We start from the raw sequence: 72,089 nt of genomic DNA on the forward strand, positions 1-72,089 counted from the left end.
GTGGTCACTGACACCAATGCTGGGGGTTATTATTATTGTGGTCACTGACACCAATGCTGGGGGTTATTATTATTGTGGTCACTGACACCAATGCTGGGGGTTATTATTATATTAAGTATTGTTGGTCAAGTTGACCACCACTAAGGTAAAGTGTATGTAAAACTAAAAGTAGAACTATAGGCAAAACCTTTTCTTTTCCATTTTGGATAGAGCAGCGGAGGGTTATAACCCCTGTCAATGTATTATTTTGTGTGCCATTGTGGAGATTTACCTTCACTTCCTGTCCCGTAGCCAAACAGGAAGTGAGAGGAAATCAGCGAAAATTAAGGGAGTCCCCCAGGTCACCAAAACTAGTGTCCCTGTTGGAATATTTCCCCTCTGTTCATGTTCTGGGGCCAATCCAAAAAAAAGAAAAAAAAAATAGGACAAAAAAAAAAAGACAAAAAAAATTACAAAAAAAAAAAGGACCTTCCCTCCCTTACATAAACCTTGCATGTATGGCATTCCAGCTCTGAGTGTCAGTGTATGTGTCAGGCTGCATGTACAATTGTACAGCCAGTTTATAGCCGTCACATGACTGCCCGACACCACCTGACCCTGACCCCGCCCCCCCCCAACTCCTTCAGCCCCGGCCGGATTCTACAATGTCCTCTCAGGGGGCGCAAAAGGCGGCAGGTGCTGGCGAGACCATGTGATCCTAAAGAAGGGGGGGACCTCCACTGCTCCTTTTACCCTCTTCATAATTGTCGCACCAGGTTTGGGACGATCTGAGCTCCCCACCTGCCCCTATCATCATCAATATATCGTCATGCTTCGCCCGGCTGCTTTTTCCAGTACAAGGAGCTGTGAAGGGCTGGTTGGGCTCCTCCCTCCGCACAGTGGTACAGTCTATGACTATAAAAGGATAGGTCAGTCGGGTGGCCTCACACACTGCGTGCTGTACTGAGGAGGTGAGTGTGAATGCGGAGGAATGTGCTGCATTGTATTGGCTGCCGGGGGAGATGGGATTCTAGAGAGTATTCTGTGAGGAGAATATTATGTAACGTGCTTTGTGTACTGCGACACCAGGAGGAGATCCATCCATTAATATAAAGGGGGGCAATGCAGCACTCATTCATCCATCGTCATCCCCATCACTACTCCTCTAGGAATCCATTGTATCCTCATTCATGTCTACTTCTAATTATCAATATATTCTTCCTGATCTCTAGTATTGAATTGCTTCTAATCCCTTTGTAATGTTATTTCTGTAAATATAGATTGCAATATCCTGGGCTATTCTGATATAGATTTTTGTCCTTTTAAATACACGGATTTCTTTTCTTTATGTAGATTAGTATATTACTAATTCTAAGGATCCCTAATATGTAAGTCTCTCTATAGTTCTTGCAGTGTATGGGATCCACCTATATCTTTATTTCCCTCAGCATTGAATTCTAGGGACCCCCCCCCCCCCTCCAATATGTAGCTCCCTCCCATATATAGCTCTGGGGACCCCCCAATATGTAGATCCTTCCCATATATAGCTCTGGGGGACCACCCAATATTTAGATTTCTCCTCCCCATATATAGCTCTGGGGACTCCCCCCAATGTAGATTTTCCCCTCCCCATATATAGCTCTGGGGCCCCCCCCCCATATGTAGATTTCCCCTCCCCATATATAGCTCTGGGGACCCCCCCATATGTAGATTTCTCCTCCCCATATATAGCTCTGGGGACCCCCCATATGTAGATTTCCCCTCCCCATATATAGCTCTGGGGACCCCCTCCATATGTAGATTTCCCCTCCCCATATATAGCTCTGGGGACCCCCTCCATATGTAGATTTCCCCTCCCCATATATAGCTCTGGGGACCCCCCCATATGTAGATTTCCCCTCCCCATATATAGCTCCGGGGACCCCCCATATATAGTTCCGGGGGGACCCCAATATGTAGATTTCCCCTCCCCATATATAGCTCTGGGGACCCCCCCCATATGTAGATTTCCCCTCCCCATATATAGCTCTGGGGACCCCCCCCATATGTAGATTTCCCCTCCCCATATATAGCTCTGGGGACCCCCCCCATATGTAGATTTCCCCTCCCCATATATAGCTCTGGGGACCCCCCCCATATGTAGATTTCCCCTCCCCATATATAGCTCTGGGGACCCCCCCCATATGTAGATTTCCCCTCCCCATATATAGCTCTGGGGACCCCCCCCATATGTAGATTTCCCCTCCCCATATATAGCTCTGGGGACCCCCCCCATATGTAGATTTCCCCTCCCCATATATAGCTCTGGGGACCCCCCCCATATGTAGATTTCCCCTCCCCATATATAGCTCTGGGGACCCCCCCATATGTAGATTTCCCCTCCCCATATATAGCTCTGGGGACCCCCCCCATATGTAGATTTCCCCTCCCCATATATAGCTCTGGGGACCCCCCCCATATGTAGATTTCCCCTCCCCATATATAGCTCTGGGGACCCCCCCCCATATGTAGATTTCCCCTCCCCATATATAGCTCTGGGGACCCCCCCCATATGTAGATTTCCCCTCCCCATATATAGCTCTGGGGACCCCCCCCATATGTAGATTTCCCCTCCCCATATATAGCTCTGGGGACCCCCCCCATATGTAGATTTCCCCTCCCCATATATAGCTCTGGGGACCCCCCCCATATGTAGATTTCCCCTCCCCATATATAGCTCTGGGGACCCCCCCCATATGTAGATTTCCCCTCCCCATATATAGCTCTGGGGACCCCCCCCATATGTAGATTTCCCCTCCCCATATATAGCTCTGGGGACCCCCATATATAGTTCCGGGGGGACACCAATATGTAGATTTTCCCCCATATATAGTTCTGGGGAACTCCCCCCGTTATGTAGACCCCCCCATATATAGTTCTGGGGGGACACCAATATGTAGATTTTCCCCCATATATAGTTCTGGGGAACTCCCCCCGTTATGTAGACCCCCCCATATATAGTTCTGGGGAACTCCCCCCGATATGTAGATCCCCCCCTATATGTAGATATCTCAATATAGTTCCCTTAATATGTAGACCTCGCAATATACGTATCCTGTGATTCTCCAATATAGTTCCCTCAATATAGAGTTTTGGGGATCCCTCAAAATTTAGATCTTGCAATGCTTAGTTCCAGGGGTCCCTCCACATGTAGATCTCTCAGTATATAGTTCTTGGGATCCCCCAATACGTGTGTCCCCCTCAACCTAGGATGATTGGGATCCCTCAATATGTAGATCTCTAGATAAGGAGGTGGCTCTCGGGCTCACTCACTATACAACGGTTCTATTAATATAGATATTACCATATAATCATAACCAAAGTATCATTGTAGTTTCTGTAATATATAGTGTATATGACTGTTAGTGCTTTGGGGGGGGGGGGGGGGGGCGCTTGTGTTGCTGGGTCAGCGTTATTAAAACTGCTCCTGGATTTGTCTGATTTGATTTTTAGAAGGGGTCTGTTTGGGAGCAGCAAAGAAAAAAAAAACTTGGTCATGGCTTCCAGTGCTGGACTGTATTACGTATATTGAAAGGCAAAACTAACTTTGCATAGAGTAAAGGAAGGGTTAAAATCACTCTCGAAGATTTCCCTTCACTTCCTGTTTCTAAACTCAACAAGAAATTAGTATCTTTTCCATTTGAGGGATATCTCCCTTAAATTTTTTTTTTTTGCATGAACTAATGTCCCCATTGGGTGATTCCCCAGAATTCATTTTCTGGATGCAATGCAAACATTTTAAAGTTCCCTTCCCTTTCATTCCTGGGGACATCAGTGAAAGGATAGAGGATGAATATCCCTAATGGGGCCACAGATGGCAATAACAAACCTGACGTGTTCTAATACCTCTTCACTACTCAATACAAAGTTGTGCCTTTTTTTTGCTGGCAGAATGAAGTTCCCCAGTACATGTCTGTAAATTCTGCGGAATCACTCAAGTCCTGGCAGAGGAATACTGCATTTTGTTATGCTGTGCAGAATGCTGATTGCTCGCTTTAGCTCCTGCTTGAACCTTTTTTAGACAATAAAAATGCATGTCAGTATATAGGTTGTATATCAATATGTCCCAAGTGTGGCTTCCTATGTGGCTGATCGGCAGGAAGGACTTTTCCTGGACTGTCTTTGTTTCCATGAACCCAGCGGAAGGGCTGTCTGCACAGAACTCTGCTGGGACATCTGTATCTGCACCTCGGTTACTTGACTTTAGTTTGATGTCTATAGGGAGTACGTGAGGCTTGTGTGGGTGTGGTTTTTATTTATTTTTTTCCCCCCATCTGCACAAGCTAGGTTTATGGTGGAACATTGTATTCTGACAATGGGGGGGCTGCCTCTCCACTGTCAGGATACACTGTTTAATATCCATTCTGACTTCTATCGGGCAGAAGTGGCCACACATGGGTCAAAAATACACCGGTCCCTGCTGAACCAGGTGACTCTTCAATCCATTTTTGGCCAGATTAAAGGCTGTATGCTGCCACTTTTTTTTTTTTTTTTTTTTCTTTTCTGCAGCAGGTAGCACTTGCAATCCAGCAGCGACATGTACAAATTTTTATGATGGGCTGACACTGCATGTACCAGCACATCCAAGTAGTTGCGTGCAGTTATGGGTTGCCCGTCTGTCCCTGTATGTATGCAACTGTTTGGATGTGCAGTTACATGCAACTGTGGTGCAGGCTGCGGCTGAGTGCAGGCTCCTTTGCTGCCTGGCCTGCCGCAGCAATACATGAATTCTTGGTGACGTAAAGCCCTTATCAGCTGTCTAAACGGGCTCCAAAAGCATGGCACTCCTTTAGGCACAAATCTGTTACATTTAAACTGTTAAACCTGAATGGTGATTAAAGTGGTGTCTTAATCTAGTTATGGTGTCTCCTAGGTGAAATCATGTCTGCAGGAAACGCTCACATCGGGAAGCCAGCCCCAGATTTTGATGCAACTGCAGTAGTGAATGGAGAATTTAAACAAGTTAAACTGTCAGACTACAGAGGTGAGTGGCAACGTCTTAAAGATGAGATTCCTATACTCTTAAAGCGGAAGTAAAGCTGTCAATTTGAGTTTCAAAAAAGTTGCATTTCTGGCATGTCGGGAATGTAACTGTTGCATTGGTTGTGCTTGCAGCCAAACTGTCAAACCATCCAATGGCTGGTGTCCCAACTGATCACATGTGCAGCACCATGACGGTTGAAGCTGAAACGGAGGCCAAGATGAAAGTTCCCTTGGCTGAAAACAATAGGAGGGTTTACTTCCACTTTGTTTCAACTGGGTTACATTACACTCACTGTACTAATGACAGTGGCGGGGAACAGGTTAACATCAGGAGTGCTTAAAGGGTTAAATGCGTTCTTAGGGAATGCTTGCTAACTGTGTGGGAGGTGTTTTTACTGTGGGAAAGCAGAAACTGTGTCCCTGCCAAGCAGAAACACATGATCCATGCCTTCCCTACTGACAAAACGGCAATCTGCCTGATCTACATAGGTAGACTAGTTTTCCCTCTCGGAAACAATTGGTGGATCACTGGCGGCGCGCATGTACGATCCAGAAGTGCAAAGTTAAAGTACCTGCACACAATCTTTGCACAGGAGAGCTGCCATTTATGTCCTGTATACAGTTGGCAGTCAGTAAAGGCAAAACATTTCATTTTGTTCTAGAGGAAGATTAGAATACCTGTCAAGCTTTTCTTGCCATCCATGTCCATTGGCGGGAGGGGGGGAGATTTGCCTTCACCTTTGTCCTATAACCAAAACAGAAGAAATCCCTGCAAAGTGAGGGAATACCAGTCTCCAGAACCGATGTCCCCTTTCTCCTGGGGAGAACCCAAAATTTGGAATTTTCCTTTCCCCTCTGATAGTAAACATAACAAATAGAGTGAATCTCCCCAATGGGGACACAAAACCTGTAAAAACCTGACAGGAGTTCTAATCCTTCTACTCCAAAATGAAAGCAAAATTGCCTTTATACTTTACAAGGTGTTTAATACCACTTTACCTACATCTTGGCTTATAATAAAGCGTGCCTTATTTCTCTTAAATATAAACAGTTTAGGAGATTTACAATTTCTTCAGCCAGGCTTTGAAGTGAGGACACACATGGCCCTCAATCCAGAGCTCTGTGCTGTGATCATGACTCCCATGTGCAAGGGTGGGAGTGATGTCATTGCGGCTTGGCCATTCAAATGGCCGAATACAGGTGAAGATTGAAGCTTTGTTGGCAGTGACAGGGTTGCTGCTGGAGGGATACCCTTTATGGGTAAGTGTCATAATGTGCTAGTATGTGGTGAAAACTAGCGCATTAGGTTATTTACTTGCAGGGGGACAGTTCAAGACATCGCTAACACGTAAATGCTGTACGTGTTAGAAATCCAATGGGCTTCTAAGTTTATGTAGGGAGCTGACAACACTGCCTCTGTGTTGAAATGTCAAGTCTGCCTTTCCAGGCAGTGCTTTCCTCCCAGTGGGACTACAGAACGCCACCTACGTAATCTTCATAATTTACATTCTCAGCATGCAATCCCCTCCCATAGCAGCTGTCTGCATTTGTCCTCTCCTATTACAATGAGGATGAGTACCTGTTTGTGTGAAAATGGTATGGGCTGAAAAACAAAGCTCTGGCTATCCTTCTGGGACCTCCGGGCATGTGATTAGTACAAAGCTTAAACTTGTACTATACATTCTCTATGGACCCAGTCTTTGTGTGTAGTGTTTTTTTTAGATTAATACCTTTGTTTCTGGGCCCCTGTTTTAGGTAGGTTTGTATTTTTGATTGTGAAATCTGTATCTTACACATTTAATACCATACATTTGCACTGTTGGCCCATTCTTGCTAGTTGCATGCATTTGGTGTTACCACAAACCTGTTGCTGTTTTGTGATCAGTGTACTTATTGCACCATGACCCTGCTGTCATTGCTATTGAAAGCCTGTAGGATGGCTTCTCTGATCAGACACTAATCACCTGGTCATGTAGTCCATAAACTCTAGCATATATTTTTTCTTCATAGGGCCAGTGGGAAAGGGTTAATTTTAAAAGGAGACCCAATCTCTGGGCTAGACTTTCCCCTTCACATCTGAGCCTTTAATTATTAGCAGTTTTTTAATGACCATGCTTCCCAGTCATTACTGGCTGGCTTGCAGCTCATGTGGAATGGGGCTCCTATGCAAGCTAATGTAAATTCTCTTTGGCAGGTAAATATGTTGTGCTGTTCTTCTATCCCCTGGACTTCACCTTCGTCTGTCCCACGGAGATCATCGCCTTCAGTGAACATGCCGAGGAATTCCGTAAGCTTGGCTGTGAGGTTATTGGAGCTTCTGTAGACTCCCACTTCAGCCACCTTGCATGGTGAGCATAGACATTTCTTCTATCAAATGTCTACCTGTGGGGATCATCTAATGGGCTGCTAACTTTTATGCTTTGCTCACTTGTGCCACTGATTGCTTTTCTTTTGGGATTGTCCAGGTATTTGTAGGGATAATGGGAAATGTTATTGAAATACTTGATAGGCTTGTGCTAAAGGATAAGTTTACCTAATTAAATGTGCATTTTAACTGCAAAAAAAGTGCATTATTTTTGTTGCAGGCGCCTGGAACGCATTGCACCAGTGATCAGCAGATTGCTGATGCCATGGTCTTCTGCACACTGTCAAGAGTATTTGCTTACCTGTACATTCAGTATGGGTAAGCTGATCCCCCCCCCCCCCCCCCCCCAAAAAAGGAACTGTATGAACTACCACAGTGCCATGGTAGTTAAGAACTACAAGCTGACAGCTGCTAGGGATGATGGGGCTAGTAGCTCATTCAGACTCTTAGCTGTGTGTGCAGAGCCCCACACAGCCATGCTGTTTTCAAAACAGTGGCAGCTAGTACAGGGAACTTCTCTACTGCTGCCCTGGGGGGGGGGGGTTTGGCCAGCCAGTGGTCTGCAGCAATGGGAACATGTTCCTAAAGGTGAACTTATCCTTTAGCCCGGGTTCACACCTATGCAAATTAGAGGTGCGTTTCCGCACCTCTAATTCGCATAGCAGGAGAATGTGACTGGCTCCCTATGGAGCCAGTTCACATATCTCCGGGGCGGCTGCGGTGCGCACTGCACAAAAACGCTGTGCATCTTTGGCTGCGTTTCAGGGCCGAATTCAGGCATAGAATCGGCCCTGATTCAGCCCTGAAATGGTGAACAGGGACGCACAGCGCTCCTGTGCGATCCGCAGCCCGTTGTGGTGTGAACCCGGGCTTAATGCTCTGACCTATCTAATGGACCTGTTGTGCAATAGTGCAGATGGGAGGTGGTCCACCATGGAAGTTCTGTATTTTTGTTGATGCTACATTGAGAACCTACATTGAGGGTAAAATGCCCTGGTCACAGGACAAAATTTCATTTTGGAGCACATGTTAAAGGGGTTGTAAAGTTGTGTCATACTTGCCTCCTCTGCAAGGGCTTTGCACAGTGGCCCCCTCCACAGCCCTCCTGGCTCCTCCTCTTAAGTGCTTTGACAGAGAATTACTTTCCCTAGGGGCATGCAATTTTGCTTTTTTTTTTTTTTTTTTTTTTAATATGCATTAAAAAAACTTTCTGCCTTTGCTGCATCAATTGACATACAGCAGGGCCTGGCCCTGCCCCCTAGCTCCCACATCATTGGATTTGATTGACAGCAGTGGGAGCCAATGGCTCCTGCTATCAGTCTATCCATTGGGGACCACTGAGCTGGTGTGCTTGCCCTGTCACTGGAAAGACCAGGTTCAGGAAAGTAGGAGGGGGTGCTGCAGCACACGAGCATTCCACTTTAATGCATAGATGCATTAAAGGGAAAAACCCTGAGGGTTTACAACCCCTTAAGTAAAACTTGAATTGCCCTTTGGAAATTTACTTTAATCCTGACTACAGGAAGTGAAGGGATGTCTGCTTCAATGGGGAAACTGCAAAGAGTCTTGGAAGGGCTTAAACATGGAATTCAAGCTTTCATTGAACTAGTATTAAAGTTGGTTCTAAAGGCAGAAGGTTTTTTTAATGCATTAAGATAAAAAAAAAAAACTATGCAGCAAAGTTGCATGAGACTCAGCTGTTTGGGACTGTCTCCTGATTGGGTGAGACATACAGCGGGTGCCATAGGCTCCCGCTGCTGTCAGTGAGCCAATGAGGGGGTGGGGTCAAGCCACAGGTCCGTGTCTGAATGGACAGAGCAGCGGCTCCGCTTGGGTGCACCACAGTAAGCTGCTTGCTGTGGAGGCCCTCAGCAGGAGGGAGGGGCCAGGAGCTCCAGAGGGACCAGAGGATCTGGGCAGCTCTGCAAAACTGCTACACTGAGCAGGTAAGTATAACATGTTTTTACACAAAAAAAAGCAAGACTTTAATATTTAAACTGTCCCCTCAACACATTGCCTAATTTGTGTAAGAAAGATGAGTATTTATCTGTATTAAACTACGCTAAGGATAAAAAAAATTAAATAAACCTAATGGTGAAGCAGCAAACCTCCTGTGCAACATGTATACACAGTAAATCGCCTACAAAAATCAGCAGGTTGTGCTAATCAACAAAATGGTGAATTTCATGTAAAATGCATCAATGAAAATTGAAACTGTCCATAAATGCTGTGAAAGTGGATCCTGAAAAACCTCATCAACCGCCACCGAAGTGATAACAATCAGTGCTTCCACCAATAGCTGGAGGGCCTGCTTACTGGCTCCTATTGATCCCTCATTATAAGGAATCAATAACGCTGGTGACTTTAGCCCAGCCAAGGCCTTTTACATTGGGTCCAGATCTCCCCACTGCGTCACTCTTTAGTACCGTTCTCCTGAAACTCTTGTGTATTGAGACTTCAGGCTGATAAGGAAACCGATCTTATAACTATCCCAGATAAGACCCTGTAGTAAGGAAGATTGCATCTCAGCCTACACAGTAGTAAATAGTGATGCAGTGGGGAGATCTGGACACGGTGTAAAGGCCCTGGCTATAGCCACCAGCGTTATTGATCCCTTGTAGTGAAGGATTAGTAGGAGCCGGTAAGCAGGCCCTACAGCTATTGGTGGAGGCACTGATTGTTATCACTTTGGTGGCAGCTGAAATTTTTCAGGATCCTCACAGCACTGTTCAATTTTAATTGATGCATTTACATGAAATTATTCACTATTTTTGTGTGTGTGTCCATTATATGATCTCCCCAACAATGGTTAGTAAAGCTTGGAGGAGTAATGTCACCCATAGGCCATCTGTTAGTAGTGCTCCCTCTGCCCTGCAGCTGTTCTGGCTGACGAGGGGTTTGGTCATGTGAATGGCTGTAAATGTATAAGTATATCCAGCTTTCAGCATAGGTGTTAGGAGAGTGCAGGGAGCATTTTTAAGACTAGTTGTGTGTAAGCTGGAATTCCACTCAACTATTCCTACACTATCAAACTGTTTTGGCTTTAGATATACTTTAAAATACTAAAGTTTTGAGATGAATTGAATGACTCTGAAGCCTCCTAATTCTCTGGCATGTACTTCTCTGCCGTGATCCAGTTATTGACCATGAATATTACATGAGACATTAAGACTCAGCAGAATGCAGCAGGGTGTGGAGGTGTTGGCTTGTGGCTGATGTCCTTTTATCTCTGCAGTGTTCTGCTATTCTCCACCCAGCCAGTACAGTGCACGCCTCTCCAGTAACTGTAAACCTCTTATCGGTTGACTACAGATCTGCTTTATTGTTAATGGTGGCAGTTTTTGAAAAACTGCCTGAGTAATTTACAGCAGAGCAGATGGCTTTTTACTGCAAAGCTCTGAAGCGACTGTTCACCCAGGTATACAGGAAAATTTCACCAGCACACCAGGATCTCCAAAAAATGGGTCCAAACTTTAATCAGTGATCACATCTTTACAGCCGAAGGCAGCTTTTCGGAGCCACGCAAGACCCCTTCATCAGCCATGATCACCCAGGTAGTATGGACCTTGCTAGCCATAAAGATGAATTGTTGGAAACTAAACGTTGCTACAGGTTTAAGGTGTGGTTTAAAAGCAGGAGCACTGAATGTGACTCTTTACCCTCTTGTTGCCTGTAGGACATCCTTGGGTTGCAGTGTTTATACCGGAATGATGCCTGCACCTACAGGCATCTACCCGGTATGTATCTTTTCAGCTGGCGATTTCCCTTTCAGGCAGAAGTGATCCAAGTGGCTAATTGGCCACTCAATGGCTTCTGTGTGTGGTGGAAGGGGGTCTAATAGACCACAGAACTCTCTATAAAGAGGACCTGTCGTGACCAATGCTGTCACAAGGGATGTTCATCCCTTGTGATGACAAAGTTAAAAAGAAACATTGTATAATGCATTTTAAAAAAAAAGTAAAGCACCCCATCCCACTATGGTTGCGTGCAAATGTGAACACATACATTACTCCCGCACACATGTGTAAGTGGTGATCGCACCACACATGAGGTATTGTCAGTAACGTCAGAGCAAGAGAAATCTAGCACCAGACCTCCTGTGCAACTCTAAACTGGTAACTTGTAAAGGTGTTTAAAGCGTCACCTACGGAGGATTTTTAAGTACTGTAGTTTGCTGCCATCCCAGGGACAGATGCAATTTTAAAGCATGACATGTTTGTTATCCATTTACTTGGCGTAACTTCTTTCATATTATACAAAAAAAGGTAACTTTAGTGGTGGTTTTTTTTTTTTTTTTTTGTTCTTTTCTGCTGTGCAAATACCCTGTTTCCCCAAAAATAAGACCTAGCGTGATTGTCTGTGATGGCTGCAATATAAGCGCAACCCCCCCAAATAAGCCCTACCCTGTTTCCTCCAAAATAAGCCCTACCCTGAAAATAAGACCTACAAGGACTTTAACTAGGGCTTATATTGCAGCCATCACCGAAAATCATGCTAGGTCTTATTTTCGGGGAAACTGGGTACCATGTGACAAACAGCAACACCTACCACTTTATTCTATTATGGCCTCTGCTAAAAGTGTGTTCTAGCAAAAACTTTAGTGGCTTTGTAATGGTTCTTAAAAGGCTTTATCAATGCCAAAGAACAAGAACTTTACTTTTTTATATATTGATCACAACCCTGTTTATTACATAGTAGTGAAGTATTACCACACTTGCGTGCCAAGGCCTGGTTCACACGTATGCATTTTTTTAATGCGTTTTGCAGAAACTCACTATAGTCAATTTAACATGGTTTCCTATGGGTCATGTTCACATCTGTGCATTTTATGGAAAGGGTCGGACTTTTTTGGTTTCGTAGACCTTCAATGGATCAAAAACTTGTGTTGATAGTTGCACCTGGAATATGCAACCTGCATAGGTGTGAACCAGGCCTTGGTGACTATTAGTATCCACTGTGCAGAAATCACAAATGCCTCTAGTTGCTCATTGGCAGCTTCAGTATCATTTTGTGTATGCAAGTGTACATCTGGCCAAGTTCTGCAATTCATACACAGAAAAAATCGATTTCAAGTCTTTTTTTTTTTTTTTTTTTTTTTTTTTTTTTCTGTGCATGTTTCCGATTTTCCACAGATGCATCTCACAATACTAGTTTAGAGAGAAGTGCTGTTTGATTTGCTCTGCATACTAGAATTCCCATAGTTAGTTTCTTCATGTAGATGTGTGGTGTGTGTGTGGGTTTTTTTTTATCTTGGGTGAGCAGGAAAAGGGTGGCTTTTTATACACAAGGGGTATTCTGTATCTACCCTAGAACAGGAAGTCTGGGAATAGCATAAAAAGATTGCACTTGAGAGATGAAGCAAAAGGAGAAAATGGTACATTCTACTTGTATTAACCACTTTTTGCCCACCATATCGTAAAATGACAGCTGGTGGGATGCACTCTTGTTCGGGGACAACATCCTATGACAGCGCCCCAGGACTGCTCTTGTGGGGGGTGTGGCAGCTCTGCCGTGTTCCTAGGACATGGCACCACCCTGACCTCAGTAAAGACACACTGAGGTGGCTCTTTACCCATGTGATCAGCTGTGTTCAATCACAGCTAGTTGCATGTAAACAAGGAAGTGGCATTTATTGGCTCTCCTCACCTTACAGTGGCGTAGAGCCGATCAGCAGCATCTCCCCACGGGAGACCTGTACAGGCAATCGGGGCACTGGTCAGTGCCCTGATTACAGTACAGCCCCAGCAGTGCCCATCAATGTGGCATATTGGTGCCGCCTCATCAGTGAAGGAGAAATTACTTATTTACAAAATTTACTGACAGACTAAAACTTTAGATTTTCTTTAACAAAAAAAAACCCAAGAGTGAATTCCACCAAAAAAACATCTGTGGAAAAGATTTTGTGTAGTGCATGACCCCATTGAAAATTGGCCTGGGCAGGAAGGGGGTGAAAGTGCCCAGTAGGCAAGTGGTTAAACATTACATTTTTATTAATGTGAGGTTAGTGTCGCATGAAGATCTGCCAGAAATCCAAGTGGCCCAAAACCTTCCTGTAAATAAGATGCCTGAGCTTCTGTCACTAAACAGATTGGTGATCAAGTGAATCAATTCATAAAACACATCAGCAGCTGCTAAGAGTAATCCCTATATTGCCAAACTAAGTGACATTGGGACATTTTATATTGGCACTGATAATCCTATACCTAAAACGTACTTGTACACTCTTAACACCGAATCCCAAGTGGTGTTCTCCCCTGCTGGACTACAGATTACCTCCCCTTATGAGGAGTTCTGTAGATCAGCAGTATAGAACAGGGCATGGCTAATACTGCCTGGGATTTCAGTGCTGTAGAGACTGGGTTGGTACAATTGTGTTCTGGCAGATCAACTTATAGTTTTGAGACAAAACATGGAGACACTTGCATTTTTATATTGCCCAGACTCTAAATTTCCTTGCCTGTAAAGATTCAGTGGTATAAGCACAGGTTTTCTATCACCCATGAAAACCTATATTAAAAAAAAAAGCTTTCATTGCAGATAATGTCAGGGTGACCCTTAGACTTGACATCTTTTCACTGGAGAAATTACAAACCGGATTAATCTATTTCAGAGGTCACTTCTGTGCACTCTGCTTACAATTTCTATATATAGGAGCATGGTCTGCTTCATACAAACCTTATCTACACTTGCTGTTCATAGTCCAAACTTGTGAATTCAAATCAGAGCTGTTGAATAGGCAATCCTGTAGATAAAGGACCTGAAGCTGCATGCATTGCACAGGAGTCACTTTGGATTCAAATGACTCTTCTCATGTTGGTACAACACACATGCTGGTTTTTTTTTTTTTTTTTTTTCCTCCATAGGGAAAGATTTTCCATTCGCTATTGTCCTGTGTGGGGAAATCTCCCCTTAGTGTAAGTCCAGGCAAAAACTAACTTGACACCTGCACTCTGCCACATTCTAAACCTAATCTATCTAGCCCTGTAAAGCAAAAACTTGCTGTACTTTCCTATTCTGCAGCTGATACAGTTCAGTTTCCAGCAGCAGAAGCTCTGCACAGGAGAGGACCAACAGCTGTGAAATGCCTGGGAAGTGACATCACCTGTAGCGTTACTATGGGTCTTCTGTTGGCTGCCTCTCCTGCACCCATCTCTACACTAAAGCTGCCGGTGATGGCTCAGCCTGGGACTGGACCAGATTGGCTGCAGAATAGGCAAGTTTAGCAATTTTTACTTTATAGATTAGGTTTAGAATGTGGCTGAGCAGGCTTACCATTAGGTTTTGCCCGAACTTCCACTTTAAGGGGCATGTTTTTGGTGGCCGAGGAGAGTCTTTAACCAGGTTTGGCAGATGTTTCGTCTTAGGTGGATGGAGCTGTGGTTCAGACCATGTTGACATCAATGCATGTCAAATGCACACAACTCTCATGCTTTCAGATCCAGTGGTCTCCCCAGTATGGCCAGTGAGTGTGTTTAGACCGCAGGTACATGCTAGGTCAGCCGCAACATAGCCCCACTGGACAGGGCTGGCCCTGCGAGTTAAATGTCTTGCGAGGTCGCATACGACCAGGTTTCAACCTGAGCTGCAGCGTTCCTCATAGCCAACAGCCCCCCCCCCCCACTTTGGTGGCAAAGGGATCTGTCGGAGTGTTAACAGCATGCTTTGCTGGATTCGAAAGTACAGGTACCCCTCATCCTTCCCTGGATGTGGTGTGGGGCATAGGTACTCCCTGGGGTGGTCAGTCCCTCCAGGGTTCTCTGCCACCCCCTCCCTCCTTACAGATGAAGTCCAGGCTTCTGGCCTAAATGCTTTTGAAACACTGTTTTCCCCCCCCCCCTTCTGCACTTGGGTTTGCTACTGGAGGGTATCCCTTGAGCTACCTGCTGCAGTGGTCATGCCCAGGGGACTGGTGACTGGACGTCCGATCAAGGGACCGCCTGTAATGCGGCCTACCAACCAGGCGGTGGGTGAGCAGTGGAGGCCGCTGCTTTCCGTTTTTTTGGGTGTCTGCCCTCCATTCAGCAGTCCAGTCCCCCTCTACGGGCTGCGCACTCGTGGCAGGCAGCCCAAAATTTAGACCGCAGCTTTTGCTGTCTGCTAGGCCTCGTGGCTGCCCCTTAACGGAGGGGCAGCACTGGGGGCTCTGAGGGTGATCTCCTTTTTGGGGGTCCTTTAGGTGTGCTGGACATGGGTGCTCTTGGCACTCACTGTGTGTGTGTGTGTGTGTGTGTGTGTGTCCCCCCCTCCTGAGGGTGGGTGGGTTTTTTTTTTTTTTTTTTTTTTTTGTGGTGCTTAGGCATATAGCCCAGTAAATGGCTCCCCTACCTCCTGTCTCGAACAGTGATGCACAAAAAGGTGACTGTGGTTGCACTTATTACATCTGTGCGGGAACCTTTTAAGATGGGGGGGGGGGGGGGGTGAGATGCAGCTGAGGGCAAGTTCCCCTTTGGCACCCATAAGCTGTCTTGCATGGCAAAAGTGTTCCCTTCTCCCTCTTATTTTGCCAAATTTGTCCATGAAGACTGAGTATCAAAAGTGCCTTTTGTGCTTCTGGAAATGCACGCTGTGAGGTTCCCTTTTTTGAGGAGTCCCTCTTTCAGAAGTGGACCCCCCTGTCTCTAGGCTGCTCAAGGCAACCATGATTCCAATAGAGGAATCTCTGGCTTCTAAAGATCCAGCTGACGTATCTGGAGGGGGAGCAGAATCCCCCTACCTTTGCATTGGTGGACCTGTTGGTCTAGTTGCTGCAGTTTCTGTGCCTCTTGGCCACAGTTCCCCTGGTTGCTGAGCTCTGTTTCCGCAGTGGTGCTTAGACATGTGTTGTGGGGGGCTACCCTGGATAACATTACGCGTCTTGATTTTGTCTGATTACAAGAGTTTACTGGCCTTGTTCCCCAAATTTTTTTTGCTTCCAATGTGCATCTGTTGCTAGACCGTTTGCTCTTCAAGCCCTGTTGCTTCAGAGTGATTGTCCCGGTGTCGGACTGTTTTTCAGGGGTTTTATTCAAACCTGTTCAGTCCAAAAGATGGAGGTCATGGTGCATCCAATTCTGGACCTTGTGTGGGTACAGAATTTCAGGATGTGGGTCTGTCTGCACGTCGGTGGCACCCCTTCATCATGGGGACTTTCTGACTTCTATCAACATCACAAATGCTTATGCATTCCACTATGTGCCCAACTCAAGCACTTCCTGTTTTACTGTGGGTGCTGAGTGTTATCAGTGCGTGCTGTTGCCTTTTGGTCTTGCCACCACTCCTTGGGTGTTAACAAGGTGTTGACCCCAGATCTGGTGTGGTTGCGTCAGTGAGTGGGGGTTTGCTGTCCTGGCCTGCCAGACAGTCTTCTGCAAGTCCTCTACTACCCCAAGGGGCAACGTAGCTCCTATGCAGACCTTGACAGATTTCCATTGTCTTCTATACTATCTGAAGTCTGCTTTGGCCCCTTCCAGAACATTGGATTATCTGAGCCTGACCCAGGCTTCATTCATTCAGCCAGAGTGTTTCTTCCTCTGGACAAACTCGAGGTTGCATGCTGCATTTTCTTTTACTATTGTCCAGCAGGTGGCCATCCCTGCAGACCTACATGTGGGTGTTGGGTCTGATGGTATCTATTTTTTTTTTTTTTTTTTTTTTTCCCTCCATTTGCACAGTTCCATACAAGTTCCCTTCAGGGAAATCCTGGCATAATGGGGCAAGTGCCTGACGTCTCTGGACAATCTGATTCTGCTGAGCCAGGAAACCAGAGGTTTCCTGGTCTGGTGTCTTCAATCTCTGGTTCTTCGGTGGGGAAAATTCTTTCTTTCATCCCTTGTATTGAACAGGGTAACAACCAATGCCAATCTGTCCGGGTGGGGAGATGTCCTGGGAGTTCTGCTCAGGGTCGATTGATGCTGGTGGAATCCGGACTACCAAGCAATATCATGGAACTGCGAGTGATCAGACTGTCTGGATCATGGATGGATCGACTTCAGGGGCTCCCTGTACAGATCCAGTCAGACAGTGCAATAGCAGTGGCTTGTGTCAATCACCAGGGCAGGCCAAATAGGGTGTTGGCAGCCCTGGAAGTTGCCAATATCCTCTGGTGGGCAGAACTTCTCATTGCTGACGTATGTTTCAGGAGTGGAGTACGGACAGTCGGATGCCTCAGTCGGCTAGGATTGAACCACCGGGTGGGCCTTTCACTTGGCCATGTTTCATTGGATATGTCTCCAATGGGGCATTCCTGAGAGATCTGTTTTGCATTCTGGCAAGGTCACAGGATCCTCTGGAGGGCACCTCAATCGTTCAGGTGGCCCATGGGCACAGTAACATTTGTGCTACACCTTTCCTCCTCTCCAGCTTCTGCTGTGGCTTTTGCATAGGATCATGGCCTTGGGGGATTCCGGTCATTCTATTGGCTCCTGATGGGTCCCGTTGGTCTGGGTACGCCGACCGGGTGTGCCTGGTCACCGATGTTCCTTGGTGGCTGCCTCTCGGAGGATCTACTTCCTAAGGGCCATTCTTCCATCCTGCTTTAGAGTCGCTGGTTTTAACAGCCTGGCCGTGATGGGCCAGGTGCTGCAGTTCCAATGCTGCTGATGGCTAGGGAGTCTACCTCCTGGGTGAGTCACGGCATTCATCCTTTCTTGAGCAGGAATGGGCCTAGAGTACCATCAAGGACCAGGTGTCAGCCTGGGTGGTCTTTAGCCTCCCCTGGTCTCACTCTATATTTATATTTGACATCTGTTTCCACTGGTGTAGTCTCTTCTACTGCAGTGGGATCTGAACTTAATGATTTTGGTTCTCCAGAAGCCTTTCTGTCAAAATATTCTAGAGATTCCACTGCTTACTGTCTCGGAAGGTGGCCTTTTGGTGGCTATCCCCTCTGCTCGCAGGGTGTCAAATGGTGGCGTTATCTTGTCGTACACCTTACTCAGGGTTACACAAGGTTAAGTAGTGTGGGGGTGTTTTTTTTTTTTTTTTTTTTTTTTTTTTTTTTTTTTTTTTCCCCTTTCCCATCGTTCCTTCCTCTGATTTGCATTTGAATAAGGACCTTGTCTCCCTGGTCAACACATCCTAAGGAATTTGCCTTTTATATGGATGGGGATTTGGGTGTGGTTGGTAGCCTCATTTTAGAGGTCAGACTTGCTGATCATGAACAGGCCTGCTTCTGCAACATTTCTGGATGGATCAGGCAGATGACGCTGGCCTATTCTGTCGGATCAGGTTCCTCTTTCCATTGTTACAGTGCGTTCTCAGGCGCTTGGTGCTTCTTGGGTCTTCTGTCATCAGGCATCCATTGCGCAAGCTTGCAAGGCGGCCAATTGGTCGTCAGTGTATACTTTCACAACGTAAGAAGCGGATGTGTTGGCATCTGTGGATGTCTTTTGGCTGTAAGGTGTTGCAGGCTGCTGTTTAGAGGGTCTTTTTTTCTCATAAAGGGGTATTCAGGTTGAGCTCCTGTTACCTGGTCGGCTCTTGTGTTGGCCTTGGGATTTTTCATTGTCCTACCCCTCATGTTTGGTACGTCCCTATGGTTCTGAATAATGAAGTTCTGTCCGTCAATGAACCAAGGAGAAAATGGGGTTTTTGACTTGCTGTAAAAATTCATTTCTGCATTCATTGACAGACTCGGCACCCACCCTTCTAAGGAGTTGTAATACTTTTGACACTACTTGTTACTAAACTGAAGGCCTATAGAGCAGAGGGTTGTATACCACCTAGGACTGCCAATAGGTGTAGCACAGTCCTTTCTTCCTTTCTTTTTTTTTTTGTTCTCTACAGCAGGTGTGGGGAGAAGGTCCCGGCTGCTTGTTTAGTTACCTAGCCTTCAATCACATGTGGACCTGGAGAGGAGTTTAACAATGGTCTGCTTCAGCCTGCATATTTGGAATGACCAATGTAGTAGGATGATTATAATGTGAGCCATTTCTGCAGCAACACAGTTCTTCTTCTAGAGAAAGCATCTATGGAGTCCCAACACAGAAGGTTCACAAGATATTTGCAACAGATCACAAAATCCAACAGAGTAAATATTACAAAGAACGGCAGCCTTCAGAGCTAAATGCCCTTTGCTATGTTAATCTTATACAAGTTCACCCAGGTATGTGGGGGATGGCTTGTTAATCTAATTGAACATTTCAAAAGGGTACATTGTTTACATAAGGATGATTAAAGACCTTGGAAGTATTTGATAGTAATTAGACTTTAAGGTTATTCATTGGAATTGATGATATATTGGCCTAGTAAACATTTTTAGAGACCTTAAATGCTATTGTCAGTTATTACAAGTAGGGTCTTTATGTTAAAATCAATGCATTTGGTCAACCAATCAAAACCCTGCCCCCCAGTGTCAGACTAGTATTTTAGGGGCAATATTTGAGCTATTCATTCTTCATGAGAGCACAGATCTAGATTATACACCATTATTGAATGCATGGAAGTTAACTTGTGTATTAAGCTGGATTGTAGTCTGATTGCTAAAATGTCACAGCAGAAACTGGGTGCTCTGAAGGGGTCTGAATTGTTGTCTGAGTGTCCTGTCTATCTTGTCTGTACCTCTGAAGTCCTAAATTAAGAACTGGGTTGCTGCTGAAATAACTTGCATTATAGTAATTATAGATCATCCACATCACTACTCTACCCATACCCCCTCAACGTATTGCTTTTTTGCTACTGTTTAGTTCTTCTGCAAATTTAACCCTTAACGCCTCCAATAGTTGATCCACATGATTGGAGAGCTGTCAGAAGCCACCAAGCATTATCACTTGTGCACCACCATAAGGGCCCCAACAAAGCCAGCAGAAAACTATTGAGACTTCCATTCTGTCTTAAAGTACTTTGCATATATCTTAACACCACCCCCCCCCCCCCTTTTTTTTTTTTTTGATTGCTTATGGTAAAGACCTGTGGGCAGCCTTGTATGTAGCAGGGTCACTCCAGGGTCTAATGGCAGTGTAGCCTCCCAGGGGTTTATATCATCCTCCTTTAGGCTGCCTTTACTGCACTCTTGGTGACCCTGTTTTAATGTTCTTTTGATGTGTTAAAATAGAGTTGGCTTGGACAAATTCTGGCCTGGTCAATGTCAGTACTGTGTATGTATAGAATATCCTACATCAGCCAACATAACACAAGGTGCATGGTCTCCTAGTACCTACCCTACATCAGGGGTAGGCAACCTCAGCACTCCAGCTGTGATGAAACTACAAATCTCATCATGCCTGTGATTGTCAGTCTTGCAATGTCTCAACAGACTTGTAGTTTCCCCACAGCTGGAGGGCCCAGGTTGCCTACCCTTGCCCTACATGTGATTTCTGAAGCCAGTTGGCTACTTGAACACAAAGTTAAAAAGCAAGCCAGCACATTTTTATTTATGTATTTTTTTTTTTTGTAACTTCTTCTTTCAGGACCAACGTTCCTCGCAAGGAAGGTGGTCTGGGGCCCATGAACATTCCTCTTGTGTCTGATCTGAAACACACCATTTCCAAAGACTATGGTGTTCTGAAGGAAGATGATGGTGTTGCCTACAGGTAAACTATTGGTACAGCTGTTAAGGATACAACCAGATACCTGTAGAGTCTTGTCCTCATTCCAGGCATTTGACCATGCTTTTCTTTTTTCTTAGGGGTTTGTTCATCATCGACGGCAAAGGAATCCTCCGCCAAATCACTATAAATGATTTGCCTGTGGGCCGCTCTGTAGATGAGATTCTCCGCCTGGTTCAGGCCTTCCAGTTCACTGACAAGCATGGAGAGGGTAAGCTGGAATCTTTCATGATGGCTGCCAGTCAGGGCTGCAGCATTTGCATGACTGTCCAATATGCTGGATTGTAGACCTAGGGGTGGTTGGGATAATGCAGAATTCAAGAGCAATGTTGCACTGGAGTTTATAACTTGAGTTGCATTGGAAAGGGGTTTCAGTCCTGCTACAGGCATACGTCCCTCTTACTCCTGACAGTGCAGGCCTCCAGTTGCTGGTCACACCATAAAAGCCACTTTAACAAGAGAAAGGAAGCCTCATGTATGTTGAAATGTAGCATACACAGGCTATTCTACCTAGCCTACAAGTTCTAACATTTCACTCCTCCATATGAAACTTGGAGTATGAAACTCTGGATGGCGTGAAACGCATTAACTTGTGCTTGCTATATATGGCTTAAACAACTAATCGATTACTGTTTTCATAATCGCTGAATCAAGCCAGTACCATTGGGGTTAAAAAAAAAACTAAAATGAATCCTTTATAGTACAAAGAGCAAATTGCTACTGTAAACATTACTTTCACAGTTCTACAGTAAAAAATGAACCCCTTACGTGTGTTTACCCCATTATGTTACTAAACATCTTAGACCTGGTTCTCTCTTTTTTTTTTTTTTTTTTTTTTTTTTTTTTTTTTGTTATACCTCAATGGAAAAGCATGTAATGCGTTTTTTGCAGTAACTTGCGTTCTGCCCAACAAAAAATTGGCCAAAAATAATGCAAAAATGCAAATCTCAGCAAAATCATGTGCGCAAATATCCAAACGCACTGCAGAGACAGATCAAAAGCAAACTGCATAGGTGTGTACTGAGCCTTATGCTGGCCACACGGATCAATTTTAAGACGAGACTCTTCAGACAATCTTTTGTACATTCACTGAATGAAAATGTTTGAAATTTTCACTTGTTTTTAAAATGAATGTAATTTCTGAACAAAAACCACATCCACTGTCTGAAAATTCCTTTGACCAATAAGTTTTCTATTTCCAAATTTTCCCATCACTGTGGTTGAAAATGAATGTCGATTTGACCCCACTAACTATTAGAAAATCGAACAAACGTTCTTAAAATGAGAGTCTGATATTTACCAGATTCATCCTTTAATAGTATATATCCTCTAATGGCATATACAGTATCTCTTTTGTCTGTTCTCAGAGTGGATTCGATATTTTGCTCCCTAACCATATAGTTGGTTATTTATATTTACCACTGCATAGAGATATTAAGAATAAATTGCATTTTTTTTTTTTTTTTTTTTTTTTTTTAAACTTATTAACTAAATTATACACCACACTTTTTAAGGTTATTAACCAATTAATCGAAATAATCGGCCAACTAATCGATAGTTGCAGCCCTAATGCTACATTTCAATAAACATACAGTACATGAGGCTTTTAATGAAAAGTGACTTCCTTTCTCGTTAAGTTGGCCTAGAACAAGCATGCACCCAGTGAAATCTTTTGTTCTCTAGATTGGTATTGCTGGGATCTTTGCTATCAAAATAAGCTGTGTGGTTTTTGTTCTGCACATCCCTAATTTTGTATGACCATTCTGTGGATTTGTTCACATTTCAGAATGCAATATATCTTAGTGGTGACTGGTGCTGAAGCATTGTCACTATCACCCTAGGACAGGGGAGTGTGGGTACAATCTTCAAAGCAGCACATGCAAGCATTACAGGAACATGTGCAACAGCATGTTTGTCTTTAGATGCACTGCACAGGCCACCTAACCAAACTGGGTTTACTGTAAATCATATAGCTTATGTTAGGATGCAGACTTGCTTCAAGAGTATCTGATCACTTTGCTACTACTTCAGCATTTTAGACTGTACCATTGTAAAATATCCTTTAAATCTGAATTTTCCCGAAACGTCTTTCAGGACAGCACCCAACAAATCATGGCTCCTCCCCAGCAGGAAACTCTTCATCATAGAATTCTTTAAAAGGAGGCCTCAACTCGCTTTTTAGGTTTCCTCAGGCCTGGCAGGAACTCCTCTGGTCGGAAGCTGTGACCTCTCCGGGGTTTCCTGGGAGACATGCTACTTGCCTAGTTTTATCTTTCCCTTCTTGGGAGCCTGGGCTCCCCCCCCCCCCACCCCCCCCCCTTCTTCTGTGCTGGGGGTGCTGCCCCAGGCTTTCTTTAGCAGGGTCGGGCTTGTGTTCTGCTTACCAGCCCCATGGTGGAGCAGTGGTGGTTTGTTGCTGTGCAGAATCCATGTTTCTGGTGGCCAGAGTTATCGGCCACATCTGGTGGATATTTCATCTTTCTGAATGGGGTGGGACTTCTGGCCAGAGGGGGCAGGGTCGCCCTGGTCCAGCGCAACAGAGCTTTTGGATTCCGGAACCTGTTCTTTCCAGACACTTGACTGCTGTGCACTCTGCAATGGAGGGTGGTCCAGCAGCTCTAGGGTGCAGGCTCAGGCACCAGTAAGGCCAAAGTAGTGACTAGTTAAGTCTGTACTTATTGTGGCTGTGGCTGTATCAAAACAACCCTAGCCCCCCTTTATTTTTATTTTTTTTTTTTTTTTTTCTCAGGTGGTGGGGCACAGGGAACTGGGGACATTTGTCCAGCTTGTAAAGAGATGAGTGAATCCTGGACTAACCCTCTGTGCCACTTGTATTGCAGACTTGGTTAAAGTCCCTGTCTATTTGTGGCAATGTCATTACAATTGAGAATGAGCTTTGTGCTACATTTCAAACCTTAGTGAAGATCTTGGAGATTCAGGGGAGTCTAGTGCCCTTCAGTTGGCCCCAGAGTCAGGTTGCTTCTGATGCAGCAGGAGGCTAATTCTCCCTCTTATTGTGGATTCTGATCAGAATGAGGCTGACACTGCTTCTAAATATAAGGTGTTCCCAGAGGTGGGAGGACTCAAGGTAATTCATGCTACTTTGGAGATGGAGTGCTCAGCTCTCCCTGCATTACTATGTAGCTCTGGTAGATTTCAAAGGCTGCACATTCCCTGTCCATTCAATCATGGATATTTTTAAAACTGGCCGGAGTGGGAAATTTTTTTTTTTTTTTTTTTTTTTTTTTTTTTCACGGACCCATAAAAATGTTTGGAGATCCAGATTCTATTTTGGAATAAAGTTCCCGTTTGATGCAGCCTTTCTCAAAGATTTCAAAGTCTAAAGACCTGGCCGTTGAAGATATGGGCACCTTAAAATCTTGGATAAGAGGAAGGATTTACACAAGTTTAGCAGACTATAAACCTGAAGCTGGCTATGGCAAGAACATGTCACTAGAAATTTAGATCACTGGGTCACTCAGCTAAAATCTCACATTACAGCCAATTCCCCTAAACTGGAGATTCTGGATTCATTTACAACCTTATCTGCAGTGGTGGCATATATTGCAGATGCTTCAGCAGAAACTATGAATGTCAGCAAGATCTGCAGCTTTAGCAAATTCTGCTAGAATTGTCCTGTGGCTTAAGACCTAGCCAGGTGTTGTGGCATCCCATTTGCAGGAGATCTGTTGGAGTTGGCATCCATCTTTGACTGCACAGCAGACTAGTCTTTTCTGGTCAAGAGGTTCAGCCACATAAGTGTTGATCACAAAGGGCTTGGCAGGAGGATAAAATGCAGGGAAAAGGGGAAACCATGGGCCTTCCAAAAGCAGGGGTGGATTCCCAGTCAATCTTCATTCAACATCTGGAAAGTCACAATGGCTCCTTCCAAGTCTGAGGAAGGCTCCAGGAGTTTCTTATGAAGTGGAGGTGCATTGCACCAAATCTGTATGTTTTGGTTATGCTCTCCCAGGGTTATGTGCTCTAATTCATGGAAGATTTCAGGAAACCCCCAGAGAGTTCTTTCTCAAGCTTCTAAACCACTCGGTTGAATACAGAAAATTTCAAATTCTATTTTCTGTCAGAAGCCTCCTGAGCCGAGGGTGTTCTATGGTATCAATAGACTTGCAGGACGCTTGCCTCCACATAACCATTGCTGCCTGGTTCCAAAATTTCTCAGGTTGGCTATGAATTTAGGGGAGCAAGTGCTATACCTACAGTTCAGAGTCCTTCAGTTGTGGTCTCTCTGCTCCAAGGGTGTTTTAAAAAGGTGGTGGATGAAGCTTTGGCGCCTTTTGTGCCTAGAGGAGATCTGTGATTCCCTATCTGGACGACCATCTGACTTTTTATTTATTTTTTGCCCTGTCCAGAGATGGTACAGCAGGACAGCTCATTCTTCTTCAAGTTCATAGGATGGATTGTAAAACTACAAAAGTCCAATCTGATTCCTACGCAAGACATGTTTTTGGGTTATCGTATCCACTCAGTGGAGCAGCAGATTTTCCTTCCAGAGGAGAAACTATTAAAGGTAATATCTGTTCAGCAATCCAGTCAGCTTCTATCCATCAGGAAGGTCATGTCTGCTTTGGGAACCTTAACCTCTTCCATACCTGCAATTTAATTCAGTGGGCAAGGTTCCACTTGAGACCCTTACAGAGCTTTATACTGAGAGCATGGGGTCACCAACTGGCTTCTCTAGAGTCTCTGGAAGGTTCCCACCTCTGTAAAGAGGAGTATTTGGAAGAACCAGACAAAGATTTCAGCGAGTTTGTTAGTCTTTCCTGGTAAGTAAGGATAATCAGATGCCAGCTTCTGGGCCTGGGGGTGCACATGAGCAGCAGATGGTCCCAGGGCTCATGGTCCAGGGTAGAGGCCATAAAATCCTCAAATTGGAGGGAATTAAAAGCAATAGTGCTGGCCATGCTGACATTTACCCAGGCAGTGCAGGGGCATCATGTACAGATCTTGTCAGACAATGTCACAGTGATGTCTGTCCTAAACTGACAGGAAGGCTCCAGGAAGTATCCTTAAATGAGCAGAGCACATGGGGGGGGGGGGGGGGGGCTGCAGGTGGATCTTTGACTTGGAGAATACACAGATGCCTCTATTATTTAACCTGGGCTTAGATGCTTTGGCTTAGTTGGAAGTTTCACCTGTTACACTTCCTCCAGCCGCCCCCGCCAGCCCCCCCCCCCCCCCCCCCCCCCCCGACCCTTAGCTTATTACTCAGGTCATTAGTCAGATCCAAAGGATACAATGGTAATCCTTGTCACACTTTTTATCCCTAACAAGCCTTGTTTTTATCCCTTCAGATGCAGCTTGAACCTTATTGGCACTTTTCACTGAGACCAGACCTGTTAATACAGGGCCCCCTAATGCACCAGGAGATGGTGAAGCTAAATCTCACAGCTGTACTAAAGAGGGTTTTCAGATGGGCTGGGTTTTATCAAGCAGAAAAACTAGAGCAATTTATCCCAAAGTTTTGAAAGTATTAATTCTTGGTGTGCTATTTCAGGCTGTCCCTTTTTTAAAGGATATTCAGTTCTGGAATTTCTGCAAGATGGCCCAGATAGGTCTCGTGGTCAGTACCCTCAGAGTTCAGGTCACTGCACTGGGGGGGTGTTCCTGGAGAGACTAATCTCAGCAGAACCTTGAGTGGCTAGATTCTTCAGGGGCCTTACCCAATATAGACCAGCAGCAATTGGTTTCTTTCCAAAATGGGACAGCTTCAGTTCTGTTAGATTCTGACCAGAGCATTTTTGAACCTATGCATTCAGCATCCCTTAAGTTGATCACCTTTTTTTTAAATGGGCTTTTTAGTAGCTATAACTGCACAAAGAATCAGTAAGCTTCATGCCCTGTCCATCAGGAATCAATTTTTTTTATTTTATTTATTTTTTTTTTTTTTTCTTCGGTCTAGAATTGTTCTCAGGAGATTATACTGTTTTGCTCCAATGCAACAGGAAGAAAAGAAGAATTTCATACATTGGATGTTAAGAGGACAGTTTTTGTTTTTTTTGTTTGTTGCCTTGAAGTCACCAAAGGACTTTAGGCTTTCAGATTCCTGATTTTGTTTTTATATGCTAGTGGTAAGAAGGGAAAATGGCCTACCAGAGGAACCTTTGCTAAATGGTTAATGACCATCTCAGAGGACTATACCATTTCTGGTCAGAATAGTCCAGTCGGTATTCGTGCTCGTTCCATAAGAGCTCTTGTGGTAAGCTGGACAGAGCTGGTGCCACCCTGAACAAATCTGCAAACCAGCTTCATGGACATGTCTGGCGACCTTTGCCCATCCATTATAAATTTAGATCTCTTGACGACAGGTGATTAGGCTTTTAGTAGAAAAGTCTTAATGGCTGTTGTCCCTCCCTAATGGGATAAGTCTCATTTACACTCGGGTGCTGTCCTGAAAGACATTTCGGGAAAACTTAGTTAGACTTGCCGGTAACATGTTTTCCAATAGTCTTTCAGGACAGCAATAACCCACTTTTTTTTTTTTTTTTTTTTTTTTTTTGCTGCATGTTATGTATTTTTGCTTTTTTCAGCTTGGGCTGGAGGTTCTCTACAACAATTGAGAAGGAGCGAGTGGAGGCCTACTTTTAAAGAATTCTATGATGTGTTTCCTTTTGGGAGGATCCATGATCTCTCAGCTGCTGCCCTGAAAGACTATTGGGGAAATGAGTTACCGGTAAGTCTAATTTAAATCCCATCCCCCCCCCCCCCAAATTGGCTACAAATTGGGTTCGGTCAGCATTAACATTTGGTTCTAAAAGATTTTGGGCACCTTTTTAACCGCTTCAGCCCCGGACCATTTCGCTGGCCAAAGACCAGAGCACTTTTTGCAATTTGGCACTGCGTCAATTTAATTGACAATTGTGCGGTCGTGTGACGTGGCTCCCAAACAAAATTGACTTGTTTTGTTTTCCCCACAAATAGAGCTTTCTTTTGGTGGTATTTGATAACCTCTCTGCGGTTTTTATTTGCACTATAAACAAAAAAGCAATTTTGAAAAATGCATATTTTACTTTTTGCTATATTATCCCCAAAAATATATAAAACATTTTCCCTCAGTTTAGGCCGATATGTATTCTACAAATTTTTGGTAAAAAAAAATCGCAATAAGCGTATGTTTATCTGTTTGTGCGGAAGTTATACCCTGTTTCCCCAAAAATAAGACCTAGCGTGATTGTCGGTGATGGCTGCATTATAAGCCCTAGTTAAAGTCCTTGTAGGTCTTATTTTCAGGGTAGGGCTTATTTTTTGGGGAAACAGGGTAGTGCTTATTTGGGGGGTAGGGCTTATATTGCAACAATCACACTAGGTCTTATTTTTGGGGAATCGGGGTAGCATCTAAAAAATAGTGTTATGGCATTTTTATTTATTTTTTTTTCTTCCATCATGACTGCAACATTATGTCGGACACGTCAGACAATTTTGACACATTTTTGGGACCATTGGCATTAATACAGCGATCAGGGTGATTAAAAATGCACTGATTACTGTAAAAATGTCACGGGCAGTGAAGGGGTTAATGTGTGTCCTAGGAAGTGTTCTAACTGAAGGGGATGTGGGCTGTGCAGGGAAACTAACAGATCCTCTGTCAGTTCTCCCCTCAACCGTAAACTGTTTTCACACACAGCTGATTCTGTGTGCCCCGAGCGATCGCAGGAGCCTGGCGGTTATAAAGACCACGGGCACTCGCATCAGCACAGGGGGTGTGTGCGCCACCACGCATGCGCCCCCTAGTGGCCACAATGCGAAGTGACGTCGCATGACGTCATTTTGCCCAGCCGTGCCATTCTGCTACAGTACAACTGTGGCAGCTGGTCGGCATGTGGTTAAAGCGAAGGCCTGAAGATGGTTAAAACCTCAACTGCATCTTTGAAAGACACTGCAGCCCTCAGTATAGAGAACATTAGTTTCCTTGAAGGGATGTAGGACATGCTGCATATTCTACAAAGAAAGGGTACACAGGTGTGTAGAATTATGGGTTGAGTGGGAAGGGTAGGCGCATAAGATCTTGAACATTATTTGTTCAACCATAGATCCTCAGTGGTTCTTGGCTTGAGCTTTTAGCTCCCAGAGCTGATGTTTAATGATGGTAAACTAGTGTAGTAGATCTCAAGCCAGTCATTACCTGTCTTTTTTTTTTTTTTTTTTTTTTTTTTTTTATAGTTTGTCCTGCCGGATGGAGGCCTGGAAGCAGCACAATCAAGCCCAGTGTGAAGGAAAGTAAAGAATACTTCTCTGCAAACAACTAAGCCAATGCTACTCCATATGATGTGACTATCCCTGTGACAATGGGACCCCCTGACCTGCACTGATTTTTGTTGTATTCATGCTGACACTCCACCCCTCCATGTTCTGGAGGCAAAAGCACTTAGTTCTTCCATCTTCTTCAATAAAATGTTGTTAGAACTCCTGTGTGTATGGTGCATCAGCAGTATTCTGTGTATTTGGCTCCCAGCAATTTCTTTAAATCCCAGTATGCCAGGCAGTCAATTTGCAGGTTAAAAGATGCCTAGTGGTGGTCCATCTTCTGATGGAAGCCCAGGCTGCCATGCACACCCTTTGGGCATGCAATACATGCCAGCCTGGGCTCGCACATTAGTGATGGTCCCAATGACATGAAAAAGATGGTGGCACAGGACTGAATCAGTGGATTGCTAATAGATGGCAGGGCCTGATAAACTTGCTTTGAATCTAGGGGGTGGGGAACTGCTGTTGAGCCCTCTTCACACCTGGACATCTTGGAATTGCAGCGATTCTGTCTGCAATCAACGCAGGTTTGGGTGTCTTTCTTTTCAATGGCACTTACAACTCAGTGCAGTTGTACTGCACAGCAGTTTGTGTGGAGTGAAGCTTGTCTCCCTAAAAAGAGCAGCTTTTGGGCATCAAGCTTCACAAGATGCGCTTTGGCATGCAACAATCATGACAAAACCACACCAGATTTAAGGTGCCATTGAAAAAAATGGGACTTGAGCCTGCATTTTGTGATTGCAGGCAGAATTGTAGCAATTCTGCCGTAAGCCCAAAACTCCCAGCTATGAAAGGAGCTGCCCTGGTTTACACATGCATTTTCAAACTTGGATTAGCATGACTAGCTAGAATTGTTTCTCTAATGAGGTGGTTCACACAGATGTGTTCCACGCATTAAATTTTGAGTACCATTATGTAAATAAGGGTGGCAATGAGTGTTCACATAGGATTGCTATTGGGAGGTGCTTTTGCATTGAGCCAAAATTACAGACAAGAATGACGTTGTGATTTAAGTATACATAGGTGTGAACCTAGGTGCTAGGATGTTCTATTCGCCATGGCAACCTGGGATTTGTCAAGGGGTGTTTTGACCACTGTCACACCAGTGTCAATGGAGCTGGTGTCTGATTGCATTGAGGCCAGACCACTAGATACCTGCACCAATGTCAACAGTACCATGTTCAAAAAAAATACACCAGTGAGGGTGTTCCAGATGCTGAGCATAAAGGCAGTGGAGCTCGCTGTCATTCAAATTCTGAATATGAACCTGTGGACAGCAGCAGGTCAGAAGGTGTCCCAACAAAAGTTCTGAAAAGCAGCAGGCTTCCACCAGTAGTATATACCTGATGAGCACCAGCAGTGCAGTACTCAGATGAAAGTACAAGAAGTGGGGTATCATGCCAGCCACTAAGTCTTGGGGACCATACTGGTGTCCTGTATGGCTACTTTTTTTTTTTTAAATTCAGCAGCACCTAGAATAATCTCTCTCTAGCCCAGTCAGTCATTTTAGGCAGGGACCGAATTTTATTTTTATTTTTTTTTTCAATGCCCAGCAGTATATTTAAAAAAATCCATCTATTCCTGTCCATTGGAGTGAAATCCTGTGGCAGTTCAAGAATTAAGTGTTCCTTGACATCACTCCAAATATGGGACTCAAGGCATGAATATCAAGCCTATAGGTACACACATCCCATCCAACATATGCCACTCATGTTATGTCCAAGATCCGCAATTAAATGGGTGTGATTTCAACACCTCATTGACCAGTCCCATCCCCAAAATAACCCTGAATACAAAATTTTATAAAATTATGCTACTGATCAAATACTTTAATGAGAAATTTCCTGAACTGGTCTAGGCCTGACAGACATCTGTGAGTCCCTCATCCATTTTAGCAGCAGGCTGGGCATCGGCCAGTATCAGCCTGAACTATATGGGGAGCAGTGGAAAAATTGTGTGGGATATTTTCTGGTTCAATTTCTTTTTCTTATTGCAGCTATAGCATTAAAACCTACAATAACGTTGGAGGCACTTGGGCTGCCCATGCAGGGGCTAGAAGTGGAACATACAACATAAACAGGAGGGAAGCCTCCTAATTGAATGATCACAGAACCTGAATGCTGTGTGGGACATCTTCATCCCTAATCCATCAGGGTTGCTGCCTCTAAGTGGACAACTGCCTTCTCTTTTCCACCACCATATCTCCAGCAAACTGTAGCCTGTGAAACAGTTTGACTCAATTGGAAGGGCTTCCCACAACTGGTCACCACCAAGGTGAAGAGTCAGTTTGCGAAATTAAGACTTTTGGCCTTTAAATGCAGGATAAAACTAGATTTGTATGTCCTTTCCTCCATCTGCAAAACACCTCAATGGAAATATGAGAAACAGTCCAAAAACATGATTGTATACATGACTCGGTTCATGCGAGGTGTGAATTTTAATGACCAAATGTTAGTCCCACTTGGCTACCAGAATATCTATCAATTGGTACAAAAAGTGTCCATATACCTTTTCCACTTGGCCCCGTACAACTCCTACATGTCCAGAGAGACTTGTCACCTTCCTACACAGAGGGGATTGTAATATTCCTTATCTATTGGTAATGCCATGCCCTTCCCCCAATATCATCTCTCCTACCCAAACCGGCTGCAAATTCCCCCCCCCAAAAAAAGTGTATGCCCCAGTAGCAGAATTGGGTGTGGCACACAATACTGTTGTCTCCAATGTCTCTCTCAGCCTGGCCTCTGAATAGGAGACTGCTTCTGTTGCTACCATACCTTGCTATGATATTAGTGAAGGTATGGTGAAGATATTTATCGTGTGACTATCTGCCATTTACCTGTATCTGATGTCACATGTACTGAGCAGTTGCATGTTGCTGCCCGGACCAACCATTTGCCTGCATACTGACTAGGCCTCTGCCTGAACTGACCCTGGTCTTAATTGACCATGCCTCTGCCTGCCACCTGAACTGATCCTGGCCTGTATATCTACCACATTTCTTCTGCCTTCTATCTGAACTGGCCTTGGCCTGTTAATCAACCATGTTTGTTTTTTGTTTTTTTTTTGCCTGCTGCCTGGACTGATTTTTCCTTGCCACTGTAGTAGCATGAAGACAACACACGGGTCTTCCGTATGCAAAGTAAGGTTGTCTTTTTGGTTTTCTCAGTTTTGTCATTTTTGCATCAGGGGCTGGAGTCCAGAGGCTTTGAAGATCTTTGGGTGGGAAGAAGCCTCTACCCCTTTGTGCAGTCATTGACTGAGGTCCTAAGCCGGATGGTTCTGCCTGAAGGTGCTCATTGGATGTTGGTCCCCTCTGTGGCTAGGCTGTGAAAAAGTCTTACATACGTGGTATTGTACACAGGAGTGACCGAATGTGTTTTGAGGTATAATTCTAAGTATGCATATGATTTGTATTGGAAATATTGTATTAATTGACAACTTTTGTATAAAATGTACATTTTTCATTTTTCTTTCCACATTTTCCAAAAACTTGTGGCAAAAAACATTTTCAAAAGACTTTTTATGCCTCTTAGAAAATACACTGGGGCGTTTGCTGTCCAAAATGTGGTAATTCTTTTGGCGTTTTCTATTGTCCTGGTGTTTCAGGGCCTCCAAAAATGTGATAGGTAGTCAGGAAATTAGATGTGTAATTCATGCTCCTAGAACACCTGAACCTCTTTGGATTTTGGGCCGCTCTATGGTGGCTAGGCTGTGAAAGTCTCGCATGTGTGGTATCACCATACTCGGAAGGAGTAGCAGAATGTGTATTTGGGTGTAATTATAAGTATGTCTATGCTGTGTGCAAGATTTAACTTGTTAAAACGACCGCTTTGTGAAAAAATACAAATTTTGTTTACTTACAACTTCAAAAAACTCACAATGCCTCTTACTAAATACCCCAGATTGTCTGTCTACTTTTCAAAAAGGAGTCATTTGGGGGTTATTTGTACTAGGGCAGAAACTGGGGGGGGGGGGGCGGCATTTGCCCTGGGCGCCACTGCAACCTCCACTCCCCGACATGCCGTTCCGCCGCCATTTGACAGCTTTCTGATCTCTGCTCCGCTACACCAACCTACGCTCTCTTCCCTGACAGTCTCCCCTCCTCTCAGTTCCAGCTCATCTATTTGCCTTTCTTTGGTCTCTTCTTTCTCTCCTCCCCGCCACTAACTTTTCTGGCAACGCTACTGTTCCGCAGCACTATTTTCTAGTGCTCCTCCCCGGCAGTAGCAAGTCCGATCCTGACACACACCTGCGGCATTTATTAGTGACAGCGCAGCTCTTTGAGCAGTTCAATGGTGCTGCTGGTGTACTGTAAGAGGGTGGGCGACCTAAGACATCGCTAGCGTGGGACATTTCCCCTCAGTCGGCTGCCGCCTGTCACCTCACTGTAACAGAGACTGGGCATCTTTCCCTAGGCTCCTCCTCGGCTCTGTTTTGTCCTATGACAGACCATCACGAGGAGGAGCCTGGGAAAAACATCTCTTGGAGTCGTGCTGTATCTGAGGTCTGTGTTCATGTTGGGAGGGGGGGATTTAGGATCACATTTTTACTGTGGGGGGGGGGGGGGGGGGGGATTGGGGGCTTGTTTTAAATTGGAGAAGTCAATCATGTCAAGGTTGGAGATTTTGAGGCGACAGGCAATTTGTGGCCAGTGAGATCTGAACTCTACACCACGCACCCCTAATCGCTGCACTATGTACATCATGCACCCCTGATCCCTGCACTCTGTACACCGCGCACCCCCTAATCTCTGCACTCTGTACCACACGCACCACCTAATCTCTGCACTCTGTACACCATGCACCCCTGATCCCTGCGCTATTGACACCATGCGCCCCCCCTGATGTCTGCACTCTGTACACCGCGCACCCCCTGATGTCTGCACTCTGTACACCACTGTGAACAAGGCTTATCGCTGAAACGCACCTGACTTTACTCACTGTGAAGGCTTTACAGTAAACACGCTTGATGATATGGAGTTGCCGACTGCTTCTTTTTTACTCCCCACCCTACCCCAAAGCACCTTGTCCTCATGTTGATGAGGACAAGGGCCTCTTCTCGACAACCCTGGCCGTTGGTTGTCAGGGTCTGCGGGTAGGGGGCTTATTGGAATCTGGAAGCCCCCTTTAGCAAGATCCCACCCCCCCCACCCTATGTGAATGAGTATCAGGTACATTGTACCCCTACCCATTCATGTAAAAAAAACCCTAGGTTTTTAAAGTGTTAAAGTAATTTATTAGGGCAGCTCCGGCGTCGCTTCCCATTTCTTCTTCATCTCTGGATCTTATGCCTCCTTCGCTGATGTATTCTAGCCCTCTCCGGTTCTTCTCCCTTTGTTCTTCTTCCAATGTTGACTCAATGCTCTCTCCCGCTCTAATGCTTGGTGTGCCACTTCTTATATTGGCATGGGGCGGGGTTACTAGGTGACATCACCTGGAGGCCACGCCCCTTGTGATGTCACCACCTGGGGCATGATGGGATGGTGATGTCATAAGGGGCGTGGCCTCCGGGTGATGGTGTGCCTGGTTTGGTTAGTATGCTTTGGATGGTGTTCCTGGTTTGGTTAGTATCCATTGCATACTAGCCCATTATGGGCCACTTACCTGTAAACAAAGGCCACAATGTCACCGCTGGTGCCTGCATCCATCTTCACCCTTTTTCCTTCCTGGACTCTGGCTCTGTGACTGGCTGGAGCCGTGTGATGTCACTCCTGCGCATGCGCGCGAGAGCTGACGATCACGGCACAGGCCCTATAGAAACGGCATGATCGTGCCCTTTCTTTAGTGCGCATGTGCCGATGATGTCGGCGCAAGCGTATATGATAAAGATATTTCCAGTACCTACAGGTGGGCTTACCTGTAGGGGTTTACAACCACTTTAAAGCATCAGCATTTTAAGACATTTTGGACAATTTCATGCTCTCAACTTTGTGGGAACAGTTAGGGGATGGCCCCTTCCTGTTCCAACATGACTGCGCACCAGTGCACAAAGCAAGGTCCATAAAGACATGGATGAGCGAGTTTGGGGTGATTTGGACCAGTATACAAGGTTCATAAAGATATATATATGGATGAGCAAGTTGACTGTCCTCAACCCGACAACACATTTATGATGAATTCGAGTGGAGACTGCAAGCCAAGGCTTCTTGTCCAACATCAGTGCCTGACCTCACAAATGAGTTTCTTGAAGAATGGTCAAACATTCCCATAGACACACTCCTAAACCTTGTGGACAGCCTTCCCAGAAGAGTTGAAGCTGTTATAGCTGCAAAGGGTGGGCCAACTCAATATTGAACCCCATGGACTAAGACTGGGATGTCATTAAAGTTCGTGTGTGTGTGTGTATATATATATATATATATGATGCGTCCCAATACTTTTGATAGTATATCAAACTAAAAAAAAAAAAGGAATGCAAAAATAATATGAAATAAAAAACCTTCAGGCATTTAGAGATTCATACCGTAGTTTGGACCTTTCTATACAATTGAATTTTTGAAATCTGCCGACTTTCACATTGTAGTCATATTTTCTCTTTAGGGCTGGTGCGTACTCTAAGGTGGTACACCATATTTTTGGCAAGTTGCTGTTACATTTGTATAGAACATAAATTGCTCAATGATATGTCTGAAATATGATTACTCATCCATATTTTAAAAGGTCACTTTATCTTTTTTTTTTTTTTTTTTTTTTTTCTCAACATAGTACCTGCCACATTCGCAGTGCAAGATATATATATATATATATATATATATATATATATATATATATATATATTGTAGTCTCCCGGTTAACAAAATGTAATGTTGTAGTGTACTTTCCATCTGGAAGCAGCTATAACATTCATTTAATGTATTGGCACATAGTGCAAGTATTGCCCTTAAATGTGCCTGTTCTACTTCCTTGGACGACCTGTTTAAATGGTTTCTGTAACACCTAATCATTATATCGACGTTCTTTCAGTCTCCCACACAAAGCATCAGCTTCTCTTTTGAAATCACTGTCTTTGGTACAGTTGTGGGAAATTCTCAAGTATTATTCATAAGGGATATTCTGTATTCAAGATATAGGTTGGCCACTACTGGCCGGCAAAAAAATATTACCTGATGTAGGTTCGCGAGATGTGTGCTTAATCTACCCATCAAAACCTTCTCAATTTTGAGGTCCAAAAAAGGAAATCTATTTATCAATAAAAGATAGAATGAAGAGCAAATCAGATGTAACAAAATCATCCACTGGTCCAGTCCAGAACAAGAGTATAAAATTTCCGTACCTATGGCAATATACAGTGTGGCACAGGTACATATTGAGACCATCTCCTGAAATAAAAGGTCATGGTAAGTTTCTCACACGGGGGGGGGGGGGGGGGGGGGGAGAGAGACACCTTGCCCTCATCGCTGAGTAATTGTCAGGGCTGGGCTCTTGGCAGCTTCCTTCTCTGTGATCAGGCTGCTCAGCTTCTGTATAATTGTCAGCAATCCTTGATCCCTCAGTGGCTCACCAGGTTATCCTCTGCTCGTCAGTCCCGGCAACAGCCAGCCCATTTTGGCTATTTAAACTGCCTTGGTCAACATATCTGGAGATTCTCTGCTGTGTTCCTGTTAAAGACTTTGCCCGACTGACGTCCCTTCTGATTCCTGATCCTGTTTTTCTGCCTCTGACTATGCTGATCTCTGGTTTCCTGACTACTGGCCTTTCTGACTTTGGTTACCGATTCCTGGCTTATGTTTTGACCAAATTTACTGATCTGTACCATTTTTACCATTGTATTAAAAGGTGAATGTAAATTTTTACTGCATTTCTGTCTCAGTCTGATTCATGGTTCCTGACAGTAGGCGCAGGCCATGAATTCAGAAGATGCAGGCAATCCACCGAGTGGTAATATTTTTTCCTGTTTGAATGAGTAGGACTACCGCATGGATCAGTCTGCCATAGCGTTACAGATGCTCCTGATTTGCACTGCTCACCTGGATCCTCCCACTGTGGCTGTTCCAATTTAACAAGTGTTGCATGCTGTCCCTGCTGCTGCTCCAGTCTCTGTGCAGGTACCCGCCTCAAATATTACCTCTGTAAGAGGTATGTCTGGTTCCGCTCCGCTTCTCCAGCGATTTGGGGGCGATCCAGTTCAATGCAGAGGGTTTCTCAACCAAGTTGGGATATACTTTGAGATGCTGCCCAAACATTCCCCATGGACAGAAGCAAAGTAGGCTTCATTATTTCTTGGCTTTCTGATAGCGCCTTGGCCTGGGCAAACCCTCTATGGGAGATGCATTGTCCTGAGCTTGTGGCTTCCTTTAAGAGGGTATTTGACGTTCCCGCTTGCTCCACTTCTGCTGCCAAGAGCCTCATGTCCATCAGAGTACAAGAACTGTTGTCGATTACGCCATTGAATTCTGTACTCTGGCAGCAGAGGTTGCTTGGAACAATGAGGCCCTCATGGCTGCTTTTTCTCATGGTCTCTCGGATAACATTAAAGGTGATAGCAGCCCAAGACATACCTACGGATCTGGAGACGTTAATCACGTTTGCCATTTTCATTTATTAAAGACTCTGAGAGAAACCTTCCTTTTAAGGAGCGCTTGCGGAAGCCTCCTGTAGGTTTGGCTCTGACCTTTGCATTCCCACCCTTGCCTCCCTCACCTCCTATACCTCCTGGTAACGAGTCCGCCAGTGAAGTAAAACCTATGCAGTTGGGCTTCACACATCTCTCTGCGGAACAGTAAGACTTTAAGAGGAGGGAGAGATTGTGGCCAGGAAGGTCATTTTTTGAAGTCTTGTCCTACCCGTCCAGGAAATGCCGTCACCTTGAGGTCCTGTAGGGGTGCAGACCTTAGGTGGTGTTGTTGCGTCCCCAGTTATCCTGAAGGTTAAGGCTCTAGTTCCGGTTACCCTTTCTTGGTCTGAGTCGTCCATCGGTACACAGGCTCTAATCGACTCTGGGGCTGCAGGCCTGTTCAAAGATAATGCCTTTGTGTCTAAGCACTCGATTCCACTGCAGCTTCGTGCCACTCCACTTGCCATTGAGGCTATTGATAGGAGACCTTTACAGCCTGCCCATGTGACTCATGAGATTGACCATGGCCATAGGGGCTCTTCACCATGAGAATTCAATTTCAAGTCATTTCCTCACCTCATGGTCATTGGTTTTCCTTGGTTACAGAGGCACAACCCCTCTTTTGATTGGCATCGTGCTGAGGTTCTTTTCTGGTCACCACAATGCAGGAGAACATGTCTTCAGAAAGTGGTTAAGGTCTTGTTAACCTCTTCACTCTCCTCCTTGCCAGAGGAGTACCGTGAATTAAGTGATGTCTTTGACAAAGGTCAAGCCGGTAGTTTACATCCACACCGGTCGTATAATTGCGCAATTCACCTTCAACGTGGTGCCATGCCTCATCGTGGCCTGGTCTAACCTTTGTCTTTCTCAGAGGATAATGCTATGGAGGACTATGCTGCCGATTCACTTTCTTGAGGGTTCATCCGCAAATCCTCATCTCCTGCCGGTGCTGGCTTCTTTGTGAAAAAGAAGAGTGGTGAACTGAGACCTTGTATCGATTTATAGGGGGTCTCCATCGCATCACGATTAAGAACGCTTATGCGATTCCATTGATTACGGAGTTATTTGACCACCTCAAGGGACCAACGTTTTTCACAAAGCTCGATTTGAGAGGGGCATAAGATCTCATGAGGATCGAGAAGGGCAACGAAAGGAAAACTGCGTTTTAATACCAGGACCGGACATTACGGATACCTCACAACGCTCCAGCAGTTTTTCAGGAATTCTTCAAAGATGTCCTCCAAGATATGTTTCAGCAATTTGTGGTGGTTTATCTCGACGATATTCTCATATATTCAAAATCCCTATAGAGCCACCACAGAGATGTTTCCTGTGTACTACAGAGGGTGGGAGATAACCTGTAATTTTAAGTTGGAAAAGTGCGAGTTCCATCGTAAATGGGTTCAATTTCTGGGTTACTTCAGTTTTTCAATGGACCCAGAGAAACTATGCAGTTCTAGAGTGGCCTCGACCCATAGATTTACATCCACTACAACGTTTTCTTGACTTTGCCACCTCACTGAAACTGGCACCGCGGCATATTGTACCTTTTTACGTATCATCCGTAGGATCCACCCAGTGGCTTATGCTTTAGAACTTCCTTCTAACGTGTATTTCAAATGTATTCCATGTTTCCTTATTAAAAACCTTTTGGTGTGCAACCGCTTTACCACCTCGGTACCATATCCTCACCCGGTTCAGGTTGAGAACCATGAAGAGTATGAGATACAATCAATCACTGATTCCGTAGGTTCCGTGGACGCATACAGTACCTTGTTCATTGGAACGGGTACGGTCCGGAGGAACGTTCTTGGGTCTCATCCTCGGACATACAAGCTCCTGTCCCCCTCCGTGCTTTCCATAGATGTTTTGCCCTCAAACCTGGTGCCCCTCCGAGGGCAAGGGGTCGTTGAGGGGGTTCTGTCAGGGCTGGGCTCTTAGCAACTTCTTTCTCTGTGCTCAGGCTGTTCAGCTGCCGGATAAGTGTCAGCAATCATTGATCCCTCAGTGGCTCACCTGGCTATCATCTGCTTGGCAGTCCTGCCTACAGCCAGCCCCTTCTGGCTATATAAACTGCATTGTTCATTCCTTTCCTGTCTTTTGCCTTGGTTAACATATCTGGAGAATCTATGCTGTGTTCCTGTTAAAGACTGCCCAGCTGACGTCCCTTCTGGTTCCTGATCCCGTTTTCTGCCTCCGACTATGCTGATCTCTGGTTTCTTGATTACTGGCCTGTCTGACTACCCGCTTTGGTTACCTATACCCGGCCTTATGTTTTGACCACATTTACTGATCTGTACCATTTTTACCATTATACGTTTCTGTCTGTCTGATTCATGGTTCCTGACAGTAATGCACCTGAAGTTAGTGGCCACCCACAAACATAAATACTGTATATTATGTGAAAGGATAAATTCCAGTAGCAAAATTACTTATAGTCACGTTGGCCAGTATCACAATCATTGAGATCTATGCACTGCCTCCTCAAGGATGGGGAATTTATGAATACAAATTTTCTATTAGTAAGCAAGTGCCAATTGCATTAATGTTGCACTGTATTCGTAAGTCCCTGCTGGTATCGTTGGAGTTAACTTGCTGTGGTGTGTCTACCGTTTGGCCTGTTAAGGTTCCCATAGATGAGGTATTTAAGAGTAAATGGGTGAGTCTCAAGCATTCTTTTTTGGAAGGTTGGTCATGGAAAGGAGAAGACCCATAAACTAAGAGATATAGTGCTATGTTAAAGTACACTATATTGTCAAAAGTATTGGGACACCTCCCTTTACACGCTTGTGACCTTTAATGGCATCACAATCTTAGTCTGTAGAGTTCAATATTGAGTTGGCCCACCCTTTGCAGCTATGACAGCGTCAACTCTTCTGGGAAGGCTGTTTACAAGGTTTAGGAGTGTGTCTAAGGGAATGTTTGACCATTCTTCCAGAAGTGCTTTTGTGAGTTCAGGCACTGACATTGGACAAGAAGGCCTGGCTCACAGTCTGCACTCTTAATTCATCCCAAAAGATGTTCTGTCAAGTTGAGGTCAGGACTCTGTGCAGGCCAGTCAAGTTCCTCCACCCCAAACTCGCTCATCCATGTCTTTATAGATCTTTCTTTGTGTACTGGTCCAAATAATTTGGTGCAGGGGGATTATAGTGTGGGGTTGTTTTTCTGGGGTTAGTTCCAGTGAAGGGAACTCTTAAGGTGTCAGCATACCAAGACATTTTGGACAATTTCATGCTCCCCAACTTTGTGGAAACAGTTTGGGGATGGCCCATTCCTGTTCCAACATGACTGCGCACCAGTGCACAAAGCAAGGTTCATAAAGACATGGATGAGCAAGTTTGGGGTGGAGAAACTTAACTGGCCTACACAGAGTCCTGACCTTAACCCGATAGAGCACCTTTTGGATGAATTAGAGTGGAGACTGCAAGCCAGGCCTTGTCCAACATCAGTGCCTGACCTCACTAATGTGCTTCTGGAAGAATGGTCAAACATTCCCATAGATACACTCCTCAACCTTGTGGACAGTGTTCCCAGAAGAGTTGGGAGAGAAAGCACAAAAACGCCAGTGCAGTAATTGTAAACAATTTATTCAAGCACAGGGTATATTGTACTCACAAAAGTATGTGATAAGTAGGCATGTCAGCAATAGAAAGGTGAGCCGTCCAGGAGGGAGTCCATCAGGGTCAGAGGCGTGGAAGCCGTGGAGTGGGTTGCGCCAGTGGATGCCGGCATTTCCTGGTCCCCAGTCTTACGGGATGCCGATGGATGACGGACGGGTTGTCAGTAGCAGGCGACGCGTTTGCGGAGCCTGCGCTCCTTCTTCGGGCCTGACGGGGGCCATTTTGGTTGTGGGTTTTATACATTGAGTTGCCAGAGCTCCTGGGTCCTAGTGACCAAAGCGGTACAACAGGGAGGAACTCTGGATTGTGCAACGTATATGTGGCGGAGGGATCGGGGAATGTTAAAAAGACGTTGCCTGCTACTGACAACCCGTCTGACCGGAAGTGAGTCATCCATCGGCATCCCGTGCGACTGAGTACCAGGAAATGCCGGCATCCAACGGCGCAACCCGATCCACGGCTTCCATGCCTCTGCCCCTGATGTACTCCTCACCTTTCCATTTCTGACATGCCTACTTATCACATACTTTTGTAAGTACAATATACCCTGTGCTTGAATAAATTGTTTACAATTACTGCACTTAGAGTGGCGCTTTTGTGCTTTCTCTCCCAGCTTTCACAGAGTTCCGCTTCTAATCTCCACTGAGCTGCCTTCAAGTGCTCCATTACAGACTTTATGGACTGTATCTAATCATATTTTACAAAAAACGTTCTTACCCCTTTTCTTTTTATACCAAGTTGTGTAATAGATGGGTGGATCCCCACCAAGGCTGATTTAAAGCGCCAACTTTTCTCCTTACCAGAAGAGTTGAAGCTGTTATAGCTGCAAAGGATGGACCAACTCAATATTGAACCCAACGGACTAAGACTGGGATGCCATTAAAGGTCATGTGCATGTAAATAGTATAGTGTAGTTAAACTCTTTGCAGGACCCTGAAGTGGGGCTATTAGCAAACTACTTTACCTATGTTGGAAACTACTACAGGTTAAAGGTATAAACACCACAGCATAGCCCTAAAGAATGGAACCATAAGGAAGAAGTTGTATTGCCACATGCTTGCCCAGTAAACTGAGTTGCTGGTTAAGTAAAATGTCTGATTATAGAAAATAACTAATGAGTGAGAATCTACTTGTATGGGGACGTGTTGGAAGTGGCTGCTTATACGAAAACTTTTTAAGTAATAGAGAGAGCAAGATAAAAAAAGAAGGAGAAGCAGCCAGTTTGGGAGCGGAGATGGTGGTGGCAGCTGGTAATGAAGGTTCTGACATAGGGATGGATTAGTGGCTCTATGGTTTACCTTCCTAGTGGCAGCGACCCTCATTTAGGGTTTGCTGCACAGCAGAACCTTCCTATGGCCTGGACCGGTCCAGGCCCGTGAATTATACAACAGTTTCCCTCCATGTCTTCAGGTTGAAGAGTAAAGTGTGTTAAAGCAGTAGTTCTCAGCCCTGTTCTCAAGTACCCCCAACAGGCCATGTTTTGGGAATTTCTCTTAGATAAAATAGCTGTCCAAAATACCTAGGCACTGACTTCGATTTAAAGCACCTGTGCACGATAAAGGAAAACCTGCGAACATGGCCTGTTGGGGGGTACTTGAGGACAGGGTTGAGAACCACTGTGCTAAAGAACTGGTGGAGGAAGATTGGTATTCTGCGCTATCTTCCTTGAAATAGCTCCATAATCAGTGACTGGACATGTGGGGAAAAAGTTGTTATGCTTCTGGTGTAACAGGCTGGCCTACAACCATGATTGTGGGCCATTATGTTTTATTAATTTATTTTTATGGTTGAACTGGATGGACTTGTGTCTTTTTTCAACCTGACTAATTATATGAAAGGCCTGCAAATCGCACATTAAATGGTGTCACCATGCAAACACTGGAAATCACATAAATGGCCGTAACATGCTGGTACCCCCATGTTGCTGGGGTAAAAAGGCCCCTGAATGACATACTCTCTAAACTTACCAACCTCAAGTAATTCTTTACCAGAAAAGATATCCAATAGATGAGGCGTATATCTCTCATAAGATGGTAATGCTTCATTATATTCCCATAGAAAATAGCAAAAAAAAAAAAAAACACTAATGCTCTCAATAAGAGAACCATTATGTGACAATATTGGTCTTCCAGGAAGATCACTCCTGCTAGTGTACATCTTTGGAAGTGTATAAAAGGCTGGAGTAACTGACATTTTCAACATGTGGCCACATCAGTTAGAGATCTTTTTTTTATTTTTTTTGTAACTTCATCTATCATTTCAAGCAAAGATTGTTGATGTTTACCCAGAATTGATGCCGGGATTTTTTTTATCGCTCGTTGTTGGCCAAAGTCTTTAGACACACGCGTTGATAAATACCACTGTCCATGATCTCATTGCCGCCCATGTCAGCCGGTTTATATCAAGGAATGCTTTTTTTCTATAGCTCCTCCATTGTTTCTTGTGCTGCATTCAAATTGTCTTCTGTATGTAAATCACTAAACAAATCCTTGATATCTTTCATGACTTGGCTGACAAAAGCGGAAAAGTTTGGTGCTCATGGCCAGCAGTGGAAAAGTAGATGATAGTTTGTTAGAAAGTCCCCGGGCTGAGGAAACTTTTTTTTTTTCTCTCAATTTAAATCATCTGGCTCAGTTTTATCTATATTACCCTCCCACCATAATTCCATTACAATTTATAAAAATTCTCTCCTCAGCTGAGACCAATCTGCAACCAAACCCTGTAAGAGAAAATGATTGTGTCTATTATATATTAATTCCAGCAAGATCAATCTAGTGAACAAGTCCTATTTATTATTGCTTCTTGGCCTTTTGACTAAGATCAAATGTAGTATCTGTTCTTATCAGAACTCCGGTATCCCTAACCACGGGAGGGCGCTGGTTAGCATTTCCTGTTTTAATAAGGGGAGGATTTTTTTTTCTCCCAGGTGGAATCTGGCCTGGTTTGCTAGGCTTGTTACCGATTGTAGGGAAAATCTCCCTAAGTGATAATGCCTTTATGGCAGGGATGGCTGCTGCATTTGTCTGGTCTAGGGCTGGGAGGTGCAAGGAGCTCTTGATGATATGTTCCCTGGAGGTGGTTTCCCAGGGGTGCAAGAAAAACAGTATGGTTTTAGGACCCCACTGAGTTTTATCGACACTAGGTCACACCACCTTGCTGTACTTTTTCACTTTTCTTGGGTAGACCTGGCTAGCTCAGAGCAATCTTCATACCTCCCGTAAGGCCCGCCTTGTGCATTTACACTCTATGTGTGGTTTATTTATTTATTCTTTTTACTCACAGAGATGGAGAGTGCAGGATATTGGGGCTTGTCCTGATGTTGGGGAGAAGGTCTGTGGCCCTCGGGTCTTTTTTTCTCTCCCCAACCAGGTCTTTCTCTTCAGGAGAGTCCTCACTAAATACTTGGAGGGTCAGTTGACCCTCCAAGAAGTGGCATCCACCTGGCTTAAGCCTGGGTTGGCCAGAGTACCTTGCCCCTGTCAGGATCCTTGCGCCCTGGGAATTCAGGGATTAAGACCCTTTCTCTTCGGAAGTGTTGACCATACAGTGTTTTCATGCACTTTTTTCCATGTGCTGTGATTTCATGGTTCACTGTTTTGCGTGATGGAGCTCCGAAAAAAAAAAAAAGAGGCCTTTGTGGCCTCAGATGTGTCTACATTTCTACAGGGACAAAACGTAAAACCCTCCTTTATTTGTTCTGCTAACCATGGTCACTGGAACTGTTAATGATGGGAGATCCAAAATTTTGAGTTGCCACCAGTGAAAGAATAGGGGGAAAATCTTCCAGAGGTAGCATGCATTCCAGTAACACTGTCTAAGAGGGGGCTTCCCTCACAGGAAACATGCTGACAGGAGGAGAGAGCATTTGAGATCACCTCATCAGTCTGTTTCTGCTCCTTCGCTGTTCAATCACAGATTGACCTAGTTGTGCTGCTTAGCTGCACTATAAAAAAAAAAAAAAAAAAATCAGGTCACCAGGCTGGCTGTGCTGTGTGGTAGGGCTGTGTAAATCTTAGGACTGGATGAGCAGCAATACAAATCCTTTGGCAGGTGAGACGTCCCCGATGTATGTAATTTAGCTGTGAGTTTACATGCTTGCCTGGAGCAACTCTTTAGTAAATATGGCTGCATTTGTTGTGGTCTGTGACCCCCCATAGGGCAGTTGCACTGCATATTTTACTCAGAGAGTCACAATATAGTTACAAAATGCATCAAGGATTGTCAAGAATGGTGTACCAAGATAAGAACTTCAATTTCCTTTTTTTTGTTTTTGCTTTCAACAGAGTGGGTTAGAGTTAGAACCCCTGTCTGTATCTAGTAGTAGTCACATTAAGCTGGATTTATTCTGCAATGTTGAAGAGGTTTCAAAGCTTATATAGGCCATGAAAGGTCTTCAACATTACAGAACAAGTCACGTTGGATTTGACGACTACTACTACCAATACCAATAATGGCCTGGGTCAATGAGAACCTTCATAGACAGTCTGGATTAAAGTATAACTAAAGGCAAAACTTTTTTTTGTTTTAGTATTGGATAGAGTGGAGAGGGATTATTTACCATTATCACCAAAAAGGAAAGAAAATCCCAAATTTTGGGTTGTCACCATAAGTGAAATAGAGGGGGCATCTTCCAATGAGGACACTATTTTTGATGACAATCAGGGATTCCCTAATTTTAGAGGAATTTCCTCTCACTTTGTGTTTTGGGTATGGGACAGGAAGTGAAGAGAAATCTCCCTAATGGGACACAGATGGCAAAAAAAACCTGATGGGTTATAACCCTCCCTTACTTTATCCAAAATTAAAAAATGCTTTAAAGTGTTACTAATCTCAGGACCCTGCATTCACTATATCTGGTCTCCCACAGTGCACAAAACATGGAAATGCAATAGTTTTAGTAAATATAAACTGCTAAATACCTTTTCTCATCAGCAGTATATAGCAGTCTTCTGACTTCTATCAGTGTCTGGTTAAAGCTGGTAGGAGGAGTTTTCATTTTCCTCTGACCGTCCTATGAGGCTACAGGACCCCTGACCCTCTGTCTGGACAGTGCTGATCGGCCCTGTGCTGATCACATGCACTCTCCCAAGGAAAAAAAAAAACCTCTAGCAATACACACCAAACTGAGCATGTGCAGATTGCCCCCAAGGCTCTGTTCTATCAGGAGATGGATTGGGGAATTATGAAAGAAGAGGAGGATCAGAGAAGACAGGATCACAATGCGGAGGATTAACCCCCTTAGGTTCCGCAGTGAGTATAACGAGCAGTGTTGCCAACCGCCAGTATTTTTACTGGCAGCCAGTAAAAAATGGGCACTTTTCTCCTGCCAGTAAATGCCAGTGAAAGAAAAAGGTTGCCATCAAAAAATATGGCTGTGATGCTTGGCCGAAACCAACCGAGTGCCTGCTACAGTGTGTTCGGACTGTGCCGGCAGTGTGTCACGTAAAGTCATGGTGCATGGGAAGGGAGCAGCCGGAGCCTCATGTGCAGGTATGTGGAATGGGAGGAAGGTAAGCTGGGAGTGGACTGAAGGGACCACCTGGCATGAAGAGAGGGTCACTGTGACTCTCCATGCCAGGAGGGGGCGTGTCTTGTTGGTGAGGTGCAGGGATGGTGCTACCACTAGGCAAACTAGGCAGCCGCCTAGGGCGCACTGCTGCCTAAGGCGCCCAGCCACTGGTGTTCCTACTCTCTTCTCTCTGCAGCAAACAACTAAGTCCCAGCATCAGCAGACAGCCGCTGTTCCGTTCGCACATAGTGTCAGAGGCGCAGCAGTGGTGGAGGACTGTATCTGTGTCCCGAATGAATGGAAGCAAGCAAACATTCATTGATGGGAACTGGTGAGTCTGCATTTGATGGGCGCTGGTAGGCTGCATTGATGGGCACTGGTGAGGCTGCATTGATGGGCGCTGGTAGGCTGCATTGATGGGTGCTGGTGAGGTTGCATTTTATGGGCGATGGTGAGGCTGCATTTGATGGGCACTGTTAAGGCTGCATTTGATGGGCACTGGTGAGGCTGCATTTGATGGGCACTGGTGAGGCTGCATTTGATGGACACTGGTGAGGCTGCATTTGATGGACACTGGTGAGGCTGCATTTGATGGGCGCTTCATTAAAAAAGTGGGGTATACATGGGCAGGGCAAAGGGGGTGGAGTCAGGGGTGAAGCGGCAAAATGAGGTTTTGCCTAGGGTGTCAAAAATCCTTGTACCAGCCCTGGTGAGGTGCCATCATCATCTGTGCTGCTGCACACTGCTGTCAGGGTCACTGTGAGAGTCCATTTCATGTGTGTGTGCGCCCATTCTAATTTCTCGCCCTCTCGATTCCTGTCCCTGAGCGACTTATTTACTATATCGAAAATAAAATAAGAAATCTGTTTTTGCCACTTTGCTAACTGCATATTGTACTTGTTTGTAGCCTAAATACTGAAATTTGCAGTTAAAACTGTAATTTTGTAACTTTTAGATATGCCAGTAAAAACTTGACAGTGCCAGTAAATTTTGGGTGTCGTGTCAGTAAATTTCAATCTGGTAGGTTGGCAACACTGATAACGAGCATGCTTTGTTTACTGCATATAGGGACTGATTTTACTGTTGTGGGTTTAGTAACACTTCAAATGAGAGAAACATAAATTACCAGGACAGGAACACATAATGCAATAAAAACCTAATACGTAGCACCCAGCAAAAAAATATTTTACGGTGTTCGGCTCTAATAAGTTAAATCACAAGGTGGTGCTAGGCTGCTACTGTAACAAAGCACACAGTTCTCAGTCCATAGTGGTGCTCTGCCTGAATACAGTCCTTCTTTCTTCAGTGTAACTTGGCATAGCGGTACTAAGCAAATCTGCTTTATATTAAGTTAAAGTTTATCTAATGTTTTAATTCATTTTTTTTTTAGTTTTGGATAGTGTAGGGAAGGGAAGGAATGTAATCCTCTGTTAGGGCATCTCTTAATTTCTCCCGGTGACCATGGCAGAACTGAAAATGAAAATGGATATCAGAAATTTTAAATTGCCACCAGAACAAGAAAATAGCGGACAATAGCAACTATTTAGGAGTTCCCCTCTTTAGGGGTGTGAAAAATGGCAACATTTTGCTAAATCCTACCAATATAAATGTGGCCAGATCAGAAAGCTGTAAGGCTGCAGTGGTGTGCACGCATGTCTCTACCTATCTAAAAGTGTTCTTACCTGTCCTGATGAAGCGGCCATGTTGATGCAGCGAAACGCATTGGTGGTGTATTTTATTGCTCCTCCAGATTTGAGTAGATGCACCAAATGTTTTTTCGCAAATATAATACCTTCTGATATCAACCACTAAACTTAGAAATATCTTTCTGGTTTATCTTTTTCTCTGTCTTCTGATTTTTGGAATACTTCTACCTCTAATACACAAACATTGCACATTGTATTGCTCTGCAATTTTTTTTTAACTGTAGCATGCCTTCTTACCACATGGTGGCGATAGAGCATTGAAAAGTGTGTTGAGCCAATCTCTACCTTTACAACTTTACATATGACAGTAACTGGAGGTGTTCCAAAGAGGAAAGATACTAAGTATTTCACATCTTTACAGGCTTGCTGTCCATTATTAAAAAGAAAAAAAGGCAATTCATTTTTAAATATATAGCAATTTATAGAGCCTTTTCTCAGCAATACACTTAAATAAGTGTAACATAGCTCCCAACTGTCCCTGTTTTTGAGGGACTGTCCCTCATTCGGAAAAATGTCCCTCTCTCCCTCTTTCGTTTCTCATTTTGGCCTGATCTATATACAGTATCTCACAAAAGTGAGTACACCCCTCACACTTTTGTAAATATTTTATTATATCTTTTCATGTGACAACACTGAAGAAATGACACTTTGCTACAATGTAAAGTAGTGAGTGTACAGCTTGTATAACAGTGTATATTTGCTGTCCCCTCAAAATAACTCAACACACAGCCATTAATGTCTAAACCGCTGGCAACTAAAGTGAGTGCACCCCTAAGTGATAATGTCCAAATCGGGCCCAAAGTGTCAATGTTTTGTGTGGCCACCATTATTTTCCACCACTGCCTTAACCCTCTTGGGCATGGAGTTCACCAGAGCTTCACAGGTTGCCATTGGAGACCTCTTCCACTCCTCCATGATGACATCACAGAGCTGGTGGATGTTAGAGACCTTTGCGTGCCTCCATCTTCCGTTTGAGGATGCCCCACAGATGCTCAATAGGGTTTAGGTCTGGAGACATGCTTGACCAGTCCATCACCTTTACCCTCAGCTTCTTTAGTAAGGCAGTGGTCATCTTGGAGGTGTGTTTGGGGTCGTTATCATGTTGGAATACTGCTCTGCGGCCCAGTCTCTGAAGGGAGGGGATTATGCTCTGCTTCAATATGTCACAGTATATGTTGGCATTCATGGTTTCCTCAATGAACTGTAGCTCCCCAGTGCCGGCAAGACTCATGCAGCCCCAGACCATGACACTCCCACCACCATGCTTGACTGTCGGCAAGACACACTTGTCTTTGTACTCCTCATCTGATTGCCGCCACACACGCTCGACACCATCTGAACCAAATAAGTTTATCTTGGTCTCATCAGACCACAGGACATGGTTCCAGTAATCCATGTCCTTAGTCTGCTTGTCTTCAGCAAACTGTTTGCGGGCTTTCTTGTGCATCATCTTTAGAAGAGGCTTCCTTCTGGGACGACAGCCTTGCAGACCAATTTGATGCCGCGTATGGTCAGCACTGATAGGCTGACCACCTTGGCAGCAATGCTGGCAACACTCACACATTTATTTCCCAAAGACAACCTCTGGATATGACGCTGAGCACGTCCACTCAACTTCTTTGGTCGACCATGGGGAGGCCTGTTCTGAGTAGAAACTGTCCTGTTAAACCGCTGTATGGCCGTGCTGTAGCTTAGTTTCAGGGTCTTGGCAATCTTCTTATAGCCTAGGCCATATTTATGTAAAGCAACTACAATTCTTTTTTTCAGATCCTCAGAGAGTTCTTTGCCATGAGGGGCCATGTTGAACTTCCAGTGACCAGTATAAGAGAGTGAGAGCGATAAAACCAAATTTAACACGCCTGCTCCCCATTCACACCTGAGACCTTGTAACACTAACAAGTCACATGACACTGGGGAGGGATAACGGCTAATTGGGCCCAATTTGGACATTTTTACTTAGGGGTGTACTCACTTTTGTGGCCAGCAGTTTAGACATTAATGGCTGTGTGTTGAGTTATTTGGAGGGGAGAGCAAATTTACACTGTTATACAAGCTGTACACTCACTACTTTACATTGTAGCAAAGTGTCATTTCTTCAGTGTTGTCACATGAAAAGATATAATAAAATATTTTTTTAAATGTGAGGTCTGTACTCACTTTTGTGAGATACTGTAGTTGTATATAAAATGCACTACTTATCTATCAAAAAGTGTTTCCCAGTGCTAAACCTTTTTTCCAATTTCTAAATTGCTGCATTTGTAAATTCCAAAAGTCAATATAAAGGAATAGTAGTGGTAAAGAAAAAAACTTTTGGTTTTAGCAAATAATTTTTTGTACAATTCTTCATTAAGGGGGGTGTGGCATGGGGTGTGTCCTTTGCCTACATACCTTTGCTAATAGTGGGCCCTAATTTCCATCTTAGGATGTTGGAGAGGTTGGGTATGCGTGTAATACTACCTGTAAAAAACATCATTAATTAAAGTGTATCTAAAGGCCTAGAGCCAGGGGTGTATCTATGGTGAATAGGGCCTATGGGAAGCACTGAAATTGCGCCCCTTTCCAGACATTCAACATTCCAGTTCTGGCACACCCAGACACACACATACACATTAGAGCTACTGGGCCTGTAAGGTTGGTGCAGAATAAGGAGTGTACAGAATGAGGAGGTGTGCACTATAACATGTGCACCAAGGTGTTGTAGAATGAGGCTGTGTGGAATAGGGAACATACAAGCATGGTATATAGAATGAGGTGGTGTGGAAAAGGTAACACACAAGCATGGTATATAGAATGAGGCTGTGTGGAATAGGGAACATACAGTACAAGTGTGGTATATAGAATGAGGTGGTGTGGAAAAGGAAACACACAAGCCTGGTATATATAATGAGGCTGTGTGAAATAGGGAACATACAAGCATTGTATATAGAATGAGGCTGTGTGCAATGGGAAACGCAAAAGCATGGTATATAGAGTGAGGTGGTGTGGAGAAGGGAACACACAAGCATGGTATATAGAATGAGATGGTGTGGAATAGGAAACACAAAAGCATGGTATATAGAGTGAGGTGGTGTGGAAAAGGGAACACACAAGCCTAGTATATGGAATGAGGTGGTGTGGGAAAGGTAACGAACAAGCATGGTTTACAGCAGACTTTTTTTAACCACGGTGCCTTGAAGTTTCTTCAGGGGTGCTTTGGCAAAATGCCTAAAAATTGCCCACGAATTGTATACAAGCCGGCTTGTGGATGAAGCCTGCCTTTCAGTTACACAAAGCCACAGGTTTTCATTGTGCACCATTACAACCTTCTAGCTGCTGGCTTCCAAACGACCAATGCCATCATCAGTTAACCACCTAAATGGTATATAGAATGAGGTGGTGTGGAATATGGAGCGCACAAGCATGGTATATAGAGTGAGGTGCTGTGGAATAGGGAGCACACAAGCATGGTATATATAGAATGAGGTGGTGCGGAATAGGGAGCACACAGGCATGGTATAAAGAATGAGGTAGTGTAGAATAGGGAGAACACGAGCATGGTATATAGAATGAGGTGGTGTGGAATAGGAAACACACCAGCATGGTATAAAGAATGAGGTAGTGTGGAATAGGGAGCAAACAAGCATTGTATATAGAATGAGGTAGTGTGGAATAGGAAACGCACAAGAATGGTGTATACTGTTGAATGAGGTGATGTGGAATAGGGAGCACACAAGCTTGGTATATGGAATAAGGCAGTGTAGAGTAGAAAACGCACAAACATGGTATATTTAAAAAAGCACTTGTGGGTTTAACCAATCAATTTCTTTTGTACAATTCTCTTTTAAGTGGGGGGGGGGGGGGTGAACTACATACTTTTACTAATAGGTGTCACCCCATCTCAGAAAGTTAGGAGGTATGGAACAAGGCAGTGTGGAATACGGCATGCACAAGCATGATATATGGAATGAGGCAGTGTGGAATAGAGAACACACAAACATTGTATATGAAATGAGGTGGTGAGGATATAAATGGACAAGCATGGCATATGGAATGAGGTGGTATGGAATAGGAAATGCACAATTACTGTGTAAGAAAAGAGAAGGTGCAAAATAGGAAATGCGCAAGCATGATATATAGAATGAGGTGGTGTGGAATAGGGCACACGCAAACATGATATAAAAAATGAAGTAGTGTGGAACAGGGAGCACACAAGCATGATATATAGAACAGGGTGGTGTGGAATAGGGAGCACACAAACATGATATAAAGAATGAGCTACTGTGGAATAGGGAGCACACAAGCATGGTATATGAAATGAGGTTTTGTGGAATAGGGAGCACACAAGCATGGTATATAGAATGAGGTGGTGTGGAATAGGGAGCACACAAGCATGGTATATGAAATGAGGTGGTGTGGAATAGGAAGCACACAAGCATGGTATATAGAATGAGGTGGTGTGGAATAGGGAGCACACAAGCATGGTATATAGAATGAGGCGGTGTGGAATAGGGAGCACACAAGCATGGTATATGAAATGAGGTTTTGTGGAATAGGGAGCACACAAGCATGGTATATGAAATGAGGTTTTGTGGAATAGGGAGCACACAAGCATGGTATATAGAATGAGGTGGTGTGGAATAGGGAGCACACAAGCATGGTATATGAAATGAGGTGGTGTGGAATAGGGAGCACACAAGCATGGTATATAGAATGAAGTGGTGTGGAATAGGGAGCACACAAGCATGGTATATAGAATGAGGCGGTGTGGAATAGGGAGCACACAAGCATGGTATATAAAATGAGGCGGTGTGGAATAGGGAGCACACAAGCATGGTATATAGAATGAGGTGGTGTGGAATAGGGAGCACACAAGCATGGTATATAGAATGAAGTGGTGTGGAATAGGGAGCACACAAGCATGGTATATAGAATGAGGTGGTGTGGAATAGGGAGCACACAAGCATGGTATATAGAATGAGGCGGTGTGGAAAAGGTAACACACAAGCATGGTATATAGAATGAGGCTGTGTGGAATAGGGAACATACAGTACAAGTGTGGTATATAGAATGAGGTGGTGTGGAAAAGGAAACACACAAGCCTGGTATATATAATGAGGCTGTGTGGAATAGGGAACATACAAGCATTGTATATAGAATGAGGCTGTGTGCAATGGGAAACGCAAAAGCATGGTATATAGAGTGAGGTGGTGTGGAGAAGGGAACACACAAGCATGGTATATAGAATGAGATGGTGTGGAATAGGAAACACAAAAGCATGGTATATAGAGTGAGGTGGTGTGGAAAAGGGAACACACAAGCCTAGTATATGGAATGAGGTGGTGTGGGAAAGGTAACGAACAAGCATGGTTTACAGCAGACTTTTTTAACCACGGTGCCTTGAAGTTTCTTCAGGGGTGCTTTGGCAAAATGCCTAAAAATTGCCCACGAATTGTTTACAAGCCGGCTTGTGGATGAAGCCTGCCTTTCAGTTACACAAAGCCACAGGTTTTCATTGTGCACCATTACAACCTTCTAGCTGCTGGCTTCCAAACGACCAATGCCATCATCAGTTAACCACCTAAATGGTATATAGAATGAGGTGGTGTGGAATATGGAGCGCACAAGCATGGTATATAGAGTGAGGTGCTGTGGAATAGGGAGCACACAAGCATGGTATATATAGAATGAGGTGGTGCGAAATAGGGAGCACACAGGCATGGTATAAAGAATGAGGTAGTGTAGAATAGGGAGAACACGAGCATGGTATATAGAATGAGGTGGTGTGGAATAGGAAACGCACAAGAATGGTGTATACTGTTGAATGAGGTGATGTGGAATAGGGAGCACACAAGCTTGGTATATGGAATAAGTCAGTGTAGAGTAGAAAACGCACAAACATGGTATATTTAAAAAAGCACTTGTGGGTTTAACCAATCAATTTCTTTTGTACAATTCTCTTTTAAGTGGGGGGGGGGGGGGGTGGGGTGAACTACATACTTTTACTAATAGGTGTCACCCCATCTCAGAAAGTTAGGAGGTATGGAACAAGGCAGTGTGGAATACGGCATGCACAAGCATGATATATGGAATGAGGCAGTGTGGAATAGAGAACACACAAACATTGTATATGAAATGAGGTGGTGAGGATATAAATGGACAAGCATGGCATATGGAATGAGGTGGTATGGAATAGGAAATGCACAATTACTGTGTAAGAAAAGAGAAGGTGCAAAATAGGAAATGCGCAAGCATGATATATAGAATGAGGTGGTGTGGAATAGGGCACACGCAAACATGATATAAAAAATGAAGTAGTGTGGAACAGGGAGCACACAAGCATGATATATAGAACAGGGTGGTGTGGAATAGGGAGCACACAAACATGATATAAAGAATGAGCTACTGTGGAATAGGGAGCACACAAGCATGGTATATGAAATGAGGTTTTGTGGAATAGGGAGCACACAAGCATGGTATATAGAATGAGGTGGTGTGGAATAGGGAGCACACAAGCATGGTATATGAAATGAGGTGGTGTGGAATAGGAAGCACACAAGCATGGTATATAGAATGAGGTGGTGTGGAATAGGGAGCACACAAGCATGGTATATAGAATGAGGCGGTGTGGAATAGGGAGCACACAAGCATGGTATATGAAATGAGGTTTTGTGGAATAGGGAGCACACAAGCATGGTATATGAAATGAGGTTTTGTGGAATAGGGAGCACACAAGCATGGTATATAGAATGAGGTGGTGTGGAATAGGGAGCACACAAGCATGGTATATAGAATGAGGTGGTGTGGAATAGGGAGCACACAAGCATGGTATATGAAATGAGGTGGTGTGGAATAGGGAGCACACAAGCATGGTATATAGAATGAAGTGGTGTGGAATAGGGAGCACACAAGCATGGTATATAGAATGAGGCGGTGTGGAATAGGGAGCACACAAGCATGGTATATAAAATGAGGCGGTGTGGAATAGGGAGCACACAAGCATGGTATATAGAATGAGGTGGTGTGGAATAGGGAGCACACAAGCATGGTATATAGAATGAAGTGGTGTGGAATAGGGAGCACACAAGCATGGTATATAGAATGAAGTGGTGTGGAATAGGGAGCACACAAGCATGGTATATAGAATGAAGTGGTGTGGAATAGGGAGCACACAAGCATGGTATATAGAATGAAGTGGTGTGGAATAGGGAGCACACAAGCATGGTATATAGAATGAGGTGGTGTGGAATAGGGAGCACACAAGCATGGTATATAGAATGAGGCGGTGTGGAATAGGAACCACACAGCATAATATAATGTATATAGAATGAATGTGCATAATAGGGAACATGCTGCATAATATATGAAATGAGGTGGTAACATCATCTTGGATTTGGGATTCGGTCGTGACTTCCTGGGGAATCACAGCTGACTCTCAAATACACATGCGCTGTGGGGCTGGTTCTGCATCTTCCTGGGATGTTTAGGTGAGAATTGAGGAAGTGGAACCGTGTACCTGTCAAAAACACATCACAAGTGTTAGGGGCAGGGGTGTGTTTTATAACTTGCTTACATAAAACATTTACGTTTTCATTACATATCTTATTTTACACCCAGAGATGTAATCACTGGGTCTCTATGCTTCTCTATACAATGCAAGCAGATTATGGCTGGTGGGTGGGTCCACCAGGGTGCTGTAGATAGCTTCATGAAAACATCACAGCACCGTGCCTCAGTACTCTGTTTGACTTGTTGCAGCTTCTAATGCACATTGTGAGAAGCTCACAGTGTGCAGTGAAATCAGAGTAAGCAATGTCAGTACAGGAGAGGAGCCGGTACAACTGTGCAAGACTGAAGGGAAAGCTGGAGGTCAACTTTAAAGCATTGTGCTTTGACACATGAAATCTTAGAATCGTGAAGCTCCCACTCAATCCAAAACTAAAAAAAGTTTTGACTTTAGATATATCACTTAACATCAGTTTTATCAGTGTGTTTTCAGCAGTTTGTATGAATTTTGCATGCATGTCCTTTAATATATGTGCTAAAAAAAAAGTGCTAAAAAAAAACACTACTGCATATAAAATCGTGAGAATCTTTACAAAGCAGAAGTGTGAAGATTCCACCTCATAGGATGATCAGTAGAAGATAACCATTAATAGCAATAACCGGTAATACACTATATTGTCAAAAGTATTGGGACATCTGCCTTTACACGCACATAAACTTCAGTGGCATCCCAGTCTTAGTCCGTAGGGTTCAATATTGAGTTGGCCCACCCTTTGCAGCTATAACAGCTTCAACTCTTCTGGGAAGACTGTCCACAAGGTTTAGGAGTGTGTCTATGGGAATGTTTGACCATTCTTCCAGAAGCGCATTTGTGAAGTCAGGCACTGATGTTGGACGAGAAGGCCTGGCTCACAGTCTCCACTAATATGGTTCAATATTGAACCCCATGAACTAAGACTGGAATGTCATTGAAGTTCATGTGTGTGTAAAGGCAGACGTCCCAATACTTTTGGTAATATAGTATATGTCCCAGAATTAAAGCAGAACTAAACCCATCCATTTGCTTTTCCAAAACAGTTGTTTGTTCTCAAGTGAACTGTCAAACCATCAAATGGCTGGTGTCATTACTGATCACATGTGCAGCAATATGACAATTACAGATCAAACAGAGGCTTAGATGGCTGTGAAGGATAGGAGGGTTTAGTTCCACTTCAGTGATCAGATATATAATATAAAATAAAAGTGAAGCTTTACAAGAAAACAATATATTTTACTTGAATCCTATCCAGAAAGCTGAATTGTTTTTTGTAACCAGAAACCAGCAAAGCCGGAATCGCACAGGCATTGCTCGATACACTTTTTTCACACCTTGGGCAGTGACGGTTTCTGAAGAATTGTGGTTTATACAAGAAGAAATAAATATTCCTTGTATGACTGAAGATATATAAAAGACATTCATGTAAAGATACAACAAAGAGATACAACTGGGGAACCTATGACTGGTCCAGTGATCACTAATACATTTTAGTGCCCAGGAATATGGCACCCATAATGGCAATGCTCAATAAAATACTAAGTGCAATATTACAGGTCAGGGGCCAGAAAAATTTTAGTCCAATTTTGTGCTCATTTAAAAACGATAAAAGTGGACCTAGTATAATATCTGATATTTACAGTATCTCACAAAAGTGAGTACTGTAAAGGAAATTTGTAAGTTCTGTATATAATTGTATGCTATTTTGTATGTATTGCACTCTGCCCTCACTGTGCACACGGCACTAATAATGTTTTCAGTCCTGATTAGAATTAGCCTGCCTATGTTACGCCCCTTGTTACCATAAAAGTACAATTGTAATATTAATGTGATACCTACGTAATCATGTGTATAAAAACCTTCAATTGCGTCATAATAAAGCAGAACAGTTATTTGGAAAGATGCTGAGCGTATCTTTTGTGTCTGTTCCTTACTGCAGTAGTTATTTTTAATTTGGAACCACTAATCAATATGAGGATAGGAGTTGCCTATCTATAAAATGTCCAGTTCAGGTGGTGAGCTTTGCCTAGGAGGGGATTTGCAGGTGACCCTGAGAATCCGAAACGAGGAGCTTGAGACGATCCGGGAATTTCTGATAATCAGCCGGCTGAGGTAAGCCTTTTGCTTACATTTGAGTTATCAGACTTCTGTGATCAGTAAGGCATTTTCGGGACAAAGGGTACCTATTTTACTCCCCTTAATCGAACTGTATTAATTGGTGGTTATATGTTATGTTGTCACTGTCTACTGTCCATCGGAGTTTTATAGATAAGAAATGGAAGAATAGTGCTGTTCACAGGTATACAGTGGGGACGGAAAGTATTCAGACCCCCTTAAATTTTTCACTCTTTGTTATATTGGAGACATTTGCTAAAATCATTTAAGTTCATTTTTTTCCTCATTAACCACTTGCCGACCGCCTAACGTAGATATACGTCAGCAGAATGGCACGGGCAAGCAGAATCACGTACCTGTACGTGATCTGCCTCCCGCGGGCGGGGGGTCCGATCGGACCCCCCCCCGGTGCCAGCGGCGGTCGGCTTGTGACTGGGAGCATTGGGAGGCGAGGGGGAGACCATCCGATCGTGGCCCCCCCCTCGCGATCGCTCCCAGCCAATCGGAATCCTCCCCTGCCTGTGTGTAGTTTCACACAGGCAGAGGATGTGATGTCATCTCTCCTCGGCTCGGCAGTTTCCGTTCCAGCGCCGAGGAGAGAAGACATGTAAGTGCACAACACTACACACAACACAGTAGAACATGCCAGGCACACTAAACACCCCCGATCCCCCCCCCCCGATCGCCCCCCGATCCCCCCCAACCACCCCCTCCGTCACAAACTGACACCAAGCAGTATTTTTTTTTTTTTTCTGATTACTGCATGGTGTCAGTTTGTGACAGTTACAGTGTTAGGACAGTGAGTGGTAGCCCCCTTTAGGTCTAGGGTACCCCCCTAACCCCCCCTAATAAAGTTTTAACCCCTTGATCACCCCCTGTCATCAGTGTCACTAAGCGATCATTTTTCTGATCTCTGTATTAGTGTCGCTGGTGACGCTAGTTAGGGACGTAAATATTTAGGTTCGCCGTCAGCGTTTTATAGCGTCAGGGACCCCAATATACTATCTAATAAATGTTTTAACCCCTTGATTGCCCCCTAGTTAACCCTTTCACCACTGATCACCGTATAAGTGTTACGGGTGAAGCTGGTTAGTTTGTTTATTTTTTATAGTGTCAGGGCACCCGCCGTTTATTACCGAATAAAGGTTTAGCCCCCTGATCGCCCGGCGGTGATATGCGTCGCCCCAGGCAGCGTCAGATTAGCGCCAGTACCGCTAACACCCACGCACGCAGCATACGCCTCCCTTAGTGGTATAGTATCTGTACGGATCAATATCTGATCCGATCAGATCTATACTAGTGTCCCCAGCAGTTTAGGGTTCCCAAAAACGCAGTGTTAGCGGGATCAGCCCAGATACCTGCTAGCACCTGCGTTTTTCCCCTCCGCCCAGCCCAGCCCAGCCCACCCAAGTGCAGTATCGATCGATCACTGACACTTACAAAACACTAAACAAATAACTGCAGCGTTCGCATAGTCAGGCCTGATCCCTGCGATCGCTAACAGTTTTCTTGGTAGCGTTTTGGTGAACTGGCAAGCACCAGCCCCAGGCAGCGTCAGGTTAGCGCCAGTACTGCTAACACCCACGCACGCACCGTACACCTCCCTTAGTGGTATAGTATCTGAACGGATCAATATCTGATCCGATCAGATCTATACTGGCGTCCCCAGCAGTTTAGGGTTCCCAAAAACGCAGTGTTAGCGGGATCAGCCCAGATACCCGCTAGCACCTGCGTTTTTCCCCTCTGCCCGGCCCAGCCCAGCCCACCCAAGTGCAGTATCGATCGATCACTGTCACTTACAAAACACTAAACAAATAACTGCAGCGTTCGCAGAGTCAGGCCTGATCCCTGCGATCGTTAACAGTTTTTTTGGTAGCGTTTTGGTGAACTGGCCTAGTACACCCCGGTCGTAGTCAAACCAGCACTGCAGTAACACTTGGTGACGTGGCGAGTCCCATAAGTGCAGTTCAAGCTGGTGAGGTGGCAAGCACAAGTAGTGTCCCGCTGCCACCAAAAAGACAAACACAGGCCCGTCGTGCCCATAATGCCCTTCCTGCTGCATTCGCCAATCCTAATTGGGAACCCACCACTTCTGCAGCGCCCGTACTTCCCCCATTCACATCCCCAACCAAATGCAGTCGGCTGCATGAGAGGCATTTTCTTTATGTCCTCCCGAGTACCCCTACCCAACGAACCCCCCCAAAAAAGATGTCGTGTCTGCAGCAAGCGCGGATATAGGCGTGACACCCGCTATTATTGTCCCTCCTGTCCTGACAATCCTGGTCTTTGCATTGGTGAATGTTTTGAACGCTACCATTCACTAGTTGAGTATTAGCGTAGGGTACAGCATTGCACAGACTAGGCACACTTTCACAGGGTCTCCCAAGATGCCATCGCATTTTGAGAGACCCGAACCTGGAACCGGTTACAGTTATAAAAGTTAGTTACAAAAAAAAGTGTAAAAAAAAAAAAAAAAAAAACACAAGCAAAAATATAAAATAAAAAATAATAGTTGTCGTTTTATTGTTCTCTCTCTCTCTGTTCTCTCTCTATTGTTCTGCTCTTTTTTACTGTATTCTATTCTGCAATGTTTTATTGTTATTATGTTTTATCATGTTTGCTTTTCAGGTATGCAATTTTTTATACTTTACCGTTTACTGTGCTTTATTGTTAACCATTTTTTTGTCTTCAGGTACGCCATTCACGACTTTGAGTGGTTATACCAGAATGATGCTTGCAGGTTTAGGTATCATCTTGGTATCATTCTTTTCAGCCAGCGGTCGGCTTTCATGTAAAAGCAATCCTAGCGGCTAATTAGCCTCTAGACTGCTTTTACAAGCAGTGGGAGGGAATGCCCCCCCCCCAACGTCTTCCGTGTTTTTCTCTGGCTCTCCTGTCTCAACAGGGAACCTGAGAATGCAGCCGGTGATTCAGCCAGCTGACCATAGAGCTGATCAGAGACCAGAGTGGCTCCAAACATCTCTATGGCCTAAGAAACCGGAAGCTACGAGCATTTTATGACTTAGATTTCGCCGGATGTAAACAGCGCCATTGGGAAATTGGGAAAGCATTTTATCACACCGATCTTGGTGTGGTCAGATGCTTTGAGGGCAGAGGAGAAATCTAGGGTCTAATAGACCCCAATTTTTTCAAAAAAGAGTACCTGTCACTACCTATTGCTATGATAGGGGATATTTACATTCCCTGAGATAACAATAAAAATGATTTAAAAAAAAAAAAAATGAAAGGAACAGTTTTAAAATAAGATAAAAAAATAATAATAAAGGAAAAAAAAAAAAAAGCACCCCTGTCCCCCCTGCTCTCGCGCTAAGGCGAACGCAAGCGTCGGTCTGGCGTCAAATGTAAACAGCAATTGCACCATGCATGTGAGGTATCACCGCGAACGTCAGATCGAGGGCAGTAATTTTAGCAGTAGACCTCCTCTGTAAATCTAAAGTGGTAACCTGTAAAGGCTTTTAAAGGCTTTTAAAAATGTATTTAGTTTGTCGCCACTGCACGTTTGTGCGCAATTTTAAAGCATGTCATGTTTGGTATCCATGTACTCGGCCTAAGATCATCTTTTTTATTTCATCAAACATTTGGGCAATATAGTGTGTTTTAGTGCATTAAAATTGAAAAAAGTGTGTTTTTTCCCCAAAAAATGCGTTTGAAAAATCGCTGCGCAAATACTGTGTGAAAAAAAAAAATGAAACACCCACCATTTTAATCTGTAGGGTATTTGCTTTAAAAAAATATATAATGTTTGGGGGTTCAAAGTAATTTTCTTGCAAAAAAAAATTATTTTTTTATGTAATCAAAAAGTGTCAGAAAGGGCTTTGGTTAGAAGAGTGGGTGATGTGTGACATAAGCTTCTAAATGTTGTGCATAAAATGCCAGGACAGTTCAAAGCCCCCCCAAATGACCCCATTTTGGAAAGTAGACACCCCAAGTTATTTGCTGAGAGGCATGTCGAGTCCATGGAATATTTTATATTGTGACACAAGTTGCGGGAAAGAGACAATTTTTTATTTTTTTTATTTTTTTTTTGCGCAAAGTTGTCACTAAATGATATATTGCTCAAACATGCCATGGGAATATGTGAAATTACACCCCAAAATACATTCTGTTGCTTCTCCTGAGTACGGGGATACCACATGTGTGAGACTTTTTGGGAGCCTAGCCGCGTACGGGACCCCAAAAACCAAGCACCGCCTTCAGGCTTTCTAAGGCCGTAAATTTTTGATTTCACTCTTCACTGCCTATCACAGTTTCGGAGGCCATGGAATGCCCAGGTGGCAAAACCCCCCCCCAAATGACCCCATTTTGGAAAGTAGACACCCCAAGCTATTTGATGAGAGGTATAGTGAGTATTTTGCAGACCTCACTTTTTGTCACAAAGTTTTGAAAATTGAAAAAAGAAAAAAAAAAATGTTTTTTCTCGTCTTTCTTTATTTTCAAAAACAAATGAGAGCTGCAAAATACTCACCATGCCTCTCAGCAAATAGCTTGGGGTGTCTACTTTCCAAAATGGGGTCATTTGGGGGGGGTTTGTGCCACCTGGGCATTCCATGGCCTCCGAAACTGTGATAGGCAGTGAAGAGTGAAATCAAAAATTTACACCCTTAGAAATCCTGAAGGCGGTGCTTGGTTTTCGGGGCCCCGTACGCGGCTAGGCTCCCTAAAAGTCCCACACATGTGGTATCCCCGTACTCAGGAGAAGTAGCTAAATGTATTTTGGGGTGCAATTCCACATATGCCCATGGCCCGTGTGAGCAATATATCATTTAGTGACAACTTTTTGTAATTTTTTTTTGTTTTTTTTTTTTTTGTCATTATTCAATCACTTGGGACAAAAAAAATGAATATTCAATGGGCTCAACATGCCTCTCAGCAATTTCCTTGGGGTGTCTACTTTCCAAAATGGGGTCATTTGTGGGGGTTTTGTACTGCCCTGCCATTTTAGCACCTCAAGAAACGACATAGGCAGTCATAAATTAAAGGCTGTGTAAATTCCAGAAAATGTACCCTAGTTTGTAGGCGCTATAACTTTTGCGCAAACCAATAAATATACACTTATTGACATTTTTTTTTACCAAAGACATGTGGCTGAATACATTTTGGCCTAAATGTATGACTAAAATTGAGTTTATTGGATTTTTTTTAGAACAAAAAGTAGAAAATATCATTTTTTTTTCAAAATTTTCGGTCTTTTTCCGTGTATAGTGCAAAAAATAAAAACGGCAGAGGTGATCAAATACCATCAAAAGAAAGCTCTATTTGTGGGAAGAAAAGGACGCAAATTTCGTTTGGGTACAGCATTGCACGACCGCGCAATTAGCAGTTAAAGCGACGCAGTGCCGAATTGTAAAAAGTGCTCTGGTCAGGAAGGGGGTAAAACCTTCCGGGGCTGAAGTGGTTAATGTACACACAGCACCCCATATTGACAGAAAAACACAGAATAGTTGACATTTTTGCAGATTTATTAAAAAAGAAAAACTGAAATATCACATGGTCCTAAGTATTCAGACCCTTTGCTCAGTATTTAGTAGAAGCACCCTTTTGATCTAATACAGCCATGAGTCTTTTTGGGAAAGATGAAACAAGTTTTTCACACCTGGATTTGGGGATCCTCTGACATTCCTCCTTGCAGATCCTCTCCAGTTCTGTCAGGTTGGATGGTAAACGTTGGTGGACGGCCATTTTTAGGTCTCTCCAGAGATGCTCAATTGGGTTTAAGTCAGGGCTCTGGCTGGGCCATTCAAGAACAGTCACGGAGTTGTTGTGAAGCCACTCCTTTGTTATTTTAGCTCTGTGTTTAGGGTCATTGTCTTGTTGGAAGGTAAACCTTCGGCCCAGCCCGAGGTCCTGAGCATTCTGAAGAAGGTTTTCATCCAGGATATCCCTGTACTTGGCCGCATTCATCTGTCCATCGATTGCAACCAGTCGTCCTGTCCCTGCAGCTGAAAAACACCCCCACAGCATGATGCTGCCACCACCATGCTTCACTGTTGGGACTGTATTGGACAGGGGATGAACAGTGCCTGGTTTTATCCACACATACCGCTTAGAATTAAGGCAAAAAAGTTCTATCTTGGTATCATCAGACCAGAGAATCTTATTTCTCACCATCTTGGAGTCCTTCAGGTGTTTTTTAGCAAACTCCATGCGGGCTTTCATGTGTCTTGCACTGAGGAGAGGCCACTCTGCCATAAAGCCCCGACTGGTGGAGGGCTGCAGTGATGGTTGACTTTCTACAACTTTCTCCCATCTCCCGACTGCATCTCTGGAGCTCAGCTACACTGACCTTTGGGTTCTTCTTTACCTCTCTCACCAAGGCTCTTCTCCCACGATAGCTCAGTTTCGCCAGACGGCCAGCTCTAGGAAGGGTTACTGGTCATCCCAAACGTCTTCCATTTAAGGATTATGGAGGCCACTGTGCTCTTAGGAACCTTAAGTGCAGCAGAAATATTTTGTAACCTTGGCCAGATCTGTGCCTTGCCACAATTCTGTCTCTGAGCTCTTCAGGCAGTTCCTTTGACCTCATGATTCTCATTTGCTCTGACATGCACTGTGAGCTGTAAGGTCTTATATAGACAGGTGTGTGGCTTTTTCTAATAAAGTCCAATCAGTATAATCAAACACAGCTGGACTCAAATGAAGGTGTAGAACCATCTCAAGGATGATCAGAAGAAATGGACAGCACCTGAGTTAAATATATGAGTGTCACAGCAAAGGGTCTGAATACTTAGGACCATGTGATATTTCAGTTTTTCTTTTTTAATAAATCTTCAAAAATGTCAACAATCCTGTGTTTTTCTGTCAATATGGGGTGCTGTGTGTACATTAATGAGGAAAAAAAATGAACTTAAATGATTTTGAGCAAATGGCTGCAATGTAACAAAGAGTGAAAAATTTAAGGGGGTCTGAATACTTTCCGTCCCCACTGTATGTAGTGCATCTGCTAGATAAAGTATTTTAGGGGCAAGAGGGTATAGCCACACGTAGGAAAGACTGGCCAGTCATTATGGGCATTTAAATTAAGTAAGGGAATGAAGAGCAAGAGGAACGATATATATGAACCGAAGGTGCGGTTCTGCCTATACTGAGCCCCTAGATTAATGGTTAAAGTGGACAGGGATCCACAATGAGTAACTGGGTTACCACCAATATTGACAGGGACTAAGAATCATGCAGATTAAACAGCTAGAGAAACAACTATCTATGTGAGCAGGATGGCTCAAGGGTGACAATTTACACTAAGGGTTAAATACTGAATGTAGTTTACAGCCTTTTCTGGAGAAGTGATATGCCTTCCCATGAAGTAAGTAAACTAAAAGTAAAATTAATTTATGAATGAGTAGCACTTATCACTCTTTCAATCTTAGCCGTCTCTTTTTTAACCACTTAAGGACCAGCCTCGTTTTGGATTTTAGGTGTTTACATGTTTAAAACAGGTTTTTCTGCTAGAAAATTACTTAGAACCCCCAAACATTATATATGGTTTTTCTTCTAACACCCTAGAGAATACAATGTCGGTCATTGCAATACTTTTTTTTGCACCGTATTTGCGCAGCGGTCTTATAAGCGCACTTTTTTTGGAAAAAATTCACTTTTTTGAATAAAAAAATAAAACAACAGTAAAGTTATCCCAATTTTTTTTTATATTGTGAAATATAATGTTACGCCAAGTAAATTGATACCCAACATGTCATGCTTGAAAATTGCGCCCGCTCGTGGAATGGCGTCAAACTTTTACCCTCAAAAATCTCCATAGGCGACGTTTAAAAAATTCTACAGGTTGCATATTTTGCGCTACAGAGGAGGTCTAGGGCTAGAATTATTGCTCTCGCTCTACCGGTCGCTGTGATACCTCACATGTGTGGTTTGACCACCGTTTTCATATGCGGGCGCTACTTGCGTATGCGTTCGCTTCTGCGCGCGAGCTCGTCGGGACAGGGGGGTTTTAAAAAATTTTTTTTTTATTTTTATTATTTATTTTACAATATTTTATTAATTTTTACACTGTTTAAAAAAAAAAAAAATTGTGTCACTTTTATTTCTATTACAAGGAATGTAAACATCCCTTGTAATAGAAAAAAGCATGGCAGGACCTCTTAAATATGAGATCTGGGGTCAAAAAGACCTCAGATCTCATATTTACACTAAAATGCAATAAAAAAAAAAAAGTCATTTAGAAAAATGACATTTGAAAAAATATGCCTTTAAGAGGCGTGGACGGAAGTGACGTTTTGACGTCGCTTCCACCCAGCAGTGTCATGGAGACGAGTGAGCGCCATCTTGGCCTCACTCGTCTCCAGACACACCAGAGAACAGGACGCGATCGCCTCCGCCGCTACCGACGGCTCCGGTAAGCGGCGGAGGGCACCGGATCGCGGCGGGAGGGGGGGGCCCTCTCCTGCCACCGATAAAAGTGATCTCGCGGTGAATCCGCCGCAGGGACCACTTTTATCTGAAAGCCGGCCGCCGCACGAAAACGGGGATACCGGGGTTATGGCAGCTAGCTGCTGCCATAACAACGATATCCCCGTTCCAAATTAGGACGTACATAGTCGTGCGGCGTTAGGGAAGTGGTTAATCATTAAACTCCCCCTTTTTTCCTTACTGTTATGTCAGTATACTTATTAAGTATTTATTTTCTCTTGCTGAATGCCTTGCATGTGAGGTGTTTCGGATAACATCTAGTGGGTATTAGTAGTAATTTCACCCTTCACAGTCTATTTAAGCCTATTTCGCCGACTCCAGTGTCCATTGGCTGGTGAAGCGCGTCAGCAGTGTGACGTCAGCACGTCACTGGGAACCGCGCGCTGTGCGATCTGGTGTGCCCAAACACAGAACCAACAACTGACGGCTACTTTTCCCTTCAGCCTCGTGCAACACGGAGGCAGCGGCTTTACAGCAAGGGGCGATTCCCCATCTGACTCTACTCACTGGCCAGTACGAAGCGGTACCCACGGCCATAGCAACCTGGGGACCAAGGCATGCTACAACTTGATAACGGACCTTGTGCGGTTGGTGAGAACTTTATGCCCCGCTCAGCACTTGTAGCACATGTCAATACTGTTTATAGCATCCCCCTTCTGTTGCCTGTACGGGATTACATCTCGCTGCCTCTGCACCTTATCTCCATCCATCTCTGCTGTTAACGGAACCTCCCTGTAATGCTGTCTAGTTCATAATCTGCAATTTCTGATCATTCATCTATGCTTACGGTTTGCACTTCCACCTGAATGACCTAACTTCATTGATTATTACTACATTAGACCTAATCGCCAGATCGTCCACCCACATAACCAGCATTTACATCGTTGGTGTATGATCGTTCCAACCATTCTGGAAGTTTCTCTGTAGGAATACTCATTCATCTACGATTTTCTACCCTGGTTTGGACTTACCAACAACCTACTAGCATACTAAAATATGAGCAGACGGTGATTATCTGGTGTGAATGTGTGGGTGTGCAGCCGCGGCTCCCATTGTTTTTATTATCCCCGTGACAACGTTGTCCCTATTTTAATTAGGCCTGTGTCGGCCGTCTATCTAAATAGCTTTTTTCATTTTTTGTATTTGTAACTTTGGTATATTTTGGATATTAATAAAGCCGGTTTGTATCTATCTTTGTGTTCTGTGTTGACCCTCTTAAGAGAACCTTTCTCTTTGTTTCTACTTATATGCAATTAGGGCAATCAGAACTGCATCCAGACCTCTTGTCTGAATGATAGATAGATATACTCACTTGCTATTATGGCCAATCATTAATTAATTTAATTTGGTTGATCCTGGCAAAATCCTCTTTATTTTTTGACAATTAACACTAGACAGAAAGGGACATTTTCATGTTAAGTTGTGGGATGAATTTGGGGTCAGGCACTACAACTAGTAAAGTCAAAACAGAGAAATGAGAGTTAAAACAGATTACTTTATATGTTGTCAGAGAGGGCAGATGGGATGAGCACTATGGCTGCCCGTCTGATCATAGAATCAAGAAACTAGAGTATGTGAAGTATGGGATTACAATACATGGGATTCAAAGGATATAAGAACAAAATAAGGAAAGCAGAATTTAAGCAGGGAAATATTAAAGAGTGTTAAAAGAAAGTGAGAGAATGATATGCATGTGTTGTGTACAAATGGGGAAAATGTAAGCGATTTTAGAGAGATATTCGTGTATGTGTGTGAATGCTGGAACCTTTAGTCCTATCTCTTGTGTGTCATGTATGCAGATGTGACCTCCTCCTTTGCGCTCTCATGAAAGAATGTAGCTGGGATAAGAGATCAGTGATAAGCTGGAAGGACACCATGCCAATTTCATTTTTTTTAGACAAAACATTAACAAAATGTGCCGGGTTAATTAATCTAATGATAAGCAATGTGATCACAATTATTTTGAATCTGTTTTCCAAACATGGTAAAATGAAGGTTACATTTAACCGTGTATTACACAAATTGAATATCCTTTGATAGTGGAAGATGACCTCCTTTAAGGACATTTATCTGTGGATATATATTAGTATTAGGGTGTGATATTGAGATTATCATTTGGGTATTAATTTCTGATATGAGTTTAACAATTTTATTATTAATATAGATATATTGTAACTGGTTTAGACAACCGTTGGTTGGAAATTAAATCCAGGTTATTGGGGAAATTTGTAAGGTGGGATTAGTTTAGTTTAAGATAACAATTTTGTAATTTTACATTTATACAATAGACCCTTATTGAGAGAAAAAAAAAGATAAAGATGAGGCTGTTAATTGGAATACAGCTGCCATAATATTTAACAAAGCCAAGATGGATGGGATACATAAGAAGTTTTTCTACAAAAATGAAATCTAAAGGTCTGATAATAACTTGATGTGCGGTCCATGATGTGACAGTAATAATAAATACAATTTAAAAATAGCAGACCCTTTACATCAAGTCCACACACCCTGTTAGGATAGATGCCACCTGCAGCCAATTGTATAGTTTTTGATGTGGCTGAGAGCTTTCTCTATACAGATTGTTGGTCCTTTTGTTTTTATTTATTTTTGAAATCCAAAGCAGAATGTGTGGATTGTGAAATGATGTCCCCCCTTTCCTTGTAAGTGCAGTGGTATAAGCAGAAGAATATTTTGGATTTATGGACATCTCTGCATGACCGCAGGGTATTGTATCATTTATTATAATATTTATAGGAAAAAGTTGTCTTTTTGAAACATGAAACTGAAGTACTTACACAAACAACATGATAGAAAACAAGCCATTGTAATATATTTATGCAAGCTGGACCCAGTAATGAAGGGTTCGCCCCAATATATCAGAGCTGTAGCTTTATGCAAAGGTGCTATTAGACAAAGTTAGACATTATTTTGGTCAAATTTTGTATTTTTTTAATCCCACATTCTGCTTAGCAAATATACAGCTAACTAAATTTTGTCTAATGAAAGGTTCAAAATATGAATTTGTTTTGTTTGTTTATGTACAAATCTAACAATTAAAAATGCGTACATTTGAATCCAGCCACCTCATTGCCTCTATTGGAGGAGGCTGGAGACAAAGGAAAACCACATGTGTTAAATTGATGATGTAGGAATCAGCTGCTGTGAGCCCAGTGCAGGACACAGTCCCTGAAGACCCAGATATTTCATTTTTTGTAGAGTTATTCCCGGTTTTATACTGAGGATGCAGTTTATCACCCAGAAGGATACTCTGCTTTCAGAGTCATTGGATCCTTTTTCCCCAGCTCAAGAAGCAGAGCTCCATGTTTTAGCAAAGCCTGGGAGCGATAAAAAGAGTATATATTTATATAGATAGTCGCGATATAGAGAGCTTTTGGTTCCATTTGAAGGGCCAAAAGTTTGTCTTTACTTCGGCAGGTAAACCAATGAAGCATGCTAAGTTAATTAGATAGGCTGTTTTCAGCCTTCCAGGTTCTTGCTGAGCTAGCCATACTAACATTCACACATGGAAGCAGACCAGGTGACTAAGGATGCTGCATTACAGCCCTGGACACTTGCTGGGTCTGTGCAACTCACAGACTCCACCCTAGTTCTGGCCCAGTATAGCTGGGATTAATAATTCAACTTTAAGGACCCCAGAACAAGAACAAGTGGTCCACAGGGGGCAACTTCTTATGAAACAGGACTTTGGAAAAGGTGACCATTTATGTCTGCCAGTCACTCTTTTCCCTCCAGCTTGACACATGGACCGTGTCATCAGTCACAAGCAGTTATGGTTGCCTTAGTAAATGAGCATGGGATAGAGCCAGGGTTCTCCACAGTTGTTTTTATAACATACCACTTCTTGTTTTACCTGTTACCAAAGTGTTACCAAAAGCTGAACATCCCTTCCAGAGATTACAAAAACATATATCCAGATGCCCAAGTCAGGATCTTACGAATATGCATTTTGTCTGTATGGACATGTTTTCTGGATGTCCAGTGGCAAATGCTACTGCAAAGGCCACAGTAAAAAGTGTTATCAGAAGTAGTTTGTAAGTGCAGAGTGCAGAATCTACAGAGAGTAACAGAGGAAATCATTTTTATAGGAGAGTCCTTACTAGAAGTTTTGAGGTTTTATTTTTACACCCCCTACTGCCTACAATGTAGCGGAAAAAGTCTAGTAAGAAACTAGGAAACTTTTGCCTAAATGTTTTCTTATATTTTATCAAGCCCCTAAGGGGATGTTGGACTCTCTCCCTATGGGATTTGGTTTGGCAGTGTATTACTCACTTGCTTATATTTTGTCTCAGCAGCTAAAGTCCTCCATTCGGATCTCACAGAGAATGTTGCTGAAATTTTAAGGTTTTTTGACAAATTCATGTATGTGTTTTCTCCCCAATTCCAAATCCTAAAAGTTTGGAAGGATCTAAAATTAAAGCCAGGATTGTTAAGAGACATTTATATATAAGTAAATGTTTGGAGACTCAATACAGCATCTATTTCATGTACAGTTGTGCAAAACTCGAAGGAAAAGTCACCTAGATCCACACCAGACACTGCAAAATTGACTAAATTAAAGAAAACTCTGTGTTTGATTTGTTTCCCTTTTTGAATCACAGTCTAGGGTACTATTTCAAATACTTTAATTGTAAGGGATATATATATATAAATAATGTGATTTGAAAAGTAGTTTAGGCGTGTTGAAGTCATATTTGTCTTTTGTATGTCTTCCATTTTATGTAGAATTGTCTGTGTTTACATGTGCTGATAAGTCAGCATGCCAACAATTAAGCTAGAAGGCCATTCTGGCCACAGGAGTGTACAGCCAGTACTCTGTAAATATGTCTTATAAATCATTTGTTTTTCACAATGAAAAGTATTTTTTTTAATAAAAAAGCTGCTCAGCTATTATTTTCTCTACAATAAAGTTTTTACCTCTTTGGCCAGGACTACCTCCACCTAAGCGTGTGGAGGTTCCAGGTTAAAGGTGATAGCAGGTATGGTTAGTGATCAAAATATTGTTCAAAAGAGAGGAGACTATAATGAAAATTTGTACGTTCTGTATATAACTGTATTCTATTTTGTATGTATTGCATACTGCCCTCACTGTGCGCATGGCACTAATAATGTTTTCAGTCCTGATTAGAATTAGCCTGCCTATGTTACGCCCCTTGTTACCATAAAAGTACAATTGTAATATTAATGTGATACCTACGTAATCATGTGTATAAAAACCTTCAATTGCATCAGAATAAAGCAGAACAGTTATTTGGAAAGATGCTGAGCATATATTTTGTGTCTGTTCCCTACTGCAGTAGTTATTATTAATTTGGAACCACTAATCAATATGAGGACAGGAGTTGCCTATCTATAAAATGTCCAGGTCAGTACACCCCTCGCATTTTTGTAAATATTTTATTATATCTTTTCGTGTGACAACACTGAAGAAATGACACTTTGCTACAATGTAAAGT

General features: G+C 43.6%; 1 protein-coding gene and 1 pseudogene across 2 annotated transcripts; both read left to right on the forward strand.

The window, feature by feature from the left end:
• The first annotated feature begins 619 nt into the window (after window positions 1-619).
• Window positions 620-29,310, forward strand: PRDX2 (peroxiredoxin 2). Of its 2 annotated transcripts, XM_073622712.1 has the most exons (7): window positions 620-950; window positions 4,892-5,002; window positions 7,196-7,349; window positions 20,752-20,874; window positions 20,970-21,100; window positions 27,438-27,580; window positions 29,068-29,310. In XM_073622712.1, the coding sequence occupies exons 2-7, from the start codon at window positions 4,900-4,902 to the stop codon at window positions 29,116-29,118; spliced, it is 705 nt and encodes a 234-aa protein (XP_073478813.1). In that variant the 5' UTR covers window positions 620-950; window positions 4,892-4,899; the 3' UTR covers window positions 29,119-29,310. The 2 variants fall into 2 exon arrangements, with proteins under 2 accessions (XP_073478813.1, XP_073478814.1); XM_073622713.1 differs by lacking the exon at window positions 27,438-27,580 and having other exon boundaries at window positions 640-950.
• Window positions 29,311-44,121: 14,811 nt separating this feature from the next.
• Window positions 44,122-44,294, forward strand: LOC141135810 (U2 spliceosomal RNA; annotated as a pseudogene).
• The last annotated feature ends 27,795 nt before the right edge of the window (window positions 44,295-72,089 follow it).

The sequence above is a fragment of the Aquarana catesbeiana genome, linkage group LG03, assembly GCF_042186555.1.
Source record: "Aquarana catesbeiana isolate 2022-GZ linkage group LG03, ASM4218655v1, whole genome shotgun sequence".
Classification (NCBI taxonomy): domain Eukaryota; kingdom Metazoa; phylum Chordata; class Amphibia; order Anura; family Ranidae; genus Aquarana; species Aquarana catesbeiana.

Coding starts and splice junctions, on each gene's coding strand:
- PRDX2 (XM_073622712.1), top strand. CDS start 4,900: ATGTCTGCAGGAAACGCTCACATCGGGAAGCCAGCCCCAGATTTTGAT. Junction 21,101..27,437: donor CACTGACAAGCATGGAGAGG/GTAAGCTGGAAT, acceptor TGCTTTTTTCAG/CTTGGGCTGGAGGTTCTCTA. Junction 27,581..29,067: donor ATTGGGGAAATGAGTTACCG/GTAAGTCTAATT, acceptor TTTTTTTTATAG/TTTGTCCTGCCGGATGGAGG.